General features: G+C 35.5%; 1 pseudogene; it reads right to left on the bottom strand.

The window, feature by feature from the left end:
* Positions 1-19,545: 19,545 nt before the first annotated feature.
* LOC117094180 lies at positions 19,546-41,969 on the bottom strand (annotated as a pseudogene).
* Positions 41,970-72,089: the final 30,120 nt, after the last annotated feature.

Here is a 72,089-nt window from a genome sequence, read left to right as displayed (position 1 = left end):
GGCTTTCATTCCACTTACCACTGAGGTCAGAGCAAGTTTTCTACATCAGAACCAGGGACCCACATTTGACAGATGTTTTTAAATATAGACCTAACTCACTTTAAGTGGGGAACTGTTTTGGATCAACTACTGCTTTATATTGTTTTGCTAACACCAAACAAAAGCTGAACACTGATAATGAGCTTTTTAAAATCAATTTTCTTAACTCAAGGTATTAAAAACTAAATATTTCTAAATTTCTCATGATCACGCTTGCTTGAGGCTGCTACAGGTTTGTTGCTTTGAAGTATGCCTGGCCTGAATTCTAAGTAATGACTCCACAAGACAGATTGCTTAGTCTGGCATATTTTCATCTTTATTTGGAGTTAATTTCTTATATGGATTATGTAAGAGTTAAATAAAATAATGTACATAAAGTGCTTAGCACAATGGCCTGCATATAGTAAATGGTCATTACATGTTTCATAAATGATATTTGAAAGAGATATTTAGGAAATATCTCTTGAAATATATTGATATAAATTTTAATATGTTTGTGCAGAGAAAGCCTACAGCTGGTACTTTCACTCTAAAATGTTCTCTCTGCAAGCTGGAGAAAGTAGTTACCAGTTTTTGCTACAGAAAGCTGGCAATCCTGAGAGTGTATTTGGTCAAATGTGGTGCCCGATTGTCTGTGCCCTCTGTGAGTGAAGGCACACTGAAGAGCATTTTTCACTTCTCCAAAGCTCAGAAAGTCCTGACTGGACCGTCGCAATGGTCTTTAATAAAAGGGGAAGTGGCAGGATTGTGTACATGTAGCCTAATAGAGCATTTTATCTTACAGCACTCAAAGTGTTTCACAATAAATCCTTTCTCGTCATGTAACAACAAACCTATATAGCTCCCTGTAGTTCAACAAAAAGAAGCCAAATAACAAGCTTCATTTTTAAAAGTATAGGTTGTATCTGGTAGGATTTTCAGCCTGTAGGAAACTCATATTTGATTTGCTGAGTCAGACTTGCTTGGAAATATTTTGAGGCTTTCTCACGCAGTTATCTGAATAAATTATCTCTTATTAATGCCATTGACTTTAGCACAAAACAACTTTATATACTGTTAAAACTTTACACAATACACATAATTGGCATATGCTCTTTAAAAGTTTTATTCCTAGAGCTAAGATTTACAAAACTACAACCTTGGTTAGAAGCAAACTTGTTTTGTTTTGTTTTGTTTTAGACCATGGACAGTATAACTATTTGGGGTACATTAATTATAAATATATAATATTAAAAGATAAATTATGAGATAGTAGACAAATAACAAAATACATATCTAACAGGGCAAAGCTAAGATTAAGAGGTAAAAATTGTCATTTTCTTATTGAAAAACAAGAAATGCAAAGGAGTTACACACTAGGACAAAACAGTTTTATCTGCTTCTCTTTCATTTCCTCCTTTTTGTTTCTATCCGTATTTAAAGACATTAAAAATAAAGGTGAGAAGATTCACTTTTAGAATAATTTAGCTAGTAGCACCAATAATATTAACCTAGAGCTGGGAACAGTGACTCGTGCCCATAATCCAATGCTTTGGGGGCCAAGGCAGGAAGATTGCTTGAGTCCAGGAATTTGAGGCTGCAGTGAGCTATGACCATACCACTTCCAGCCTGGGTGAAAGAGTGAGACCCTCTCTCTAAAAAAAAAAAAATTAAGCCGGGCGCGGTGGCTCAAGCCTGTAATCCCAGCACTTTGGGAGGCCGAGACGGGCGGATCACGAGGTCAGGAGATCGAGACCATCCTGGCTAATACGGCGAAACCCCGTCTCTACTAAAAAATACAAAAAACTAGCCGGGCGACGAGGCGGGCGCCTGTAGTCCCAGCTACTCGGGAGGCTGAGGCAGGAGAATGGCGTGAACCCGGGAGGCGGAGCTTGCAGTGAGCTGAGAGCCGGCCACTGCACTCCAGCCTGGGCGGCAGAGCAAGACTCCGTCTCAAAAAAAAAAAAAAAAAAAAATTAAAAAATATATTAATCTAATATATTCCCTTTAATTATGCACTTCACGTAAGATACTATTTTTCAATTGAAAACTGGAGGTCCTATAAAAGATATTTACATGTCGAGAACATCAGGCACACCTATCACAGTCAGAATTTGGTTAGATAGCCAGCAGCCAGTTATACATTCAGCAGCTAGTATTTTGCTTTCGACTTTAATTTTTATTGGTATTATCATGTATCTGATATGATGTCCTTATCTTTTTCTCTGGTTATATTTTCACACAACCTTCTCAAGCCTCTCTAGTTATCAACCTTTTCTTTCTAGCTTTTTTTTTTTTTTTTTTTTTTGAGATGGAGTCTCACTCTGTCGCCCAGGCTGGAGTGCAGTGGCACAATCTTGGGCTCACTGCAACCTCCGCCTCCCGGGTCCAAGCGATTCTCCTGCCTCAATGTCCCAAGCACCTGGGAACGGGATTAGAGGTGCGCGCCACCACGCCGGGGTAATTTTTTTTTTTTTTTTTTTTTTTGTATTTTTAGTAGAGATGGGCTTTCACAGTGTTAGCCAGGATGGTCTCAGTCTTCTGAATTCATGATCTGCCTGCCTCGGCCTCCCAAAGTGCTGGAATTACAGGCATAAACCAACGTGCCGGCCTCTATCATTCTTAAATAATTACTTACACTAATTGTCACAATTTGGCAACTTGGTGTTCACTATTTAATGATGCAAGGTTAATTCAGTTTCACTAACTAGTGTTGTAGCCACTGAGATTTTCCAGAATTTTATATTTGATAATGAACTACTCCCATCCTTGAAAATTATTTTTACCATGCTTCTCATTTTCTTTGTACCTCTGATTCCATTGACTATTTATACTCGATTTTTTGTCTTAAATGAGTATCAGGGTTCTATCTTCCTTTCATTGTTTAAATATATACATATATTTTAATATGTGTGTGTGCGTATATATGATATATATACGCACACATACATACATACATATACACTCCCAGATGCCAAAGCTTGAATACAGAATGATGAAGTTCAGAGTTAGTCTCTGACATACATTTCAGGGGAGGACACATTAGATAAATGCTTTAAAGCTCAAAGACCTGGGACTACCTGGAATGCTGTTGGTTAGCTGTTGATTCCTGGGTTTGCCTATTGATTAAACATTGTGCTGATTGGAGGTAGTCAGCTGTGCACATTAGGTGTGTGTTTTGAGAATATGGCATTGAGATGCTTCTGTTAAGTATGTGATGTCCCTGCCTCGGAATTAGGTTGATTAGTCATGTCTGCACTAGCGTCAGCAGGTTGTAGCAGGATTTTGTCACACTAAATCATTCTTCACAGGTAATTTTATCTATTCCTATGAGTTTAATAACACACCGTTTTGAATCTATCCAAATCTATGAATGACAGATTATCAGTTTCTATAAAGTACAGATCAGAAGTTCTTACTCCCACTAGGACACTTCTATCAGAAATTCCCAGAAGATAAAAGACAACATATCAAAAATTGAGCTAATATTTTATGCTTTTAACTTACTTTCTTTTTTTAAGCTATAATGGCTAAATCTCGTAATTATTTCTTTAAAAATTACCTTTACTGAGTCATAATTTATATAGGATATAAAGGCCTGTTTTATATCTATCAGTTTTGACAAGATATACAATGGTGTAACTGCTACTACACATAAAGTATGAAATTTTTTATCACTCTAAAATATTTCCTTAGCCACCTGCACATACAGCCCCACTCTCCTCAGATCCCAGGCAAACAGTGATCTTCTTTTTCACTATATATTAGTTTCCTTCATTTAAAACTTGATACAAATGGAATCATAAAGTATGTACTATTTTGCACCTATCATCTTTTGAAACCTATGTTGTGGTAGGTATCAGCAGCTCTTTCATTTAATGTTGAGTAGTTTCATTGTACAGATGCACTAAAATGTGTTTATTCATTCACCTATTAAATGGAAAAATAGCCAATTATAAGTAAAGCTGTTGTGAAGGTTCCTGTATGAGCCTTAGTGTGGATACCTATATGTTTTCATTTATTTTTGGATCAGTGCCTAGGAGTGGATTGGTGAATCAATTCTGCTCAAAGCTATGTTTAACTTTATAAAATCTGACAAACTATTTTCCAAAGGGGTCTTACCACTTAACTTGCTGCCAGCAATCTGTGAGAATGTCAATTACTCCACATCTTACCCCATACGTGGTGTTATCAATCTTTTAAATTTTAGCCTTTCTAGTTGGTACATAATAGTATCTTATTGTGGCTTTAATTTGTATTTCACAGATGACTAATAATGGTGAGTTTATTTTAATTGCTATATGCTCACATATCACTGTTGTAGATTGTCTTTTCAATGGTTTTTGCCCAATTTTATTGAATTGTTTGTCATTCTATTATTCAGATATAAAATCACAGTATGTTCAGATGTAATTATCTTTTCATAGATTCTTTTTTTAAACTTACTGAATTTTATCATTTTAAAAATGATGGACTGTGCTTTTGTGTCAAGTCTAAATACTCTGTATGCTTTCTTTAAAATTTATGGTGGCTAAAACTTTGAGTGCAATGTTGAAGAGGTATGGTAGCAAAGGACAAATCTGCCTTGCTTCTGATCTTAGTGGGAAAGCATTTTTTTTATCATTAATTATGTTTACTATAGGTATTTCGAAGTTTCTTCTTTTATTATTAACTTGAGGAAGTTCCCCTCTATTTTTAGTTTACTGAAAGTTTTGTCATTAATCAGTGTTGGATTTGATCACATGATTTTTTTTCATAAATTGTTATTATCATATGTTTTCTTCTTTAGCACGTTTATGATGATTGGTTTTGAACATTAAATCAGAGTTGCATAACCAGAACAAATTTCACTTGGTCTACTCTGTAATTCTCATTATTTATCACTGGACTCTATTTACTAATATTTTGTTAAGGATATTTGCCTCTATGTTAATGAGAGATATTGGTCTTTTTTTTTTTTCTTTCTTACCATGATTTAATCTGATTTTAGTATTAGGGTAATTCTGTCCCTATAAAATGAATTAGGAAGTATTTCCTCTATTTCCAGAACTATTTTTTTTCTTTGGGGAACATTAAGTAGTTATCAAAACTTATAGAACTTTATAAAGAGTGAACTTTAAAATATGCAACTTAAAAAAAAAAAAACATTTAATGTACCTGAGGATCACAGGAAAGAAGGCAGACCATGATAAGAGATTCTAACTGTTTTAAAAATGTATAAATAATCTCAAGGAATTTAGGGAGGGGGAAAGTGTGCTGAATTAAGTAGCTTTATAAATGAATAGAGTCTGTTAAGACTAAAATAAAAAAGAACCACACATAAGTAGTGTGTACTTAGGTTTTCCCACAAGGTTTAATGATAAATCTGACACTGCTATACATGTATACTGGAATTGAATAATTAAATGCATAGTGAATTTCAGACCCCAGTATTTCAATGTCGGTGTGGAAATTCAAATATCATAAAGGTGAGGAGGCTAGAATGACCTATGTGGCAATAGAATCAGAACAGGTGTTAAGAACTCATGTTTAACTTAATATAGATACATATGGCTACATACACCAATAGTTTTATACATATGTATATATGTACACACACACACACACACACACAAGCTACTATATATATCTCTGTTTTTTCTGTCAGCTGAAGAGCCCTAAAAAATGACACCCCAGTGGCAAGAAGAGCCTCCGATAAAATGAATCAGGGCTTTTTGGAGAAATGAATGTTTCTAGAATTGTGGCAGGAAATATATTAGATGAACCTGAAACATCTTATACCACTATGAAATAAGGATGTACTTAAAAACAACCACAATAACAAGATAAACCAAATGTGCAAAAACAACAACAAAAAAATTCCATTTTGGGATAGATATGATGAAGGGGGCATACTAACCAATTAAATGAGTTTTTCCAGTGCCAAATCTGTGACAATTTGAGCAATACCATAAATAGTAGTACTGTCGGGCTGTAACTCAAAGTATAAAATAAATGTTAATGAATGCATATATACATAAATAAATGATCAACAAAATTAATTAATGGGGTAGAGAAGGCAAATCTCTCATGCAGAAGAATTCCAAATAAACTATGAAATTTTATTCATGCTGAAGAAGGCCAGCACAACTCTGCACTTGTTAAGTGTGGGATATACCTAGTGATGTTCTCCTAAACAGTACAGTAGGGAAAGGAGAAAGAAACAAGAGTAACTTTAAACTAGAAAAATCTGAGAAATACTACTTAACTCAGATATTCAAGACTAGCATTAACAATCATGTTAATGTTAAATCTTGTTGAAAATATGTATCCTTGAAATTACATATTAAAAATGGCATTTTAATGCTGTCATTTCCTCTCCTAAACCTATACTTCCAGTTTATTCACTTAAAAAATCAGGCAAATTCCAACCTGACCAATATTCCCTAAAACTGTCAAATACACCATAAACAAGGGAGAGTCTGGGAAATGGACTCAGCCAAGAGGAACATAAAATCACATGACAAATAATATAATGTGCTAATCTACGTGGGATTGTGGAACATCAAAAGGACAAAACTAAGGTAATGTGAATAGACTATATAAACTTTAGTTAATAATAATATATCAATATTGCTTCATCACATGACAAATGTTCCATATTAATATGTTAATAATAGAAGAAACTGATTACAGGGGTATATGTAAGAATTATCAGTATTATCGTCTTAATTTTTCTGTTTAATAATAGAAAATAACATGAGATTTCTTGACTGTTTTTAAGCCAAATCCAACCAACATGAAGCAACATAGTATACAATAGTGAATTGTACTTGTATAGCAGTGAGTATAATCGTGAATAGTGAATAATACATGTTAAATGTTATAAAGACATTTATTGCTTATTACCAACATGGTTGATTCTTAAGGCATCCGTATATGCTTTCTGCATCTACTCTTATTTTCCCCTCAAGCCTACAGTATTACCAGACTAAAACTTTAATAAGTGCCTTGGGTATGTTCAGCATACAGAGTTGTTTCTGCAAGTTAATTAAAAAGAAATTAAAAATAAAGTTTTATTTAACATTTTATTAAAATCAGTCACTATCTGTAATCAAAATATGACTTGCTGAAATAATTAAAAATTGAGGCTTTAAAAAGCTACAAATAAATCTGTCTTTTTAGATGTAATGCAAATCCTTTTTTGAAGGTATAAATATGTCATGATTTTATTATTTCATTTACATATAAACCTATAGACTACATTCCTTCTAAAAATCACCATAGAACCCTGAATATTTTTTTTATCAATGATCAGGCCACTTTGGAATAGTTATTGGCACTTTGCAATTAGTAGACTATTTTCCATAGAGACAAGTAAAAGCTAAATTCTAATTCTCAAAATTCAAGTAATTCATTTAAAAGTACATGTTTTCACTTATAATTGTAGATATTACATAAGACAGAAAAAAGTTTAATTAATTTTTTAATTTATTGTTATTGTATTGCATTAGCTTATAAGGGCTGCCATATAAAATACCACAAACTGGGTAGCTTAAACAACAGATATTTATCTTCTCAAAGCTCTGGAGAAGATTCATGGTCAAGGTATTGGCTGGGTTCGCCTGGGCCTCTCTCCTTGGCTAACACATAGCCAGCTTCTCTCTGTGTCCTCACTTGGCCTTTTGTCTGTGGACACATCCCTCATGGCTCTTTCTCTTCTTATAAGGATACCAGTAACATTAAATTAGGGCCTGCCATTATGCATTCATTTCAACATTATTACATAACTGTAATAATAAAGACCTTATCTTCAAAGATAGTCATGTTGGGGGTTTGGGTTTCAACATACAAATTTGGGTGTGGGGGACACACATAGTAACAGTTCACAAAAATAAAAGTATTATCATATTATAAATTATATTTAATTTGAATAATTAGTTTTAGAAAGGAATTAGTGATTTAAATTTTATTTTTATGTTAAGATTTTAGATTTCCTTTTGTTTCAAGTGTTCAATCACAGACATACTGTTTTATAGGCCAAGCAAAGTGTTTTTTATTCATTAAGCCCTATTACTTCTCTAGTGCCTTTCTAGGCTTTGTTTAACCTGTTTTCCTCTTATTCTAAAATATATAAGGTTTAAGACAAAAACATAGGTATTTTACCAGTTCTATACATTTTGTTTTAGTTAGGGAATACTTTGTTTTTAAAAACATGCTAAGGAGTACTAAAAGAAACCATAGTTTTGGATTCAAAATTGAAATAGATCAGTTAGTCAACTTTGCTTTTATAATCACAGACAATAGAGTTTAACATCATCAACAATAACATGCTTTTTGCCTCTTATTTCTGCACTTTTGGCTACATATACTTTGAGTGTATCTGCATATGTCAACAATCTTGTAATATTATTTTTAAAACAGAGGCTAGAAAATAATACATATTTCTTCTAGTGCAATTGAAATTTGTTTGTAAATAATTGTTATTCATACTTTAGAAATTTTTTTTAACTTTAAAACTCATTATCATAAATCTTAAGCAACTTGTCAAGATTGTGGTAAAATTTTAGAAAACCTTTATTGTTATTTTTCATATATGTATGAACAGCACTCCATGCATTTCAAAAGTTTTGGCATAGTAACTTAAAGGCTTTTGGCACTGGCAACTCTCTTTAATCCTTAAATTAAGTTTGTTCTTGAATTTTCATTACAGGATGAACTACTATGATTTTATATTATGCTCATGGAGGTTAGTAACTTGGATCAAATCACTAAGAAACAAATACTTTCCAATGCTCACATATAATATAATTTTTATGAAAATACATCTCTTGCCTTTAGCAAATGATTGCTTTTGGTATGATATAAAAGTTACTTTATTATAATTTACTTCCAAAAGTCAAAATGATTCTTATTTATGTTATTGTTAATTTTATCACTTCATTTCATATTTTCCATTACATTTTACTTATTTGTTGTCAATTCTTTAATAAATAAATGTAAACGTGAATGAGTAGGCTACCATTCATATAAATACAAGTCAGAATTCTTCAATGTCTTTCATTTTATTGAAATAGGCTAAATGTCTTGCCAAATTGTTCTTAAATTTTTTTGAACTTAGAGTCTTGAATGTTTTGCATTTCATTTAAAGTTTCTCATCCAATCTTTAAAAATGTAGCTTAGAGTCTTTAAAATGTTGCTTCATGCATATTGTAAGATTTGGAGAGCTTTATAACATGCAAACTATATCATTACATTTACTCATTAAAAAATCAACTTCAAGTGTGTTTAAAATACTCCATCTATCACTGAACTGAAAATAACACATAATTATTTCAAAATACCGAAGTAGTCAACAACTTAAGAAGCTGTGCATTTTTTTCAACAAGATTAAAGAAATGAGCTGTGCACAGCACATATTATGCATAAATAAGGTTTTGAAAGCACATCAGCTCTTCTATAAGACCTTTAAAAACAGCTTTGTTGTCATGTGACTGACAGTGAATATTGTTCAAAAGCAGGTTGCAGTAATTGAGAACTTGTTTAACTTAGTGGAATCAAATCACATAATTTTTCTCTAATAAAAATTTTAGAGTTATTTCTTATAATAGGTCACAGTAGTTGTCAACTAATTAGTAGTTTGCATAAAAGGGCATTTTATTGTTTATTTTATTTGTTATGTCAGTTTGTTTTTGTGAGCATTTTGCCGTTATTTTGATTAACTCTTTAGTACATTTGGGATGCATGAATCACTTTTTGAAAAATATTTAACAGTTTTGCAAATGTTCATACCACAATACATCAGATCTAGCATTTACAGGCAGTTCAGTTCCAGACCACCACAATAAAAGAAGCACCACAATAAAGCAAGTCACATATGTTTTAGTTTACTAGTACATATAAAATGTATATACACGTATATGACTTACAGTCATATATACTGTACTATAGCTTATTAAGTATGCAATTGCGTTATGTCTAAAATAAGTATACATCTTAATTTAAAAATCTGTTATTGCTTAAAAAGTGCTAATCATCATCTGAGCCTTCATTGGGTTTTTTTTGTTGGGTAATCTTTTTGTTGGTAGAGGGTTTTGCCTCTATGTTGATGGCTGCTGACTAGGGTGGTGGTTGCAGAAGCCAGAGATGGCTGTGGGAATTGCTTAAAATAAGACGATAATGAAGTTTGCCACACCAATTGATTCTTTCATTAAAGCTTTCTGTGTAGGATGTGATGCTTTTTGGTAGCATTATACCCACAGTAGTATTCCTTCCAAAATGGAGTCAATCTTGTTAAACACTGCTATTGCTTTATTAGCTACGTTGATGAAATGTTCTAAATGTTTTGTCATTATTTCAAGAATATTCACAGCATCTTCACTTGGAGTAGATTTCACCTGAAGAAACCACTTTCTTTGCTCATCCAAAAGAAGCAATTCCTTATTCATTCAGCTTTTCTCCTGAGATTGTAGAAATTCACTTACATCTTCAGGCTCTACTTCTAATTCTAGTTCTCTTGCTATTTCTACCCCATCTGCAGTCCCTTCTTCCACTAAAGTCTTGAACCCTCTCAATGTCATCCATAAAGGCTAGACCTGACATCTTCCAAACTCTGTTGATGTTGCTATTTTGACCTCTTCCTGTGTGTAGCAGGACTTTATGCACTAAGTCTAATTAGGGGTTCAGATCATACTTGTCCTTTTTGGCTATTTTAAAGGCATTGAGGTGCCATTGGAAATTTTGAGCAAAGAAGCAACATGTTCTGACATACACTTTAAAAGTGTAATTGTGGCCTATTAGGATGAAATTAAACTGTTGAGGAATTTAAAACAATTTATTTATATGCCAGAAAAGAAAAAATCTCTTTAAAGAAACATGACAAAATTCAGCGACTAAAACTACAAAAATTCCAATGTCCAGCTTTCGATAAAAAATTATTAGATACACAAAGAAGCAGAAAAACATAAGACATTTTGGAAATATTTTGTAAAATTAAATATACACTTTCCATAAAATCCAGCAGTGTCACCTCTATGTACTTACTTAAAAGAAATTTAAATGTTATGTATGCACAAATTCTGTGTTCAAACATTTATGTTAAATTTCTTTATTATCTCCAAAAACTGGGGGTATAAAAACCTCTGACCTGTTTTTTAAGACCACTTCTGGCACCAAATGTGTATGTGTGTGTGTGTTTTCCATACCAAACAGTTCTCTAATATTAGCTGGGTGTTTTATAATTAAATTTAATTTGGACACTATCTACTTGGAGTTTGTCTCAGATTCCAGAAGTTATGGACTCAGTCCCACTACGATGTCCCCGCTTCAGGTGTTAATCACAGTACTTGTGTCTCCAGTACTTCTGACTAGCTACAAATCTAAAGTTTCCATTAGCCCCTCCTCTGGTTCAATAATTTTCTAGTATGGCTCACTGAACTCAGAAAAAAAAAAAAGAAAACAACTTTACCTATGTCTACTTTTTTTTTTTTTTTTTTTTTTACTAAAAGAACAACTTAAGAACAGCCAAATGGAAGAGATGTATTCAGTAGGGCATAAGGGAAAGGAGTGCACAGAGCTTCCACACTCTCTTCGGACACTTCAGCTCCTAAATATGTTCACCAACTCAGATGCTTTCTAAATCTCTTCATTTAGGGTTTCTTTCTTTCTTTTTTTTTTTTAGTGAAGCTCTCATTACGTAAGAATAATTGATTGAAAAACTGGTCATTAGTGAATAACTCAATATTCAGTCCTCTTCTCTGGCCACAAGTCCAGGGATGGGGCTGAAAGTTTCAATCCTGTAATCCCACGGTCTGTTCTCCTGGCAAACAGCCTCTATTCTGAAGCTATCAAGGTACCACCAAGAGTCATTTTATTAGCATAAACTGAGGTATGATTGAAAAGAACTTATCACAAGTAACAAAAGATGATTCTCTCACTTTTATTTCTAAGAAAACTAGAAAGGTTTTGGGAGCTTTGCCCCAGGAAACCAGCACAAAGATGAAATATATATTTCTTATTATATCAAAATAGCACAATGATGTTTATCTTATGAATAAATAATGACATTCTTACAATGATATTCAGCAATAGATACAATGAAATCCAGATACACACAACAATGTACATTAATCTCAGAGCAATTATTAAGTGGTAGTAAACTCAAATGGCTAGATACACACATATATGATTTTGAGATAGGTAATAACATACCGACAGAAAACAAATAGATAATTGCCAGATCGTGGAGTAAAAGTGATTGACTACAGCATGTAATGAAGGAACATTCTAAAAGGGATACAGCTGTTATACATCTTGATTTGGGTGGTAATTATGCAAATTCACTCTTCTGTCAAAAATGTTAACTACAATAATAAAAAGAGAGTATTACTTGATGTAATGTACACTTCAAAGATTATAAAGAGGCAACATTGTGTAAAATAGGTAAGTCCTTCAACAAAATGAGCAAGATCCTTGAAAAACTACAAATTATCAAGGCTAACCCAAAAAGAGACAACATAAAGAACTTTATATCTACTATAGAAACTGTGCCTATATGAAGAAAATTTAAAACTAAAATAGGGAAACCTAATAAATAAAGAATTGTACTATGCCTATAGATTAAAAATTGAACTGTAAAGAATAAAATTATCCTGTTGATCGATCTATCAATCATCTACATAGTAATTGTAATAAACTTCCAACATTGCTTTTTAAGGAACCTGGTAAAATAATTATAAAAGGAAAAACAAGCAGCAAGAATAAGAACTATGCTCATTAAAAATACAAGAAGGCGAGTGAAGACAGGAGGGCGGAGCAAGATGGCCGAATAGGAACAGCTCCAGTCTCCAACTCCCAGCGCGAGCGACACAGAAGACCGGTGATTTCTGCATTTTCAACTGAGGTACTGGGGTCATCTCTCTAGGGAGTGCCGGACAATCGGTGCTGGTCAGCTGCTGCAGCCTGACCAGCGTGAGCTGAAGCAGGGCGAGGCATCGCCTCACCTGGAAGCGCAAGGGGGAAGGAAATCCCTTTTCCTAGCCAGGGGAACTGAGACACACAACACCTGGAAAATCGGGTAACTCCCACCCCAATACTGCGCTTTAAGGAAACAGGCACACCAGGAGAATATATCCCACACCTGGCAGGGAGGGTCCCACGCCCACGGAGCCTCCCTCACTGCTAACACAGCAGTCTGCCGCGATCTATCCGCAAGGCAGCAGCGAGGCTGGGGGAGGGGCGCCCGCCATTGCTGAGGCTTAAGTAGGTAAACAAAGCCGCTGGGAAGCTCGAACTGGGTGGAGCTCACAGCAGCTCAAGGAAGCCTGCCTGTCTCTGTAGACTCTACCGCTGCGGACAGCGCACAGCTGCAGTCCAATAGGGAAAGCAGCGGGGGCCGGTGCAGACGCCAACGACTCTGTCTGACAGCTTTGGGGAGAGCCGTGGATCTCCTAACGCGGAGGTTGAGATCTGAGAACGGACAGACTGCCTGCTCAGGTGGGTCCCTGACTCCTGAGTAGCCTAGCTGGGAGACATCCCCCACTAGGGGCAGTCTGACACCCCACACCTCACAGGGTGGAGTCACCCCTGAGAGGAAACTTCCAAAGGAAGAATCAGACAGGTATACTCGCTGTTCAGCAATATTCTATCTTCGGCAACCTCTGCTGCTGATACCCAGGCAAACAGGGTCTGGAGTGGACCTCAAGCAATCTCCAACAGACCAACAGACAGTCCTTCTGACTGTCAGATGGAAAACTATCAAACAGGAAGGACACCTATACCAAAACCCCATCAGTACGTCACCATCATCAAAGACCAGAGACAGATAAAACCACAAAGATGGGGAAGAAGCAGGGCAGAAAAGCTGGAAATTCAAAAAATAAGAGCGCATCTCCCCCTGCAAAGCAGCGCAGCCCATCGCCAGCAACGGATCAAAGCTGGTCAGAGAATGACTTTGACGAGATGAGAGAAGAAGGCTTCAGTCCATCAAACCTCTCAGAGCTAAAGGAGGAATTACGTACCCAGCGCAAAGAAACTAAAAATCTTGAAAAAAGAGTGGAAGAATTGATAGCTAGAATAATTAATGCAGAGAAGATCATAAACGAAATGACAGAGATGAAAACCATGACACGAGAAATACGTGACAAATGCACAAGCTTCAGTAACCGACTCGATCAACTGGAAGAAAGAGTATCAGCGATTGAGGATCAAATGAATGAAATGAAGCGAGAAGAGAAAACCAAAAGAAAAAAGAAGAAAAAGAAATGAACAAAGCCTGCAAGAAGTATGGGATTATGTAAAAAGACCAAATCTACGTCTGATTGGGGTGCCTGAAAGTGAGGGGGAAAATGGAACCAAGTTGGAAAACACTCTTCAGGATATCATCCAGGAGAACTTCCCCAACCTAGTAGGGCAGGCCAACATTCAAATTCAGGAAATACAGAGAACGCCACAAAGATACTCCTCGAGAAGAGCAACTCCAAGACACATAATTGCCAGATTCACCAAAGTTGAAATGAAGGAAAAAATCTTAAGGGCAGCCAGAGAGAAAGGTCGGGTTACCCACAAAGGGAAGCCCATCAGACTAACAGCAGATCTCTCGGCAGAAACTCTACAAGCCAGAAGAGAGTGGGGGCCAATATTCAACGTTCTTAAAGAAAAGAATTTTAAACCCAGAATTTCATATCCAGCCAAACTAAGTTTCATAAGTGAAGGAGAAATAAAATCCTTTACAGATAAGCAAATGCTTAGAGATATTGTCACCACCAGGCCTGCCTTACAAGAGACCCTGAAGGAAGCCCTAAACATGGAAAGGAACAACCGGTACCAGCCATTGCAAAAACATGCCAAAATGTAAAGACCATCGAGGCTAGGAAGAAACTGCATCAACTAACGAGCAAAATAACCAGTTAATATCATAATGATAGGATCAAGTTCACACATAACAATATTAACCTTAAATGTAAATGGACTAAATGCTCCAATTAAAAGACACAGACTGGCAAACTGGATAAAGAGTCAAGACTCATCAGTCTGCTGTATTCAGGAGACCCATCTCACATGCAGAGACATACATAGGCTCAAAATAAAGGGATGGAGGAAGATCTACCAAGCAAATGGAGAACAAAAAAAAAGCAGGGGTTGCAATCCTAGTCTCTGATAAAACAGACTTTAAACCATCAAAAATCAAAAGAGACAAAGAAGGCCATTACATAATGGTAAAGGGATCAATTCAACAGGAAGAGCTAAATATCCTAAATATCTATGCACCCAATACAGGAGCACCCAGATTCATAAAGCAAGTCCTTAGAGACCTACAAAGAGACTTAGACTCCCATACAATAATAATGGGAGACTTCAACACTCCACTGTCAACATTAGACAGAACAACGAGACAGAAAGTTAACAAGGATATCCAGGAATTGAACTCAGCTCTGCACCAAGCGGACCTAATAGACATCTATAGAACTCTCCACCCCAAATCAACAGAATATACATTCTTCTCAGCACCACATCACACTTATTCCAAAATTGACCACATAATTGGAAGTAAAGCACTCCTCAGCAAATGTACAAGAACAGAAATTATAAGAAACTGTCTCTCAGACCACAGTGCAATCAAACTAGAACTCAGGACTAAGAAACTCAATCAAAACTGCTCAACTACATGGAAACTGAACAACCTGCTCCTGAATGACTACTGGGTACATAATGAAATGAAAGCAGAAATAAAGATGTTCTTTGAAACCAATGAGAACAAAGATATAACATACCAGAATCTCTGGGACACATTTAAAGCAGTGTGGAGAGGGAAATTTATAGCACTAAATGCCCACAAGAGAAAGCAGGAAAGATCTAGAATTGACACTCTAACATCACAATTAAAAGAACTAGAGAGGCAAGAGCAAACACATTCAAAAGCTAGCAGAAGGCAAGAAATTACTAAGATCAGAGCAGAACTGAAGGAGATAGAGACACAAAAAACCCTCCAAAAAATCAATGAATCCAGGAGTTGGTTTTTTGAAAAGATCAACAAAATTGACAGACCGCTAGCTAGACTAACAAAGAAGAAAAGAGAGAGGAATCAAATAGACGCAATAAAAAATGATAAAGGGGATATCACCACCGACCCCACAGAAATACAAACAACCATCAGAGAATACTATAAATGCCTCTACACAAGTCAACTAGAAAATCTAGAAGAAATGGATAATTTCCTGGACACTTACACTCTTCCAAGACTAAACCAGGAAGAAGTTGAATCCCTGAATAGACCAATAGCAGGCTCTGAAATTGAGGCAACAATTAATAGCCTACCCACCAAAAAAGGTCCAGGACCAGATGGATTCACAGCTGAATTCTACCAGAGGTACAAGGAGGAGCTGGTACCATTCCTTCTGAAACTATTCCAATCAATAGAAAAAGAGGGAATCCTCCCTAACTCATTTTATGAGGCCAACATCATCCTGATACCAAAGCCTGGCAGAGACACAACAAAAAAAGAGAATTTTAGACCAATATCCCTGATGAACATCGATGCAAAAATTCTCAATAAAATACTGGCAAACCGGATCCAGCAGCACATCAAAAAGCTTATCCACCATGATCAAGTGGGCTTCATCCCTGGGATGCAAGGCTGGTTCAACATTCGCAAATCAATAAATGTAATCCAGCATATAAACAGAACCAAAGACAAGAACCACATGATTATCTCAATAGATGCAGAAAAGGCTTTTGACAAAATTCAACAGCCCTTTATGCTAAAAACGCTCAATAAATTTGGTATTGATGGAATGTACCTCAAAATAATAAGAGCTATTTATGACAAACCCACAGCTAATATCATACTGAATGGGCAAAAACTGGAAAAATTCCCTTTGAAAACTGGCACAAGACAGGGATGCCCTCTCTCACCACTCCTATTCAACATAGTGTTGGAAGTTCTGGCTAGGGCAATCAGGCAAGAGAAAGAAATCAAGGGTATCCAGTTAGGAAAAGAAGAAGTCAAATTGTCCCTGTTTGCAGATGACATGATGGTATATTTAGAAAACCCCATTGTGTCAACCCAAAATCTCCTTAAGCTGATAAGCAACTTCAGCAAAGTCTCAGGATACAAAATTAATGTGCAAAAATCACAAGCATTCTTATACACCAGTAACAGACAAGCAGAGAGCCAAATCAGGAATGAACTTCCATTCACAATTGCTTCAAAGAGAATAAAATACCTAGGAATCCAGCTTACAAGGGATGTAAAGGACCTCTTCAAGGAGAACTACAAACCACTGTTCAGTGAAATAAAAGAGGACACAAACAAATGGAAGAACATACCATGCTCATGGATAGGAAGAATCAATATCGTGAAAATGGCCATACTGCCCAAGGTTATTTATATGGAACCAAAAAGACCCCGCGTTGCCAAGACAATCCTAAGTCAAAAGTACAAAGCTGGAGGCGTCACGCTACCTGACTTCAAACTATACTACAAGGCTACAGTAACCAAAACAGCATGGTACTGGTACCACAACAGAGATATAGACCAATGGAACAGAACAGAGTCCTCAGAAATAATACCACACATCTACAGCCATCTGATCTTTGACAAACCTGAGAGAAACAAGAAATGGGGAAAGGATTCCCTATTTAATAAATGGTGCTGGGAAAATTGGCTAGCCATAAGTAGAAAGCTGAAACTGGATCCTTTCCTTACCCCTTATACGAAAATTAATTCAAGATGGATTAGAGACTTAAATGTTAGACCTAATACCATAAAAACCCTAGAAGAAAATCTAGGTAGTACCATTCAGGACATAGGCATGGGCAAGGACTTCATGTCTAAAACACCAAAAGCAACGGCAGCAAAAGCCAAAATTGACAAATGGGATCTAATTAAACTAAAGAGCTTTTGCACAGCAAAAGAAACTACCATCAGAGTGAACAGGCAACCTACAGAATGGGAGAAAATTTTTGCAACCTACTCATCTGACAAAGGGCTAATATCCAGAATCTACAAAGAACTCAAACAAATATACAAGAAAAAAACAAACAACCCCATCAAAAAGTGGGGAAAGGATATGAACAGACATTTCTCAAAAGAAGACATCCATACAGCCAACAGACACATGAAAAAATGCTCATCATCACTCGCCATCAGAGAAATGCAAATCAAAACCACAATGAGATACCATCTCACACCAGTTAGAATGGCAATCATTAAGAAGTCAGGAAACAACAGGTGTTGGAGAGGATGTGGAGAAATAGGAACACTTTTACACTGTTGGTGGAATTGTAAACTAGTTCAACCATTATGGAAATCAGTATGGCGATTCCTCAAGGATCTAGAACTAGATGTACCATATGACCCAGCCATCCCACTACTGGGTATATACCCAAAGGATTATAAATTACTCTACTACAAAGACACATGCACACGTATGTTTATTGTGGCACTATTCACAATAGCAAAGACTTGGAATCAACCCAAATGTCCATCTGTGACAGACTGGATTAAGCAAATGTGGCACATATACACCATGGAATACTATGCAGCCATCAAAAAGGATGAGTTTGCGTCCTTTTTAGGGACATGGATGCAGCTGGAAACCATCATTCTTAGCAAACTATCACAAGAAGAGAAAACCAAACACCGCATGTTCTCACTCATAGGTGGGAACTGAACAATGAGATCACTTGGACTCGGGAAGGGGAACATCACACACTGGGGCCTATCATGGGGAGGGGGGAGGAGGGAGGGATTGCATTGGGGAGTTATACATGATATAAACGTTACGCACATGTACCCTAGAACTTAAAGTATAATAAAAAAAAAAAATACAAGAAGGCACTTTCTCTTTCCCTTAATTCCTATATAAAAGATGTGTAATTGTTCATGAATAGAAAAATGAAACAGAATAGAGAACAAAATGCAGACAACTAGAGATATATCCAAATTTGACATATAAAAAAAGGGAGATAGAACTCTGGATAAATGAGTTTTTACACTGCTATAAAGAAATACCCGAGACTGGCTAATTCATAAAGGAAAAAGATTTAATTGACTTACAGTTCCGCATGGCTGGGGAAGCCTCAGGCAACTTACAATCATGGCAGAAGGGGAAGCAAGGCAGCAGGAGAGAGAAGTGCAAACAGGCGAATGCCAGACACTTATAAAATCATCAGATCTCATGAGAACTCACTTACTGTCATGAGAACAGTATGGAGAAAACCAACCCCATGTCCAACCACTCCCCTCACTAAAGACGTGGGGATTACAGGTCCCTCCTTTGATGCATGAGGATTATAATTCAAGATGAGATTTTTGGTGGAGACACAGAACCAAACCATATTAGGAGTGTTAATACATTTATAAATATTTTTATTTTCATAATATTTTAAAATAGCAATTAGTCACTATTTCACATACTACACAAAAATATTCTCTTGTTGAAATGAAGGCTTGAATATTAACAGCAAAATTTCAGAATAATAAAGAATGTTTTAAACAAGATACAAAACACATAAATTAAAAATAAATAAATTTGACACAAACTAAATTCAAAATGCCAGTTTATCAACAATTCCCAAAAGAAGATGAGCAGACAATCCATAACCTGGACACACAAGTATAGAATAAAAATAAAGTTGATTAATGGTTAATATCCTGAATTTGTAAAGAAGTCCTAAAATTAATTTAAAAATATAGAAGTCCATGAATATAATGATCAAATGCATGTCCAAGAATTTCTGAGAAAGAAGAAAGGTTGGACAATAAATATAAACAACAACAACAAAAAAAGGTGAACCATGTTAGTGATCACTGAAGTAACAAATGAGAAAATATTATTTAGTCTTAACCAATTGGTCAAAATTTTGAATGTCATAATTCCAAGTTTTGATGAGGATATGAAACAACAAGATTTGTTATAGAAGATTGAATCTCATTCCTAGGTATTTACCTTAGAAAAGTCTTACACGAACTCAATGAATAATTTTACCTATTCATAGCAGCATTGACTATAAGAGTAAAAACCATAGAAATTCCCTAACTGAATATAATATCTTATTATAGGATAATCATATAATAAAATACTCTGCATATGTGAAATTTAAAAACTACAACTACATGGAGTGACATAAATGAATTCCACAATATATGTATTGTACCACAAAAGAAAGGCACAGAAAAATGCAAAAATATAATGTAATTTACATACATTTGAAAATTTCTAAAACAAAAATTAAGTGTGAAATTCTTTATAATAAAGCCACAAATGTTTTGAAAGCAAAGTATTACAGTAGTGGAAAGTAACATTTAACTGTAAAATTGAAAAACATTTCAATGTAGTATTTTATTAAGCTAGTTTTTAGATATTTGTTTATTATGAACTTTATAACTTCGTGTCTTAAATCTATAATTTTATATGAATTAAATATTTTAAATAATACATTTTAAAATTAACTTACATATTTGTAAATAAATAATATATAATGTTTTGCTCAATAATAATTATTTAGCTCTATAGACAACAGTCAAGATTGTTTACTTGACTTAATATTTTAGAAAGCAGAGTAGAACTTAGAATGTATAAATATTAACATAGTAATCAAATAAATCATGAGCATTCATTTAATCACATAACAAAAGTATTTTGTTATTTGACAGTGGTTTTCTTTAACGTTAACTTGAGAATGCTGCAGAAGTCACACATCTGTTCTTTGCAAATGAATTTGCTATCAAACCAAGAAAAATTATTTTTAAAAATACGTCAGTTTATAAAACTCAATGAAATCTTATATATAAATATAGATACACACTTTTCTATTATTTTTAGCCTAAAATTTGGATTCTCTCAATTCTTTGCAATTTAATGTTCCAGTTCAAGGTAGTTTTATTCAAAAAGTACTTTGAAATTTAATAAAATTTAGAGTTTGAAGTTAAAGTATTATGGCACATTTATTGAACACAAAATAAGGAACACATAAGTATGCATCACTTTTTAGAAGAAAGTTACTACATAGATCCCACAATCAAAAGGAGGGGACTTGGCCGGGCGCGGTGGCTCAAGCCTGTAATCCCAGCACTTTGGGAGGCCGAGACGGGCGGATCACGAGGTCAGGAGATCGAGACCATCCTGGCTAATACGGTGAAACCCCGTTTCTACTAAAAAATACAAAAAACTAGCCGGGCGATGAGGCGGGCGCCTGTAGTCCCAGCTACTCGGGAGGCTGAGACAGGAGAATGGCGTGAACCCGGGAGGCGGAGCTTGCAGTGAGCTGAGAGCCGGCCACTGCACTCCAGCCTGGGCGGCAGAGCAAGACTCCGTCTCAAAAAAAAAAAAAAAAAAAAAAAAAAAAAAGGAGGGGACTTTACAAAAGCAAAAACACTAGGAAGAATAGATCGTTGAATGGTACAGATGATCTGTTCAATTGGGAAGTTTTTATGTATTTCAGACCATTAAATTTAACAACTTAGAAATAAGCACAAAATCCTTGAAAACTTCCAAATACTTTATATATGTTAAAAAAAATTAAATTTTTGGGACAGTTGCAATGGTTCATGCCTATAATCTCAGGACTTTGCAAGATTGAGGCAGGAGGGTCATTTGAAGCCAGGAGTTTGAGACCAGGTCAACACAGTGAGACCCTATCTCTATAAAACATTTACAAAATTTAGCTGGGTTCTAGCTAGTCAGGAGGATAACTTGATCTAGGAGTCCTAGCTACTCAGAAGGCTGAGGCAGGAGGATTGCTTGAGTTCAGGAGTTTGAGGCTGCAGTGAGCTGTGATTGCACTACTGCACTCCAGACAGGGTGAGAGTGAAACCCTATCTCTAAAAAAAGAAAAGATAAAAAACTGCAATTCAAAATTGTTCCCAGAGGATATTCTAGTCTTAGATGACTTCATTGGTGAATTTTATCAAACATTCAAAGATAAAATAATATAAGACCTGTGCAAATTATTTTCATCTAGTTAGAGGCCAGCATATCTATAATATCACGACTGTACACAACATTACAAGGAAAGAAAAAGAAAAACAATTTTTATTAACAGTGTTTCAAAATTTCTTGAGAATCATGACAAATTAAATCAATAGTATATTGTACAAGTTTTAGTTTTCTCTTAGAAGGATTGATAATTGAGTATGCAGAAATAAACTGGCAGGAGACAACATAACAGGAGACAGGGTATACCAAACATATTAATGTTCAAGTGCACAGGAGTCATGCAATGTATAAAACTCCAAGAACGGCCAGATGGTTGAAGCTTAAATACCCTATTCTTAGGGGAGAGGGAAATGAGGGATGTATGCAATTTTAGCGGAAGAGTAAATTATTTTTAGGGAGGATGAATGAGAAAAGAGCAGAGAATACCCTGGGATTAAGTTCCTCTGGGGTCTAGGTGTGGTGTTAACTCTAGTATTCTATCCTGTAAATTAATCTTCTCTGTTTGATGAAATTATAGGGAGGTGGCCTAGGACAACTGCATTCCTTCTGGATGAATGTCCCTTATTTGCAAAGGGATGGAAGAGTGTGCATTGGGAGCAATGGAGGGTGTTTGGTTCTTCCTTAGTTAAAATCACTCAGCATGCCAAAGCACTACATTTTGTAGCATTCTTTTCTGAGTCCTGACAATATCATTAAATATTATTTATCCCACTAACACAAGGTTGCTTCAATATGCTTAAAAAATCAGTCAATAGAGGAAGAGATAGATCTTCCTTATGGAAGAATTCTGAACAATTCATGAGGCTCCTAGTCCACAAGGAGGGAGAGCATAACCCTCACAACTTCAGTATGAGCTGCACAGAATGTCTTCTTTCTAAAGTGTGAAATGCGTAAAGCGGAGCAAATAGATAACTTTTCAGTTGAGAAATATGACTAAACTACCTTAGCCAGACAATCATGGTCAACATCTCAACATCCACACTGCTGATTATGTTGGTGGTATGTACTCTTGAAATTACAGGATGAAAATGGTACCTAACCTATGTGGTATTCCTTCTCAAAATTCATACTCTGTCCAAAACAGGAGAAAAACATTGGTACATTCCAATCAGGGTGATTTTACAAAATGTCTGTTGAGTATATCTCAAAACTGTCAACATCATTATAAACAAGAGAAGTCTGACGAACTGTTCCAGCAAAAAGGAGGTGAAGGAGACATGACAACTAAATGCAATATGGTATTCTAGACAGGATCCTGCAACATAAAATCGTATTAAAAGTGTGCTTACGATGTCACCAAAATGATGGAGTAGAAGCAATCTGGTATCAGTCTCTCTAACAGAAAACCAAAACAGTATCAAGATTATAACCAGAAATATCCCAGAATTAAAATTTGACACTGAGAAAATCTGAGGGGCCACAAAGAAGTGAGAAAACACCAGCAAAAGGTAAGAGAAATGGACCTCTCTAATCAGAACAACCCTCCCAAGTCTGCCAGGTCCAGTGGAGGAAAGTTCCCCCAGACTTATGATTTCTACACTGGAAAAAGTAAGATCAAGGTGGAAAGTCAGGTTTCCCATCATCTTGGGTTCCTTCACAGGAAAACCATCTCTGACTTACCACATGGGAAAGTCAAGTGTTTGTAGTGTATGTAAGTGAAAACTTCTGAGGGCAGCTAGAGAAGAATAGTGGAAGGAAGGCTAGAATCAGCCAGTGTGTAAAACTTGGTGAGCTGCTTTTCATCTCGAGTAAAGGAAATGCCAAATCAGAGTGGCTGTTGTGCAGCACACTGTAGGAAGTGTGCTTCATGGGTCCTCTGCACACAAAGCCCTGGCCAGCCTTTCCACACAGCTGGAATATTTCCTTTGGGATTTCCTCATCCCATCTTGGACAACAACATTCCAAACTTAATTTAGGGTTGTGTCAAATCCGCACTAAGGATGTCATCTAGCAACAAGAAGAAAAAACAGGGAAGTGTAATCTCCCCAAATGGACAAAACAAAAGCCAGTGAGTGACCCTGATGAAATGGGTCAGAACAATAATTCAAAATAGCCTTTTGAGAAAACTCAGCAAATTGCAAGATAATACAATAAATCAATTTAGAAATTTCTCAGAGAAATTTAGCAAAGAGATTAAAAAATAAAATTAATCAAACACAAATCCTGGAGTTGAGAAATGCAATAGCCAAACTGAAAAGTGCATTGGCGGGATGGCTCTCAACAGCAGAAGAAAAGAATCTGTGAGTTTGAAGACTGATTACTTAAAAATATAAACTTGTGGAAGAAAAAAGAAAAAGAATGAAAATGAACAAAGAATGCTTACAAGATCTAGAGTATAGCCTCGAAAAGCAAATACATGCTTTTGACTTTCAGGAGAGAGTTCAAAAAAATCAAGGAGTAAAAAGGTTATTCAAACAAATAATAACAGAAAGCATTCCAAATACAGAAAAATATCTAAATATCCAGGTACAGAAGGTTAAAGATCATCAAAGAAATTCATTTAAAGTAAGACCTCTCAAAGGCATAAAATAACGATACTCTCAAAGGTTAAGAACAAACAAAAGATCCTAAAAGCAGCAAGAGAAAGGAAGTAAATAAAATATAAAGGAGACTCAATTCATTTGGCAACAGACTTCATAAAAACTACACAAGCCATGAGGGAGTAGAGATAACATATTTAAAGTGCTGAAGAAGAAAAAAAAGTTTGCCACCCTAGAATATTGTGCTCAGCAAAGCTGTCCTTCAAACATGATGTAGAGATACTTTCCAAACAAACACACACTAGACTTTTCTTACAAGTAATACAAAAAAGAGTTATTTACTGTGACACAAAAGGATGCTAGTTTGCAACAAGAAAATATCTGAATGTATGAAATTCACTAGTAAAAGTAAGTACAGACAAATTTAGAATACTTTAATAGTATATTTATGGTATAAAAAGCACTTATATATTTAATATGAATAATAAAAAAACTAACAAAAATCATAATGACAACAATTTGTTATGAGATAGGATATACAAAAAGGTATGAATTGGGACAGCAAAGTGTCAAAATTAGGAGCAGAAAAAGTTAAAGCATAGAGTTTTTTACTTTTCTGTTTGTTGTTTCTTTTCTTTTCATGATCAAAGTTAAATTGTCATAAGTTTAAAATAACTTGCTATAATATTAAGATTCTTTTCTAAGCCTCATAGTAACCAGAAAGCAAAAAGTTAAAATAGATACACTAAAAATAAAAATAAGATTTAAAACATACCAGCAGAGAAAATTACTTAACCACAAAGGAAGACATGTAATGAAATGAAAAATAAGTAGACTAAGTTCTCCAAAAGAAGAAATTATGTCTTAATGGATTAAAAACAAGACCCCAAGTATATGGGTCTTTTCTTGTTTTTCATCCATTGAGAGTTTCCTACAAGAAACACTTCTCCTATAAAGATATACATAGACTAAAAATAGGCTGGAAATAGATATTCCATGCAAACAGAAATCAAAAAAGATCAAAATGAGCAATACATATATCAGATAAAACAGATTTCGGGCCGGGTGCAGTGGCTCATGCCTCAAATCCCAGCACTTTGGGAGGCCGATGCAGGCAGATCATGAGGTCAGGAGATCAAGACCAACCTGGCTAACACAGTGAAACCCCATCTCTACTAAAAATACAACAATAACAACAACAAAAATTAACCGGGCATGGTGGCACATGCTTGTAGTCATAACTACTCGGGAGACTGAGGCAGGAGAACCACTCGAACCTGGGAGGTGGAGGTTGCAGTGAGCCGAGATCGCACCACTGCATTCCAGCCTGCGTGACAGAGCGAGGCTCCATCTCAAAAAAACCCAAAAAACCAAAACAACAACAGCAACAACAAAATAAAACAGACTTCAAGTCAAATCTGTAAAAAGAGAAAAAAAAATTGTTATTGTATAGTGATAAAAGGGTCAATTCAGCAAGAAGATATAACAATTGTTATAAATATGTATACATACATACACACATATATAAAGCAAATATTAAAAGACGTGAAGGGAGAGATAGAATGCAATACAATAATAGTAGAGGACTTAAATGCTCCACTGTCATCAATGGGCAAATCATCAGACAGAAAATCAACAAATAAATGTTGGAGTTTAACTGCATTCTAGACCCAATGGATCTAACTGACAGTTACAAAATTCTTTATTTAATTGCTATTGAATATAGATTCTTCTCATCAGCATATGGAACATTCTCCAAGGTAGAATATATGTTAGTCTACAAAACAAGTTTCAACAAATTTCAAAAAATCAAAATCATATTAAATATCTTTTATTACCACAATGAAATAAAAGTACAATTCAGTAATGAGATCAACTCATTACTGTGTAAACTATGAAAACACATGGAAATTAAAAGGTGCTCCTGAACAATCAATGGATCAATGAAGAAATTAAGAGGGAAATTTGGAAGGTTTTCAAAACACATAAAAATGAACATACCACATACCCCAAAGCAATGCTAACAGGACAGATTATAACAATAAACGCTTACATCAAAAAAGTAGAAAGACTTCAAGTAGACTACCCAACAATGCACCTCAAAAAACTAGAAATCCAAAAAAAAGAAACCCAAATTAGTAGGAGGAAAGAAATAATAAAGATCAGACCAGAAATATAGAAAGTAGAGACTAAAACATAACAAAAGATCAACAAATCAAAAGTTAGTTTTTTTAAAAGATAGATAAAAATTGACAAACCTTTAGGTAGTCTAAGAAAAAAGAGAGAAGGCCCAAATAAATAACATCACAGATGAAAAAGGAGACATTACATGAAGTACTGCAGAAATACAAAGAATCAGTGGAGAATACTATGAGCAATTATATATCAACAAATAGGAAAACCCAGAAGAAAGGAATAAATTCCTGAACACATACAGCCTACCAAGACTGAACCAAGAAGAAAGAGAAAGTCTAAACAGGGTTGATAACAGGAAACGAGATGAAAGTAATAATAAGTCTCTGACCAGTGAAAAGCCTGGGAGCTTTCAGCTTCACTGCTGAAATTTAAGAAGAACTACAATAACAGTTCTACTACAACAACTTCAAAAAAAAAAAAAAGAAGGCCGGGCGCGGTGGCTCAAGCCTGTAATCCCTGCACTTTGGGAGGCCGAGACGGGCGGATCACGAGGTCAGGAGATCGAGACCATCCTGGCTAACACGGTGAAACCCCGTCTCTACTTAAAAAATACAAAAAACTAGCCTGGCGAGGTGGCGGGCGCCTGTAGTCCCAGCTACTCCGGAGGCTGAGGCAGGAGAATGGCGTAAACCCGGGAGGCGGAGCTTGCAGTGAGCCACTGCACTCCAGCCTGGGCGACAGAGCGAGACTCCGTCTCAAAAAAAAAAAAAAAAAAAAAAAAAGAAAGAAAGGAAAGAAAACTTCTAAACTTATTAATAAGACCAGCATTATCATTATACAAAAACCAGACAACAATATAATTAAAAAAGAAAAAGAAAACTCCAGGCCAATAGTTTTGGCGAAAATAAATGCAGAAATCTTCAAAAAGGAAAATACTAGCAAACCAAATTCAACAGCACATCAAGAAGATAATACATGACAGTCAAGTATGATTTATCCCAGGGAGGCAAGGATGATTCGATATAAGCAAATAAATAAACATGATACATCGCATTAACAAAATGAAACACAAAAACCATATGACCATATCAGTACATGCTCAAAAAGCATTCTATAAAATTCAACACCTCTTCAGGATAAAAACTCTCAACAAACTAGGTGTAGAAGGAACATACCTCATAGCAAGTCCATATAGGGCAAACCCTCAGCCAGTACCATACTAAATAGAGAAAAACATAGTCTTTCCTTTACAACCTAGAAGAAGACAAGGATGCCCATTTTCACTACTGTTATTTAACGTTGTATCAAAAGCCCAAGCAAGATAAACTGGGCAAGAGAAAAAAAAAATTACAGGCATTTAAATTGGAAAGAAATAAGTCAAATTGATGTTGTTTACAGATGACATCTTCTTTTGTTTGACATTTATTTTAAGTTCAGGGTACACGTTCAGATTTGTTATATAGGTAAACTTGTGTCATGGAGGTTTGTTGTAAAGATTATTTTGCCACCCAGGTATTAAACCCATTAGTTATTAATGGGTTATTAAACCCATTAGTTATTTTTCCTAATCCTCTTCCTCCACCCACCCTTCACCCTATGATAAGCCCCAGTATGTGGATATTATATTATATTATTATATTATATTATATTACATTTAGAAAAACTTAAAGCCTCGACCAAAAAGGTGTCAGAACAGAAAAACTAAGTCACTAAACTTGCAAGATACAAAATCAACATACAAATATTACTGCTACTTCTAAAGATTATCAGCGAATAATCTGAAAGGGGAATAAAGGAACAATATCATTTATGTTAATTACAAAAAAATTTAAAAGACATTGGAATAAATGTAACCAAAGAAGTAAAAGCCCTTGACAATAAAAACTGTAAACGCTGATAAAAGAAAGTGAAGAGGACATGAAACATGGAAAGATATCTCATGTTCATGGATTGGGATAATTAATTTTGTTAAAATGTCCATTCTTAACCTAATGCAATCTACAGGTTCGACAAAATCTCTATCAAAATACCAATGACATTCTTCACAGAAATAGAAAAAAGCAATCCTAAAATGTGTATGGAGCCACAAAAGACCCTGAATAGCCAAAGCAATCCAGAGCAAAAAGAACACAACAGGGGCATCATGCAAACTGATTTCAAAGTACAGTTGACCCTTTTAACACACGAGTTTGAACTGTTCAGGTCCACTTACATCTGAATTTTCTTTTTTAAAATTTATTTATTTTTTATTTTCATTATTATAGTTTTAAGTTCTAAAGTACATGTGCATAACGTGCAGGTTTGTTACATATGTATACATATGTCATGTTGGCTTGCTGCACCCATTAACTCATCATTTTCATTAGGTATTTCTCCTAATGCTATCCCTCCCCACTCCTCCCACCCCAAGACATGCCCTAGTGTGTGATGTTCCCCTTGGACACCCTGTGTCCAAGTGTTCTCATTGTTCAATTCCCACCTGTTTATATCTGAATTTTCTTCTGCTGCTGCCACCTATAAGACAGCAAGACCAACTGCTCCTATGTTTCTTCCTTCTCTGCTTACTCAATGTGAATACAACAAGAATACTTTTATGATGATCCGCTTAAACTTAAGGAATAGTAACTATATTTTCTCTTCCATGTGACTCTTAATAACATTTTCTTTTCTTTAGATTAATTGTAAAAATGCAACATATAATGCATAACATATATGCTAATACATTATTTATGTTATTAATAAGGCTTCTGGTCAATAGTAGGCTATTACTAGTTAAGTTTTTGGGAAGTCAAAAATATAATAATTTTCAAATGTGTGGGAGTTGGCACTTCTAACCCCCTGTGTTGTTCAAGATTCAACTGTAACTACAAAGATATAGTAGACAAAACGGTATGGCACTGACATGAAAATAGATACATAAATCAAAGAAACAGAGTAGAGAACTTAGAAATAGATCTGTGCATTTACAGGTGTAGTAGCCAAAACGGTATGGCACTGACATGAAAATAGATACGTAGACCAAAGAAACAGAATAGAGAACTTAGAAATAGATCTGCATGTTTACAGCCAACTCATTTTTGACAAAGACAACAATAACATATATTTGAGAAGGTACAGTCTCCTTAATGGTATTGGAAAAACTAGATATCCTTATGGAGAAAAATTAAACTAGACTCTTATCTTTCTCTATGCACAAAAATCAAATGAATAGATTAAAGACTTAAATGTAAGACCCAAAATTATGAAACTACTAGAAGAAATCAGTAGAATAATAAACTACTAGAAGAAAACACTTCAGGACATCGATTGGTCTGAGCAAAGATTTTTGTAGTAAGACCTCAAAAGCACAGGCAACAAAAGTGAAAGTAGACAAAGGAGACTATACTAAGCTAATCAAACTTCCGCAAAACAAAGAAAACAATCAAGAGAATGAAGAAACATCCTACAGAAGAGGAGAAAATATTTGCAAATTATCTGACAGGAAATCAATAACCAGAATACATAAGGACCTCAAACAACTCAATAGTGACCCCCCAAAACCAATCTGATTCAAAAATGAGCAAATGATCTGAACAGACATCTCCCAAAAGAAGGCACACAATTGGTGAACAGGTATTTCTATTTATGTAATCAATTGGAGAATCAGAAGTAGATTTGCACACATGATAAAAAAATTTAGATAAAAGTATCAAAACAGCTTGATGAGATGAGGAAACATTTTCTAACAAATGTTGCTGGAAATAGTGGGTAAATCTATGAATCAAAAATGAATTTTAATCCCTTACACCATTGTAATTTGAGATGGAAAATATACCAAGTGGTAATAGGTATAACCGTATAACTTCTAGCATAAACACAGGAAACTATCATTGTAATCCTGGGAAAAGCAAATATTTCTTAGGACCAAATAAGTAATGTGATAGACAAAATAATGTCCCATGAAGACATATATGCCCTAATTTCTTGAAACTATGAGCATGTTACTTTATATGGAAAGAAGACTTTGCAGATGTGATTAAGAATACCGAGACTGGAAGATTATACCAGATTATCAGGCTGGAACCAATATAATCAAAAGGTTCTTTTATGAGGGATAGAAGAGGGGCAGACTCAGAACAGATGTGACAAAGGAAGAAAGGTTAGGGTAATTCAAGGAACAGACATGAGTTACAGAATGCAGACAACCTTTTCACATTGAAAAAGGAAATGTAATGGATTTTCTTACAGTCTCCAGAAGGAAAGCAGTCCAGCAAACACATTTTCATTATGCTGACTTCCAGTAATGTAAAATAATAAATTACTGTTACTTTAAGCTACAAAATTTATGGTAATTGGTTATAGCAGTAATAGGAAACTAATGAAAGCCTATTAAACAATAAAAATGGATATATTTGATGTAGAAAAATCACTTATGCTCCTCCAAAGACTTATGCTCCTCCTCCAATAAAAAAGCAAATAGGTAAATCTCAGACAGGGAATATATAATTCCCCCCCTCGACACACACACACACACACACACACACACACAGAGAGAGAGAGAAAGAGGGAGATATGGAGGGTCAATAGTACTTACAGCAATACACAGGCATGAAATGCTAACACATAACGCAACATTAATTCATCCCAAAGTTATTGTATGAGTGAAAGGAATCAGACACAAGTAGTACATAGTTGAGATTTTCACTAATAAATTTTAGAAACAGAGGCAGAAGTAATGAGTGTGTGTCTGTATGTGGGGGTGTATGTATAAAATCAGACAACTCTCAATTCAGAACATAAAATAACTCCTATAATCCAATAATAAAAAACAATAAAAATAAATACTATATAGAAGAGGATGTAATAATGGGCAATGTATATGATAATGTTTTCAGCATTATTCATAAACAGAAAAATACAACTTTAAAACTATAATGTCATACAAAGTTGATCTGTCACCACAAACTCACAAGGATGGCTAAAGTAAAAAACTGATACTACCAAATGTTGATGAAAGTGTGGAGCTACTGGAACTATAATTCATTGCTGGTGCAAGCATAAAAGATACAACCAAAGGAGACCCAGGATGAGTAGCTCCTAGTTGCCCTCAGGTCATCTTGTTGTCTGCCCGAGTCTAACTGTGTCCAGGGCTTTTATGGGCTTCAGAGTGGAGAAAGTGCATGCTGATTGGTTCCATGGGTGGCCACCGGCAGCTGAAAAAGCACCATAAGTTCTCATTCCGGTCTGCAGAATAGCAGCCCGGCCCCCATGCTTCAGGCCTTCTCTGGCTTGAAGGTGGGGCTTCACCAGGGAACCAACCTTTCCCCTCCAGAAGCCTCTCTGCCTCCTACCACCATCAACCTGCCATGCAAGGCACCCACGGCGTCCAGGCTGTTTGTGCGGAGGGCTGCCTGCAGGCCCAGGTGGAGCTTCCTTCATGCCTCTTGGCCTCCCTCCCCGGCTCACAGGTGCCCACAGTCCAGAGGGGCCCAAGGCTGCAGGAGCCTGGCATGTCAGCACTGCCCCAAGTGTGCACACACCCAGTCAGGGCGCAACTGTGCCTGGGCTCAGCATCAACTTTGCTCCAAAATCGAAGTGGGCACCAGGAGCCAGGAGAGGCCAGGTAGCACAAGCAGGCAGTTCTGAGTCTGGGGGAAAGGGGACTTCCCAGCTTCCCGAGAGTACAGTGATGCCTGGGTCTGCAGTCATGGCTGGGAGGATACAGCTGCACCTGGAAGAGAGAAGCTCCCACCCCTCCAACTCAGGAGGCGGCAGAGATACCACCTATTTTTGGCTCCTGCCTGCTCCATGGAGCACAGAGCCTGGGTGGTGCCTCCCTGACTGCAGCCGGCATCATGGCAGCAGCTGCTCCAGATGGGCTGCTTCTGCCATCAGTTTCATGGAATCCAGTTAGGAAACAGACATTTTCCAGGCACCTCTTGAAATCATAGGCATGGATGTGGTACTGGTGCCGCTTGCTTATTTTCTTGATGGCCTCCTCAATGTACTCCATACCTTTCTCCTCCCACTTGGCCTTGGTGCTGAAGTTAGTGTGGCAGCCTGCACCATTCCAGTTCCCAGGAATGGGCTTCGTATGAAAGGTTGCTGCTATCACTCCAACGTCTTCACATACATGATGCAAGATGAAACAGGAGATGATCTCCCATGCTGATTCCTTCACGGGATCCAATTTGGAATTCCCACTGGACAGGCATGACCTCAACATTTGTCCCTGCGATCTTAACTCCAGCATATAAGCAGGCTTGGTAATGAGACTCCAAGACATTCCTCTTATTGGCTTTGTCTGCTCCCACAGCACAGTGATATGGACTGTGTGGTCCAAAAAAGCAATTGGAAGGCCAACCGAAGGCTGTCCATCTGTCCCCATGAGGGTATATTTCTGCTCTATGCCAAACTAGAGGTACTGATTGCTCACCATGTCCATTATCCATTTACAGATGTACCTTAAATTGGTCTCTGCTGGCTTTCGATTGTACTTGAAAACTTCACAGAACACCAGCTTGTTAGGGTCCTTGTGGAAGGGGTCCCAAAACATGGCAGCAGGCACAAGACACATGTCACTGTTTGGAGCTTTCAGAGCTATCAAAATTCCACTCAGGCAACTCTTCCACACACTTGGGCTCACTGTCCAGGGTATGGGTCTTGCAGTGCAGTCATTCTCCAGTCACAATGATCCAGATACACATGGCCTGAACTTTTCCCACCCTGAGCACACCTGCTTGATGTTTTGTTTCAGCAGGAACTTGCTGAGGGGGTCATGGTGGAAAGGTATTCTGTGAGCTGAGCAGATGGGTAAAGGTGGGGAGAGAAAAGAGGGGGCCACTGTGATGCTCAGACCTCCACTCATCTCCCATTCTTGACTCTGCCCCCATAGATTGAAAGTCATCTCTAGATTACAATGTAAATGTTATGAAAACACTTGTTATATTGCTTTGTTTAGGGAATAATGACAAGAAATATAATCTGTACAAGTTCAATACAGACACATTTTTTTTCCCAAATATTTTTTACTCTTGGTTGGTTAAATCCAAGGACGCCAAACTCATGGTCCGAAAGAGTGGATGGTATTTACAGCAATCCACAGCATTACAAAGTAATGAAATGCTAACACATGTGGCAATCTCGATTAAACTCAAAAGCATTATGTAAGTGAAAGGAATCAGATATAAATGGTACTGGTTCGTAGTTTAGGTAATCATTCATAAATTTTAAGAAAAGAGGCAGAAGTAACATGGCATGATAGAAATCAGAGCACTGTTTGCCTCTGGAGTGTAGAAAATTGACCCTACAGGAACATAAGGAAATTTTCTAAGGTTGACGAAAATGTTCTCTGAGGAGTGTGCTTAAGGGGTGTGTTCCTTAATCAAAACACACCTAAGTGAACTTATAATTCATGCATTTACCTTAATTATTTAAAAACAGAAAATAGTATTTACTTCTTAGCAAATTGTTTCTGGATTTTGTTAGGTTAAAAGAGAGAAGTAATGCATTTCATTATGAAGCTTGTATTACTCTTTTAAAATATCTACTAATTTTAATTTTAAAAACTAAGAAATGTATTAAGTGTAATAGTAAATTAAGCAAAAAGAATAATTTTTCAATGGTAATATGGTGAGCTTTTAAATAAGCTTTTAACAGAAGTGACTGATATTAAAATTATAATGTCTTACTATTTCGATTTCTTGAGTACTGGCCATTGCCCTGGCTTGCCCTACTTTCTCTACTTAGAGGAATATTAAAATGTGTTACAGATGGAATGCAAAAAGAAATACATAAGCAGTATATATATTTTTGACATTCAAATCAGATTATGCATGAAACAATAGCTTTGAATGTCTGGATATTGTCTTAAGAATGGATTTCCCAAATTCTTTATTCTCCTTTACTGTATCAATAAATGTACTTTAGAAGACTCCAGTAATTCAGGTTTCCTGTGGTAGGAGAGGGATCAGGATTCACCTGTTTCTGCAAAGCAAAAGGAATAAAGGAGTGGAAGCAAAGTCAGTTGATTTCCTAGCTTGAAGGTATTGGGGGGAAAGGAAGAGAGACAAGTATTCTATGTGAGTCCTGATTTCTCACTTTTTGGAAAAGAGAATGATGCGTTAGATAAATAAAATAACTTTTGGGGGCGAAAAGAGGAGTCATTGGCCCTGCTGTCCATTTAGGACCTGAAAAGAGATCCCTCCCTTTACAACCAAGAGAAGTCTGTGGTTTGGTAACAGCAATTTTATAGCACAGCATGATCAGGTAAAGAAGGCTGTGAAGTTTAACTCACTGAACTGCCTATGATTCTTTTGTAGCATAGGGATCGCAGCTCTTGATAAAGAGAATCAGAAAGCGTCAACAGCAAAGTACCACGATAAGACTAACTTAGCAGGTGAAAGGAAAACTATCCAAATAATTAAGGATTTTGATCCCAATGAGAGAACGTTTGAGAACATAGCCATCATTAAATTATTGTATTAAAGAACTGCATGACCCAACATTGTTTTACTCTTTGTTAACTAGTGGATAAGGGTGCAGAAAGAAGACGAAATAAGTTATAAAAAAACTTTTGATCCTAATAGCAGTCTTCCAAACATTGGTATTTTAGTGGAGGTAAATTTTGCACACCTAATACCCTCATTTAGCCTTATTTTCCACTGTCTGATATTTAAAATATATAACCTTTTTTTTTTACTTTTTAGTATGTTTATATTTCTTTTGCTCTTTATTCCTTTCTTCTCTGGTAATCTTTGTTTATTTGCTCCTCTCCAGAGTCTCCTAACATATTATCAAGAATAAAAGAGGCTAAGTTAATGTTTTCAATATTGGCAAAGAAAGAACTTGAAAGTAATAACTCACATGTGATTTTATTTTCTCTTTTATATACTACTTGTGGATTAAAATTGGAATAACATTTCAGGGCATTAAGTCACAGTTTAACTATAATATTAAAATATTTTTAAACTCCTCTGCTTGTCTCTTAATAGTAGAGGGACAGAGTGAGCAAAATGCAGAGGCCCAAACAGCTAGAGAGACACTTTTGAAAGTATTTTATCTATCTTATTGCCACACGCTGGGCTCCCAAGACATCACCCAAGCAATCTGTTGATGAATAGGTTATCGTTCTGTAGTACTGTGTAAGGAGCATCCCAGAGAAGAAAGGGCAATGTTGGGATATTTACTGACATTTTGAAGACTGATTTAAGGTGGTTCAAATATAGGGGGATTGATCAGAATTAGGTGATAATAATTTTAGTAATTTAGGACTGATGGCAGAATAAGGTGAAAATTTTGAGGTGAGAGAATTAAAGCATCTGTTAAGGTAAACTGTCACTTTAATGGTTTATGTGAAAGAGTAGTTAAGGCTCATGTAGTTACTAGAATTAACAATAAAGTTTTATTTGCAACTTTTTATCTTCTTGGTTAAGAGTCTCCTGAAAGAGTAAATTTTTTTTTTAATAAAAACAATGTACTAGCCTCTTAATATAGCTAATGAGCTATATAGATAATTTTGACTCTCACTATGAGAATTAGCAAAATCTGGCATATCTGTAAACAATATGATTCATGTTAAACCTTGAATAAGATGTAATCGAATATTTAAAGTATAGTCATATAGATGATATTATTGTTTAAAACTTTCAAATAAGGAAGTTGGCTAAAGGTATGGAAATTAGAAAGTGGAGAATATCAGTTAACAAAGTAGAATATCCTTTAGTGTTATTTAAAATATCATGATATTTCTCATGAGGTAAGAGTTCTCCCCAACAACTGTTAAAATCATCCAATCAGAATCTTTATGATTGCATATCATCTTAGACTAACTCATGTTGTAGTAACAAAGAGTCACTACACATTTCTGTTGCTTACAACAGAAAATATGTGTTCCCCTCCCTGTACCTCACCTAGCAGTCCCTTGAGTAGCATGCTGATTGAACAATATACCCATCATGGATGAACTGCCATTCTGTTCCATATTATTTTTATTCTTTGACCTGGCGAATGGAGAAACCTCCTTCTGGGGCATTGCTTTTCCAACACACACACACAAAAAAAGCCAGAAAAGAAACTCTGAAAGCTCTTGTTTTGAAGTGGCACACAGTATTCCCAATCAGAATTCACTGGCCAAAGGGATTCACTGGCAAAGTTTGAGATCAATGTGTGTGAGAAAGGATAAAGCTGAAGATGAGAGGATGCATATTCTCCCCACAGGAAAGACAGTAAACATTTTTTAAATATTGCAAATTTCCACAATGACCAACTATTAGATGTTACTATTTGGATAGAATTAGAAGATGTCTAATGTATCATTATTGCTTTAAAGAAGCTTGATTTCTTCATATATGAAATGGTAATAAATTACCATATTATTTTATATTTCTGATGATTGAATAAAATAAATCTTGTAAATGTAGTTGTTGACACTAGATTATGATTTCCTAGCATGATAGAGCTAAATAATTGAAAGTTTATTATACTCTTAGATAAACATGACATTGAAGTAGCATTTTGTTTTGAAATTTATAGTTATAATTTTACTACACATTTATTATGGTTTTAATACAGTGTCTATCAAAACATTCAGAACATAGGATGATAAAATATTTAACAATAATGAAAGACATATGAGTTTATTAAAATGATGTAAACATCTATTAGAAAGTCTCATAAAATCTCAAAAGTTTTGAGTTTGTGAACTATTCCTCACAATTTTAGTTTGAAGTGGGTCAGTATTATTATTCACGTTAAATATGAACAAAGAAAAATGTAAGCAATTTAAACAGCTGAAAACCGTATGTCATGCCAAAGATCAAGTCCTTGGAGTCTCAAAGCAGTTTTATGCTGTGAATTTAATTTTTAGTTTTCATATTTGGATTTAATTGAATTGGCTTAAGAATAACCACATTCATCATTAGATGAAAGATGCAGTATCCAAAAGCAATCGGTAGATTTTTGAAATGTAACACTATTTGACTACTGGCTGGATATTTTTGCCTTAGATTTTTTGTTGTTTCCTGTTTCCATGTCCTGTGGCACTTTAAATTTGGAGAGAAATGTAGATACATTTATTTAGAATTTTTAAAAGAAACCTATACTGGGTAAATACATATGTTTGTAATATATTTCTAGGGAGGGTATTTAGCTACATTAATGGTCATAATCCAACTTAAATTACAAAGTTATAAATTATAAACTTAATAAAAAATAAGAAAATACTTAATTATATATGTCTAAAATGTAAAGAAAATGGACGTTTCTATGTGAACAAACCTGGATGCTAGTCACTCTAATTGATACTAGAAAAATGAAACATTTCAATATTATTGGAAATTTTGTTGTCATTTCAAAACGAGTCAAGAAGCATGCTTTACTTACCTAAGTAGTTGTTTCAATTTTCTACTTTTTTATGTTGACTACATAAAATACCCCAGAACAACTTGAAACAGTTTTTACTAATTAAAAAGCAGATGTTCTATAAGTGTATCCATTGAAATCCAGTAACCGAAGTAAGTCTTCTTTAACTGAGTAATGATGAATTCTACTTTCCCAACACTCCCTAAGGTAAAACCCTAAATTTACTATTTTATAGCCCTTGGAAAAAAATATTGAAAAGGAATAATGTTAAATAAAAGTAGCTTAATTCACAAACTTATTTTTCCATCATACAGTCCTTGTGAATTTATTTTTAAGTCCAATTATCAAATGTATACATGACTAGAAATATACAAACACTAACAAAAAAGCCACAAAACACCTCTCTACTTAGTCATAGAAAGTTAGCGCTGGTATTTTTTCTTTTTTAACCAGGTGAATATAAATTCAACTTATGTTGACCAATTTATCAGCTTGGATTTTAAAAAAGCAAAATCTTTTTAATCAAAGAACATGAATAACAAGAATGCCCAAATTGCAATTAGTTTGCTCACCTCCTCCTAACCACAGCGCCTAATGTCCATTTCTCTATAGGTTTTATTTGTGTATGTGTGTGTGTGGTGGGGGGGGGGTGTAATCCCCAGAAATCAGTCATTTTAGTCTTTTTTTTTTTTTTTTGAGACGGAGTCTCGCTCTGTCGCCCAGGCTGGAGTGCAGTGGCCGGATCTCAGCTCACTGCAAGCTCCGCCTCCCGGGTTCACGCCGTTCTCCTGCCTCAGCCTCCTGGGTAGCTGGGACTACAGGCAACCGCCACCTCGATTTTAGTCATTTTTAATAACCAGTGCAGCATGTTTTTTTTTTTTTTTTTTTTGTCTTTCTGGCTATCACATGTTAATATCCCCTGTTCATGAGTCTCCTTCCAGAAACTTGTAACCACTACAAACTTTCAAAAGTCACTATCATGAGAAAGCAAAGTCCATTCAAAAATTACAATCCAGATGTTCATACAGTCTTCTGGGTATGAACTAGAGTTTAAAGAACTAGAGTATATAAAGAGTCAGGCAAACTAGTCACTTCCCTTACTATGGACACATATTATCACCCAAGAACCTTCTTATTACTAGCTTCTCACAAGATGTCACTGGGCTTCCACACGTTGATTCTTCAGAAGTAAAAAAATTGGAAGAAGAACCAATGCTGAAGTGTCTACTCTATTAACCTCTTGCTCTTCAGTTTTGGTCCATCTATCTCAAGTGTACACTAATTTACTGAAATAAGACTTGCCCTGTCTTCATACCGTGTGCCTCATACTTGAGTGTGTTCATGTGCCTGAATACATGCATGCATGTGCTTTTGTGTGGTATTGGTGATAATTTTGGTTTTGTTTGTTTTCTTCATCACTAAAGCAGTAATTTATACAACTGCACAGTGTTCTGAAACATTTCCATTTCTATTTGCTTTGTTTTTGTATATCTAGAAAACCTAATGATTGTTTTTCAAGGCATCAGTTTCCCCAAATTAAAAAAAAAAAAATTCAACCACTAATAAAGTAGAGAACTGTTAGATACATTAAACTTTTTTCTGTCTGTATCACTCTGCCAACTCCAATGTCAAAGGTCTCTGACCAAGGTTTGGCCAAAGATCAACGGATGTGTGCTCATTTCATCTTCAGTAATCTCTGGAAGAAGTGAATAATTGCTCCTAAGACTATAGCACTTAAAGGATGGCTATGAAATATCCATATTTATTTTTAACATCTAAGTCAAGCAACCACAGTCTTTTTTTTTTTTTTGTATTTCACAAGATATGGATAAATACAGACTTTTTCTTTGGTTTAATAACATTTCTTTAGATGCTATTTTCTACTATCCCACTTAACGTACTTTTCAAAAATAAATATTATTTGGAGCAGTTTTATGTTCACAGCCAATGTGACAGAAGAGTTTCTATCTACTGTCTGTCCCCATTACTACACAGCCTCCTCCACTATCAACATCCCATACAAGAGTGGTACATTTGTTCTAATCATTGAGCCTACATGCACGTCATTATCACTCAAGTCCATAGTTTACATTAGGGTTGTGTCTTGCTATTGTACTTTCTTTGTGTTTTGACAAATGTATAATAGCATGTATCCACTATTACAGTGGCATGCAGAATTGTTTCACATTCTAAAAAATCTTCTGTGCTCTCATCCCTCCCTGCCCTCTAATGCTGACAACCACTGATCTCTTTACTCTCTCCACAGTTTTTCTCCAGAATATCGTATAGTTGAAATTAAACAATATGTAGCCCTTTTAGATTGGCTTCTTTTCACCTAGAATTAATAATATGCATTTAAGTTTCCTCTATGCCTTTTCTGTTCCTGAAAGTTCATTTCATTTTAGCACAGAAAAAAAAATGTTTCTTTTCCTGGATATGCCAGTTTATTTATTATTTCACCTACTAAAGGACATCTTGTCTTGATTCATTCCAAGTTTTGACAATTGTGAATAAAGTTGCTATGAATATCTCTGTGCAGGTTTTCTGTCTATACACATTTTCAACTCATTTGGGTGAATATCAAGATATAATATTGCTGGATCAAATGATACAAGTATGTTTAGTTTTCAGAAAATTCCAAATTCTAAAGTGGAAAATTTCACTTCTAAAGAGGCTGTATTATTTTGTATTCCCACAAGCAATGACTGAGAATTCCTGTTGCTTCTCATCTTTGTCAGAATTTGATGGTATCAATATTTTAGATTTTTGCCTTTCTAATACATGTATAATGATATTTCATTTTTATTTCAACATGAAATTCCTTAAGGACATGATGTGCAGCATCTTTTAATATGCTAATTTGCCATCCATATATCTTCTTTAGTGAGGTGACTCTTCAGATCTTTTGCTCAGTATCTTTTTCATAAGTAGTCACACAACAAAGCTCAGCCAGCATTTATTATCAGGAGAAAAGTTGTTATCCCAGAGGTTTATACTAGCATGAATGTTATCACGTTTTGACAAATATATTTATTGTGAATGAAAAAATATCTTTTTAAAAGAAAATTTACAGCTGTCTTGTTCTTGGCATATTAAAATAGGGCAATAAACTCTTTGGAGTGAATATGATAATTTATGAGGAGGCAAAGATCAAGCATGTTAAGTAATAAAAAATGAGTAGTTCTTATCTTTTCTGGATTATGTTCACAAAGGCAAATGTGAAGCAGAGTCAGTTTCACACTGAATTTCTTTAATAAATAAAATTTTTGATGCAGCATTAGAAAAAAATAAAAATTAAGTTTGGGGAAAAAATATAGATTCATGAAGAAAATAAACTCATAAATACTCAGTCAGTACTGCGGTTTTCCTATGGTGTGTAGAGATCACTGTTCAGTTTAATGCCAAAGCATACCCTTTTAAAATAATGCCTTAGCTTTATTAATGTCATTTCAATAAATGCCTAAAAAAGGCAATAATTATCTGGGTTCTGTACTGTAAGATAATGAACAGAAATGAGATAGTGCTGTTTGAATTGGGACAAAAAGAGAAAATGGGCCGGGCGCGGTGGCTCAAGCCTGTAATCCCAGCACTTTGGGAGGCCGAGACGGGCGGATCACGAGGTCAGGAGATCGAGACCATCCTGGCTAACACGGTGAAACCCCGTCTCTACTAAAAAATACAAAAAACTAGCCGGGCGAGGTGCTGGGTGCCTGTAGTCCCAGCTACTCCGGAGGCTGAGGCAGGAGAATGGTGTAAATCCGGGAGGCGGAGCTTGCAGTGAGCTGAGATCCAGCCACTGCACTTCAGCCTGGGTGACAGAGTGAGACTCCGTCTCAAAAAAAAAAAAAAAAAGAGAGAGAAAATGGTGAACAGAACAGCCAAAAGTAGGGAAGGTTATAATATGGAATCATATGGCACAATTTAGTTGATAGAACTTACTCAAAAGCTAAAGTACGCGTTTTATTTGAAGTGTAAGTGTAAGCTACCATTTTTTCCCCAAATGCTTAGCTCTATCAAATTTCCAGCTGAATTACAAAACCAGATATTTACCTTCAATATTTGATACACTTACCTTCATCTTATCTATAATTTTTTAAAATTTGATATTTTAATGTACTCATATATGTCAAATATATATATAGCATTTTATAATAAAATAGCTATGAACCTTAGAATATAATGCCATAATATTCCATTTCAACTTTCTTCTTTGTAAGACTATAACGAGAGATAGATAAAGCGCTATGTTGTGTTATTTTAAAAATATTTTGGCTCTAGCTATTTTACCTTATTTTCTTTTTTTAACTATGACTGTGAAGGAAATAAAAATATTTTTCCTCAAAATATATTTCACTGACATATTTTGAGATGACTATTCAAGAATAGCAAACAGATATAGCCCTGTAAAGCTGTTTTTTGTGGGAGAGATTTACAAATGTAGAAAATCTACATTGATGCAGCCAGGCCTTCCCTTGTTCAGATTTGGAAAAGATTCATTGAGATTCTGATACCTCTAAAAGTCTAGTGAAAATATTTATTGTTGTTCTCTCTAAAAGTACTACCTGTGAGGCTTCACATTCATAACAAAACCACTTTTACAAGCCCCCTCCTCTTCTCTCTCGCCCGTAACAATTCTTGCCATTATAACCTGATTTTGGTCATACTCTGAGCTCCTATTATTTCTGTAACTTCAAGACAGCATACAAGCTTTCACACACCATGGGGGGAGCAGTAAATCGCTCTGTGATTCCTCCCCTTTACACATTAATAATTGTTATGCTTTTTCTCCAATAGATATTACTTTTTCTGCCATAAATATGGGTCCTGTGAGTTAATTTTTCAACAAAACTTAAGAGAGCAAAATAAAATGTTTCTCTTGGAATCTACAATGGGTCAAGAAAAATTTTTGTCAAAAGTAAAATCTCTTGTTTAGGCATACTTCAGAGACATTCCTGTTTTACTTCCAGACCACAGGAATAAAGCAAATATTGAAATACAGTGAGTCACACTAATTTTTTTGGTTTCTCAGTGTATGTAAAAGTTATGTTTATACTATACTTTATTCTGTGTGTGATAACATTGTGTCTAAATAATGTACATACCTTAGAGAAAAAGTACTTTATTGCTAAAACATGCTAACAATCATCTGAGTCTTCACCGGGTTGTAAACTTTGCTGGTAGAGAGTCTTGCCTCAATTTTGATGGCTGCAGACAAATCAGGGTGGTGGCTGTTGAAGACTGAGGTAGACTTGGCAATTTCTTAAAATAAAACAATAAAGTTTGCTACATCATTGATTCCTCCTTTCACAAATGAATTCTCTGTAGTGTTGGATGCTGTTTGATAGCATTTTGCTTATAGTGGACCTTTTTTAAAAAATTAAAATTTGAATCAATTCTCTCAAAACCTGCTATCGCTTTTTTAACTGTTTATAAAATTTTCTAAATATTTTGTTGTAATTTCAATAATATTTACAGCATCTACATTTGAATTTGATTCCATCTCAACAAATCACTTTCTTTGCTCATCCATAAGAACCCAATGTTATCTCTTCAAATGTTATAATGAGATTGCAGAAAGTTAGTCGCATCTTCAGGATCCACTTCTAATTCTGGTTTTCTTGCTATTTCCACCATATCTGCAGTTACTTCCTCTACTGAAAGGAGGCTTGAACCACTCAAAGTCATCCATGAATATTGGAATCAAAGTCTTCCATACTCCTCTTGATGTTGATATTTTAACCTCCTACCATAAATTATAATTTTAATGGTATTTAGACTAGTGAATTGAGATTCTGATACCTCTAAAAGTCTAATGAAAATATTTATCATTTTTCTCTCTTAAAGTACTACCTGTAAGGCTTCACATTCATAAGAAAACCACTTTTACAAGCCAAGCCTTTACTAGAAGATTTTTACCTTACTATGCCCAGATCCATCAGAAGAATTACTATCTATGGCAGCTATAGCCTTAAAAAATGTATTGCTTAGGTAATAAGACTTGAAAGTCCAAATTACTCCTTGATCTGTGGGTTGCAGAATAAAAATGGATGCTGCATTAGCAAGTATGGAAGCAACATTAATCTCTTTGTACCTCTCCATCAGAACTCTTGGGTGACTAGCTGCATTGCCAATGACTAGCAATATTTTTAAATATCTTTTTTTTTTTTTGAGCAATAGGTCTCAATTGTAGACTTAAAATATTCAGTAATTTATTCAATAAACAGGTCCTATTTGCTAAGGTTTATTTATATTGCAATTACTTTTGGAGTCTTTGTCATGAAATCTTCTGCCGATGTGCAGAATGGCATTTCTAGATTTTTTTCTAGGGGATTTAGAATTTTAAATTTTACATTTAAGACATTAATCCTTATTGAGTTGATTTTTGTATATGGTGAAAGGAAGGGGTCCTGTTTCGATCTTCTATATATGGTTAGCCAGTTATCTCAGCACCGTTTACTGAGTAGAGAGTATATTACCCATTGCTTGTTATTGTTCACTCTGTCACAGATGAGATCGTTGTAGGAGTGTAGTATTATTTCTGGATTCCCTAACCTGCTCCATTGGTCTACCGTGTCTGTTTATGTATCAGTAACATTCTATTTTGGTTACTGTAGCCTTGTAGTGTAGTTTGAAGTCAGATAGTGTAATGCCTCTGACTTTGTTCTTTTTGCTTAGGATTACTTGGCCAATTCAGATTCTTTTTTGAATCCATATGGATTTTAGAAATTTTCTAATTCTGTGAAAAATTTCATTGGTAGCTTGATACAAATAGCATGGAATTTATAAATTGATTTGCACAGTATGGCCATTTTAACGTTATCTATTCTTCCTATCCATGAGCATGGAATATTTTTCCATTTGTTGTGTCATCTCTGATTTTTTTTTCAGTAGTGTTTTGCAATTCTTATTGTAAAGATCTTTCACCTCCCTGGTTAGCTGTATTCCTGTATTCGTGTGTGTGTGTGTGTGCGTGTGTGTGTGTGTGTCTATTATGAATAGGATTATGCTCTTGATTTGGCTCTCAGTTTGGATATTGTTGATGTACACAAATGCTACTGATTTGAATACATTGATTTTGTATCCTGAAACTTTGCTGAAGTTCTTTATCAGTTCTAGGAGTTTTGGGGTTAAGATTATGGGGTTTTCTAGGTATAAAATTATATACTCTGTGAGGAGAGGTAGTTTGACTTCCTCTCTTCCTGGTGGATGCCTTTTATTTCTTTCTCTTTCCTGTTTGACCTGGCAAAGACTTCCAGCACTATGTTGAATAGAAGCAGTGAGAAACAGCATTCTCGTCTTTTTCAGTTCTCAAGGGGAATGCTTCTATATTTGCCCATTCAGTGATGTTGACTGTGGGTTTGTCATAAATGGCTCTTATTTTTATGTATGTTTCTTCAATGTCTAGTTGATTGGGGGTTTCAAACATGGGTGAATGTAGAATTTTATCAAAAAAATTTTTGTGCCTATTGAGATGACTATGTGGTTTTTGTTTTTAGTTATGTATTTATGATGAATCACATTTATTGATTTGCACATGTTGAACCATGCTTACATCCCAGGAATTAGGCCTACTTGGGTTGTGGTGAATTAGCTTTTTGATGTGCTGATGGATTGAGTTAGCTTGTATTTTATTGAGAATTTTTGAATGTATGTTCATGAGGAAAACTGGCCTGAGGTTTTCTTTTTGTTGTGTATCTTCCAAATTTTAGTATCAGAATAACGCTGACTGCATAGATTGAGTTAGGGAGGAGTCCTTCTGCCTCAATGTTTTGGAATAGTTTCAGTAGTAATGGTATTATCTTTTCTTTATGTGTCTGATAGAATTTGGCTAGATTGAGTTAGGGAGGAGTCCTTCTGCCTCAATGTTTTGGAATAGTTTCAGTAGTAATGGTATTATCTTTTCTTTATGTGTCTGATAGAATTTGGCTGGTCCAGAGCTTTTTCTGGCTAGTAGGTTTTTTACTACTGATTCAATTTTGGAACTCATTATTGGTATGTTCAGGGTTGAATTTTTTCTTGATTCAATCTCTGTTGTATGTTCCATGATTTTTCCATTTCTTCTAGTTTTTCCAATTTGTGTGCATTCAGGTGTTCATAACAGTCTCTGAGGGTTTTGTATATCTGTAGGGTGGGTGATAATGTCTCCTTTGTCATTTCTGATTGTGCTCATTTGGATATTCTTTCCTTTTTTCTCTATTAGTGTAGCTAGTGGTCTTATTTTTTTATTTGACAAATTCCTGGATTTGTTGATCATTTGCAGGTCCTATCGTGCCTCAATTTCATTCAGTTCAGCTCTGATTTGGGTTCTTTTCTCTTGCTAGCTTTGGGGTTGGTTTGCTCTTCTTTTTCTAGTTCCTCTGGGTGGGATGTTAAATCATTAATTTGAGATTTTTCTAGCTTTTTGTTGTGGTATGTGGTGTCTTAGTTTTCGTTAATTTCAAATTATTTCTTGATTTCTGCCTTAATTTTGAATGTCTTCATTTTTGCCTTAATTTCATTGTTCACCCAGAAGTCATTCTGGAGCTGGTTGTTTGATTTACATGTAATTGTATGGTTTTGAGATATCGTCTTGGTATTGATTTACTTTTTTATTGTGCTGTGATTTGAGAGCATGCCTAGTATGATTTTTTTTTTTTTTTTTGAACTTGCTGAGGACTGTTTTTATGGCAAAATTTGTGGTTGACTTTAAAGATGTGCCATGTGCAGATGAGAATAATATATATTCTGTTGTTTTGGGGCAGAGAGGTCTGTAGATGTCTATTAGACCCATTCGGTCTAGTGTCGAGTTCAGGTTCCAGACATCTTTGTTAGTTTCCTGACTCGATGATCTGTCTAATACTGACAGTGATGTGTGTAAGTCTCTCACTATTATCGTGTGAAAATCTAAATCTCTTTGTAGGTGTTTAGAAACTTCCTTTATGAATCTGGGTGCTTCTTTGTTGGTTGCATATATATTTAGAATACTTAGGCTTTCTTTTTGAGTTTAACCCTTTACCCTTATGTAATGCCCTTCTTTGTCTTTTTTGATTATAGTTGGTTTAAAGTCTGTTTTGTCTGACATTAGAATAGCAACCCCTGATTTTTTTTCCTTATTCTGTTTGCTTGGCATATTTTCTCCATCTCTTTACTTTGAGACTATGCGTGTCACTGCATGTGAGGTAAGTCTTTTGAAGATTGCATACAGTGGATCTTGAGTATTTATTCAATTTGCCATTTTGTGCCATTTAAGTGGGAGCATTTAACCTGTTTACATTTAAGGTTAATATTGATACGTATTGATTTGATTCTGTCAGCATGTTGTTAGCTGTTATGAAGACTTGATTTTGTAATTGTCTTACAGTGTCAATGTTCTATGTAATTAAATTTATTTTTGTGGTTACCAGTAATGGTCTTTTGTTACCATGCTCAACACTCCCTTAAGGACTTCTTGTAAGGCAGATTTGGTGGTAATAAATTCCCTTAGCATTTGTTTTTTTGAAATTTATTTATCCTTTCCTTTTGAAGCTTAGTTTTGCTAAACATGAAATTCTTGTTTGGAATTTATTTTAAGAATGCTGAAAATAGGTCCCCAGTCTCTTCTTGTTTGTAGGGTTCTGCTGAAAGGTCCACTGTCAGCCTAATGGGATTTCCTTTGTAGGTGACCTGCCCCTTCTCTTTTGCCGACTTTAATAATTTTTCTTTCATGTTGACATTGGAGAATCTGATGACTATATATCTTGGGGATGGTCATCTTGTATGGTATCATAGAGGGTTTCTCTGTATTTCCAATATTTGAATGAAGATCTCTAGTGAGGTTGGGAAAATTTTTTTGAATAATATCCTCAATTACGTTTTCCAAGCTGCTTACTTTCTTTCCCTCTCTTTCAGGGATGTCAATAAATTGTAGATTTAGTCTCTTTACATAATCCCATGTTTCTCAGAGGTCTTCATTTGTAATTCTTTTTTCTTTATATTTATTGGACTGAGTTAATTTGAATAACTGGTCTTTGAGCTCTGAGTTTCTTTCCTCAGCTTAGTCTATTCCACTGTTAATACTTCTGATTGTATTTTAAAATTCATGTGGTGAGTTTCTCATCTACTTTAGTTCAGTTGGTTCTGTCTTAGAATGGCTATTTTTTCTCTCAGCTCTTGTATTGTTTTATTGAATTCCTTAGATTCCCTGGATTGCATTTCAACTGTCTCCTGAATCTTAATGATCTTCATTCCTATCCAGATTCTAATTTACAAGTCTGTCATTTCAGCCATTTCACACTGTTTATGTACCATTGCTGGGACACTAGTGCAGCTGTTTGGAGGTAAGATGACAGCCTGGCTTTTTGAGTTGCCAGAGTTCTTACACTGATTCTTTCTCACTTATATGGGTTGCTGTTCCTTTAATCTGTGAAGTTTCTGTCACTTTGATCATTTTTAAGAAATATATTTTATATTATTTGATGACTTTAAGGGTTTGAGTGTGGTATAACGTGGGTTCAGCTGACTCACTTCATTTCTGAAAGATTTCAGGGGTCAAAGTGTGACCAGAATTGGTGGGTTCTTGGTCTCACTGACTTCAACAATGAAGCCGCAGCCCCTCCCCGTGAGTATTACAGTTCTTAAAGATGGTGTGTCCGGAGTTTGTTCCTCCTTTCCGGTGGGTTCCTGGTCTTACTGCCTTCAGGAGTGAGGCTGCAGACCTTCGCAGTGAGTGTTACAGCTCATAAAGGCAGCGTGGACCCAAAAAGTGAGCAGCAGCAAGACTTACTGCAAAGCCCAAAAGAACAAAGCTTAGGCAGTGTGGAAGAAGACCCGAGCGCGTTACGGCTGACTGGCTGCCGCAGGCTGTTTTTCTTTCTTTATCTGACCCCACCCACATCCTGCTGATGTGGTCCATTTTACAGAGAGCTGATTGGTCTATTTTACAGAGAGCTGATTGGTCCATTTTGGACAGAGTGCTGATTGGTGCATTTACAATCCTTGCGCTAGACACAGAGTGCTGATTGGTGCGTTTACAATCCTTGAGCTAGACACAGAGTGCTAGACAGAAAAGTTCTCCAAGTCCCCACTAGGTTAGCTAGATACAGAGTTAGCTAGATATAGAGTACCAATTGGTGTATTTACAAACCTTGAGCTAGACACAGAGTACTGATTGGTGTATTTACAAACCCTGAGCTAGACACAGAGTGCTGATTGGTGTATTTATGATCCTCTAGCTAGACAGAAAAGTTCTCCAAGTCTCCACCAGATTAGCTAGATACAGAGTGCTGATTGGTGCACATACAATCCTCCAGCTAGATATAAAAGTTCTCCAAGTCCCCATCTGGCTCAGGAGCCCAGCTGGCTTCACCTAGTGGATCCTGAATGGGGTGGCAGGTGGAGCTGCCTGCCAGTCCTGAGCCTTGCCTGCACTCCTCAGCCCTCCCGCGGTGGATGGGACCCCGTGCCACGGAGCAGGGGGCTGTGCCCACTGTAGTGGGGGAGCTCAGACATGGTGGGCAGCAGGTCCTGAGCCCTGCCCTGTGGGGAGGCAGCTAAACCTAGCGTGAATTTGAGTGCAGTGCCAGTGGGTGGGCACTGCTGGGGGACGCAGGCAACCTCCACAGCTGCTGGCTCAGGTGCTAAGCCCCTCACTGCCCTAGGCAGGCAGCGCCGGCTGTCCACTCAGTGTGTAGCCCTCCAAGCCTGAGCCCAGGCCAACGCCTGCCGGAACTCGCACTGGCCTGCGAGCACCACCTGCAGCCCGATTCCAGCCTGTGCCTCTCCCTCCACACCTCCCCACAAGCAGAGGGAGGCGGTTCCAGCCTTAGCTAGCCCAGAGAGGGGCTCCCACAGTGCTGCCGCGGGCTCCTCAAGTGCTGCCAGAGGGGTCGCCGAGGTCAAGGAGGTGCTGAGAGTGAAGGCTGCTAGCACTTTGTCACCTCTCAAAAGGCTCAGTTCAGAACTTCTGGCCTGCCTGCTCTAATCCTGGGGGGTTGGTACCTGGCTCACTGCTTTTTTTTTATGGCCCTTCTAGTTTAAGCAGCTGCTCTGCTGGAGGGGCCTAGGTGTTCCAAATCTACTGGCTGCAGCATTCTTACAGGAGTTCCTGGCCAATGCACTGATGTGGTGGCAGTGGGATCTGCACTTACACAAGGTGCAAGCAGCAGCAGCAGCACCGCAGAGTGCATGTGGGGCAGTGGGCCAGGGTGTCAGTGGAGGCAGAATGGGGAGTCCATGCATGCATGCTGGCAAAAGCAGCAGCACTGTGAGGTGTATACATATGTCAGTGTGGGTGGGGTATTGGTATTCCTGCAGGGGCAGGTTGCTGATGGGGCTGGGGGGTCAGCAGGATACACGTGTGCTGATAAAACAATGGAGGGCTGCAGGCAAGTGCACATCAGCAAAGCAGTGGGGGGAGGCTGCATTTAGGGATGCTGTGGGTGGATGTGCGCACTTGATGGGGGAATCACCTGCTGGAACTCTCTGACGGTATGACATGGTCTGCCAGCAAAGGATCTTTGGCAGCAGCTGCCAGAAGCATCCTGTTTGGGCATCCAAGACTACACTGAAAGTAGGCCTAGTCAGGCAAAGACCACAGGAGAGTCTGGCAAACAAGGGGGCATTTATATAAGATTGACTGTGTACCATGGGCAAGATAGCCCTGCTCTGTTCAGATGCAACAGTAAACAAAGTCTAATGCCATCTAGAGGAGCATGATGAGCCCTGGGGGATGGGTGTTCCTGGCCATGTTCCCATGACAGCCATTTCTGTGCCAAATCCTCTGGGCTCTAAACAGGCTACAGACCTTTCCCTGTGACCTCTCCAAAAATCACTCCCTGTCAGTTTAAATATCTGTGGGTGTTGTAGGGCCTCCTCCAGCCAAGATTTCAGAGGCCAGTGGCAAGGATTGGCCACTCCTGGACTATTTATCTCACTCCTTCCCAGCTTCCCCTGTCTTCAGCCCAGAGTCTGCATCCTGCCTCTGTCCACTCTCAATGCCTTTCTTTCAAAGATCTATTCAGAGTGTGCCAGTCTTCTTGATGATCTGGTCTCTTGGTAGGTGATGGACTTCCTGGCTGCATCTAGTCAGCTATCTCAGCTCCCAATATCAGGCTGTTTCATCTTCAATGAAAATTTGTTATTTTGTTTAGCCTCTTTAATTAGTGATTTTAGTTAAATCTTCTGGATAACTTGCTACGGCTTCTACATCAGTACTTGCAGCTTCACATTGCACTTCTTTATTATGGATATAGCTTTTTTCCTTAAATGTCATGAACCAAGCTCTGCTAGCTTCGTACTTTTCTTCTGTGGTTTCTTCTCAGTCTTCACAGAATTAAAGAGCGTTAAGATCTTACTTTGGATTAGGTTTTGACTTAAGGGAATGTTGTGATTTTAACTTTCTCCATGTCAGCAATAAGACTGCTTCACTTTCTTATCATTTGTGTGTTCACTGGAGTGGCACTTTTAATTTCCTTTAATAACTTCTCCTTTGCATACACAACTTGACAAAGTGGTACAAGAGGCTTACCCTTCAATCTACTTTGGCTTTTAATATGTCTTTCTACTAAGTTTTGCCATATGTATCTTTTGATTTGAAGTGAGAGACATGTGACTCTTCACTTGAATAATTAGTGGCCATTTTATGGTTATTAATTGGCCTAATTTTAATATTGTTGTGTCTCAGGGAATAAGAAAGCCTGAGGAAAGGGAGAGAGACAGGAATATGACTGGTCCACGGAACTGTCAATACACACACACAACATTTATTAATATAGTTTGCTTTCAAATACATGGGCATAATTCATAGTACCCCAAAACAACTGCAATAGTAACATCAAAGATCACTAACCACGGATCACCATAACAGATAATGTTGCACCTCCTTACTCCTTAGTTCAGCGAGGTTTGAGTTCTTGTCCCTCAACCAAGAAGAATAAGGCACAAGGACACTGGAGAGTGAGAAATGCAGAGTAGGGTTTATTAAGCAACAGAAAAACTCTCAGCAGTGAGAGGGGAGCCATAGAGGGTTGCCAGATATGGGGCTGAGTTCTGAGTCTTTTATGTGGCAAAGTCAAGGAAGTCTTCTGTGGGATCCACCCTAAGGAGGGGGATAACATTCCCCACTGTGGGTGTTACATCTGCACATGCCTGGGGTTGGCTATAGCTACTTCTTGGTAGCTTGAAGTAGCTTCTTACCCTTGAGTGCCTAAGTGAAACCCATGTCAGTGTGGGGGTAGTGGCTAAAACCACAATGCTAGTATCATGTTAATGATATTATAATGATCTGGGTTAAGTCAGGGACATTTAAGTTGATTTATTGCACCTGTGCCTAGGTTGGGACAGTCCCTTCTGAGCAAACATTCTGGCATTAGAGGAATTTCTTAAACACATTTATTACAACTAACTGCAGGACAGTGAGGGTGTGGTCCCACGGGTGTTTTTCCTCTCCCAAGACACTCTCTATCTGCCTAGCCATCCTCTAACTACCTCCTCTCTCAATAATAGTAATAATAATATAATTTGAAATGTTATGAGTATTACTAAAATATGACACAGAGACATGAAGTGAGCATATGCTGTTGGAAAATGATACTGATAGACTTATTGGCTTCAGAGTTTCCACAAATGCACTTTATAAAAAGCACTTAGCTGTAAAGCACAATTATGTGAGCACAACAAAATGAGTTATGCCTCTACATAAAAGCTTTTTCTCTTATTTTTAATATTAAGTTTTTTTGTTACATAATCATTTACACATATATAAGTGTTTCATATTAGAGAAGAATGCTGATTCTCATGTAATGTCTTTGTGGGTAAATTTATCCAAATTTTCTTCTTTAAAGAATTAAGAAAAAGTACCATACAAAATAACCTCTCAGAAATAATTAACATACAATTACATACATGAGCCAATACAAATGAATTGACTAGGTGAATTTCTCAATTAAAAAAACAAAGAAGCTTAATATTATAATTAAGAAGAAGAGCTATAATGTGTTTATAATAATATTGTACATAATGGAAAGAGAACTGGTACAGTGTTACATTTTATCTACATTGTTATGGAAAATATAGGAAATAACATTAACATGTTCCTCTATATTTCACAAGCAATATTATCAGGATATAATAGACTTTTGCAATAATGTACATTTTCCTTTATAAACCTTGAATATATTTGATTACTCCTTATCTCATTCAATCAGTCATCAAGTTTAATTGATTCTACTAGTAATACATTTTTCCCTACTTCTTTTGCCCAAGTTGCAGTCCTTACTATATGTTATCACAGGTATAACTGCTGAAAGTGGGGTGGTAATGTACCTAATTATTATTGTATTGGAATCTATCTGTCCCTTTAGTTCTAATAGTATTTATATATTTGTGTACTTGGATGTTGGGTGCATGTGTATTTACAATTGTTTAATCATTTGCTGAATTGACTCTTGGCTCTGTAAATTTTTAACATATGACTTAATCACCTGGATTATAGATACCTAACAACTTAAAACATATTAATAGACTAGTACTTGATTATGGCTCCCTTAAGAGACAGAGGAGATGAACACAGCTAATAGGAAAGTTACTTTGGAGGGAGTCTATAACTTTAGGTAATAAAATTGATTAAAATGTCATTAATGTTTAATATTAATGGTTCTTAAAAGATTATGGCAATATATAAAACTGGCTCTTCAAGATTTCTTTGGTTTTGCCTGTGAAGTATCTTAGGTAAACTTTATTAACTCAACATGTAAGGAACAGACGTGGATTATCTGATATATTTTATTAAAAATAAAATACTGCATACTGCATGTAGACACTTGGAAAATTATCATTGTATTGAATTATGTCTATTTTTTAACTGCACCAGTACTGTTTTTGAAGTGTAGTACATGAATAAAAGGATGCTATTTAAAATGCATGGTTGTGCTCTCTCATAGTACAGTTTTTGTTGTTTTTTGTTTTGTTTTGTTTGTTTTTGTAAATAGATGAGGAAGAAAATATGATTGGATGTGTTTCTAATTAGTCACATGAAAAACATTAGAAAAAAACTCAATCTTAAATGTAGAGAAATTTAATGTGTTAACTGCCACACTGCTCCTTAGAAAAACATAAGAATTGGTGGACGCAATGGCTCATGCCTGCAGTCCCAGTACTTGGGGAGGCTGAGGTGGACAGATCGCCTGAGGTCAGGAGTTCAAGACAAGTCTGGCCAACATGGTGAAATCCCGTCTCTACTAAAAATACAAAAATTAATGAAGCGTGGTGGTGTGTGCGTGTAGTCTCAGCTACTCGGGAGGCTGAGACAGAAGAATCACTTGAACCGGCAGGCGGAAGATTCAGTGAGCTGAGACCTCACCATTCCAGCCTGGGAGACATAATGAAACTCTGTCTCAAAAAAAAAAAAAAAAGAAAAAGAAAGAAAAGAAAAAATAAAATCAAGAAATAAAGAAAAACATAAGAATTAGATTTTTAAAAAATATATTCTCAAAGGGTTTCTAAATACTATCATTCAAACCCATGCATGACTTTACCACATGCGTTTAAGATATGACTTAGATATTTTAAAGTTTTGGTGAAGAATCAGAGCATATTGCTTATTTCGCAAAACTCCAAATTCTAGGGTAAAGTGGTTGACCAGATAAGATGAAAATTCATTCTGTTTTTTACCCTAGGAGGAAGTATCTAGCCACTGAGAGACAAGAATCCTCAGAGGGCTAAAATGAGAAAGTTTTCTACATTTTTATACACGTTTAAAATTGTAAAATAAGCATGAATGAATGACAAATAAAATTTTTTATTTAATCAGTATTAATTTAAATCTATAATTTAAATTTAATTTCATAAAATCTACTTTAATTTAATTAAGTCAAGTTTAATAAAATTGTCATTGTTTTTATTTAATTACTATTAATCCTTAGTGATTTTTTTTTAAACCATATATTTGAAAATTTGGGGAGTTATACCTAGTTTGGTAGGAATAAAAAGCCTCCTATTACCCACCTATCTAGATGCCCGTGTACAGGCTATACCTTGAGTTACCATATCCGCTGGTCACATTTTTCTGCCATATTACACTGCTTTTGTAAAGAGCTTATCATTATTATATTGAAAAAATTTTAAAAGCAAAAGTCCAACACATAATATTACAAAAAAATTAGTGTGGCTACCACCCTGAAGTAACAAATGTTAACCTGAAGTAATTTTTGCATAAGAATATATTATAAAGCAAAATAGAATTACAGATAAATTGAGATTTATTTGGTTTTTTTTTCCACAGTACAATTTCCTTTTCATAGGAAACCTCCATAATTGACATGTATTTTTCTATTTTAATTTTTATAGTCTCTCTCTCTCTCACACACACATACACACACACAGAGAGAGATATTTGTAGTTGTTTATGCATATATACATAGCTTATGGAGACATATAAATGTATGTGACATGCATTGACAAATATATGTTTGCTAGGTACATTTATACATATGTTCTATGAATACACATATGTGTATCTGTAACCATAAATAATTGTCAGACTTTATTTTTTAAAATTATATAAATTATATCAAACTGTGCACATCATTTCTCAACTTACCTTTTGTTTTGGAAATCTATGTAGGTTTATACATAAAGATCTAGCTAATTGTTTTTAATTATCATAATATTTTGCCACATTATTTTTCAATAATTTATTTTTTAATTCCTTATTAATGGAGATTTACATTAGTCACAATTTTTAAATTCTTATAAACAATAATTCAGGTTTTTGCATATGTTTCCTGAAAAACAGCATATATTTCTGTTTCACAGTCTTCAGTTTCTTCAGTACATTTTATAAATTATTCCATAAATTATAAATCCAGCTCACCCATTACGATAATTTTGAGCTTCTTTCCTTGTTAGACCCTTGGAATGCTGTCAAGCAGAAAGAGGTAGGAGATGTGTAAACTTTCTCTAAGTCTTACTAGCCCGAGATAAAGGAATTAAGGGAATAGTACAATTTTTGTTTTTCCAATTTAATGACCAAGTTATATCATTTTCTCTGATGGTAAGTGTGAGAAACACATTGACCTATCTGAACCCAAAGAATGGACTTGGAGACATGAAGAACAGTGGAAGTGAGACTTTTAATGGTGGTCTTGTAAGACTGGGTGTCTGGTAGGCATGCATACCTGGGGCAGTTACAACAGGTAATTTATCTCCTACATACAAGTCCCCCCCCCCCCAGTTCCTTATTGGTTGAGTGTATGGGGTTACAATCTTCCCGGACATCACCTAAGTTTTATTATCCCCCTTATAAGGTTATACCCTGGTCCCCTTCCCCTACTTAAGTTTTGATTTCTCAATAACGAAACTTTCTTCCCTTCAGTGGGCTAACCCCTCTTCTACATTCTGTTTGCTTATCATAACTTTCTAGGCACATGAGCCATGCGTTTTGTTGCATCCTCAGGCTGGCTGTCAGTACATAGAATATCATGCCTTGAAAATGGACCATTTAAAATGTTTTCTCGCAGTCAGCAGCTAACAACCACATGTATGCACAGCACCTAAAATGGTTATTTTAGTATCACACTCTTATGTATGCATGGAGAGCTCAAGATTGTCAATGAACTTTTAATGAAGGCTTCAAACTAATATTAAAAAGACACAAAAAGAAAGAAGAAAGGTAGGAAAACAGGAAGGAAGGGAGGAAAAAAGGAAGAAAGAAAGCGGGAACAGGAGAGGCAGATGGGAGGGAAAGAGAGATGTGGGCAAAACAGAGAGGGAGAGAGAGAGAAGATAAAAAAGTACATTTGGAGAAAATAGACAAAGCAGAGAAGAGTAAACTTTTGAAAATATTTGATTGATATCTTTAAAAATCTAAAAATGAAGATAAGCTTTATGAAGGAAATATAAAGCCTTCAAAGGAAAAAGACCCTGTGGAAATTAATTCTATAATGAAATAAATAAATTTTTAATATAAATATTGAACTATTAGGTGAAGAAATTTCTCAGGAATTCGGGGGGAAAAGACATAGCGACAAAAACTCAAGGGAAACTAGAGCATTGGAAGGTTAATAGGGGAGGTGCCATATAATAATAAATTTCAAGAAAGAGAGAGAGAGAATGTAGCACAGGAATTATTAAAGAGACTTCTAGGCATATTCTCCAGTACCAGAGACCTCAAGTACCAAAACAGTGGCTAAAAAACTGTCCTACAGCAAAAGACCTACACACATCCTGAAATATCAGAACATGGAAATACGACACGATCCTAAAGTTTCTGCAAAGTAAATATCCAGTTAAATGAAGAATTAGGAGATAGAATGCCATTCTATTTCTAATAGCATCATTAAAAATTAGAAATAGTGGAGAATACTTTCGAAATACTAAATACGCAGTAAAACTTATATGAAAAATAAAATTATTTACTGATGCAAACTCCCAATTGAAAATGTGATTTCAATAAAGACATTTTCAGACATGCATGTTCTGAGGGAGAAAATAAACAAACTAATCACCTTTTCTTCACCCTTTCCAGGGATGTTAGAATGTTCTATGGCCAAATAAGGAAACAAAGCTCATTTGAGTGCTCTATAAACACACACACAGATCAGAAGTTGCCTATGACTTCTCCTCAGTGTTTGAGAAAACTCTAAGCCCTTTTTTGTATTACACATTTTAAAGTACTTAGAATCCTCAAACTAATTCCAATTTATAAACCTTTATCCATGTGTCATCTTCTGAGAACTGACCAACATGTAGGTAAATTAATAGAGGTTTTATTGATGTATAACATAATTTAATTATTCAATAAATTTCTGCTAATCTTCTTTAGGTTTTTGGAAAGTCCTGAATTGTATCAATTCTTCCATGAACTTAGTCATGCCTCTGAGAACTCAAGCCCTTCTTTTGAGTGAATTGAGGGACAGTTCTTCCCACTAATATCTGTGGTTGGGGTATGTGTTGGAGGTGTAAGGAGACAAAAAATAGATAAGTTAAACCTCAAAGGGATCTTTCAGAGAAACACTCATTTTATTGGTTTAGTTAATATATATTTTAAAGAAGTCAAATTTGATTCATTGTTTTTCTTGAAGATCTCAGCAAAACAATATGAGAAAGCAGCAGGTCATTGAATGTTTTATTATTTTCCCTTTATTTTCTAAGGCTATTTTATTAGTTAAGGTTATTCAGAAAAACAGAATTTAGGAGAGAGAAAGAAAGGTATTTAAGGAATTGGTTAAGTCCAACATCCATAGAGCAATGTTGTGCTGACTCCATAGTCAAGACACAGCTCAACATAAAATTTCTTAAAATATCATATATACTTTCAATTTGTTCCAATCATGGGGCATTTACTATTGCATCTCTCATGGGTTTTTCTATTTCTAATCTTTAAATTCTTTGAAGAGTAAAAATTTTGATTCAGAAACATAATTATTTTGTTTGTGTTGTTTTTGCCTTCTCACCTCTTTTGGTGTAAAATCTGTTGGCACCTATTTGCTGCTCCTTTGTAGCAATATATCCATTTTTGTGCCTTTCTGGACTGAATTCAGAAAAATTTTCAGGCAGACGATGTTAAAATACAAAATTAAAAATACATCAAACAAAAGACCATGTCAGTGCATCCACTAAACATGATGCATTTATATTATGATAATATTTCCATTAATGGTACTTAAGGACATTCGATGAAAGTTCTTTTGAATAATATCAATATAAGGTGAACAATATTGCTCTCTCAATGGTGGATTAATGTCTCACAAACCTTAACTGGGCAACTGTGGGACTAAGACAAAAGATTGATATATGAAACAATAATTTTGAACCACTTAAAAATCCTCAATCAAAATAATTTAATTGCATGGAAGCATTGCGTCCAGAGAGAAAGAAAAATGAGTTACATAGTTTATATATTTTTAAATCATAATAAACTCATCAAAAGATGGCCTGCATTTTATCATCATTTCATTCTGATTATAGGTCAACAATTCTAAACAATGTCAGTCATACAACACTTCTCTAAAATATATTTCATGTTTCTAAATTCTAAACAATCTTTGTGGCTGCTGTTATTTTTTGTGAATACATACACAAGTGCCAAATTGGTACATTTCATGATGTAATTTCACATATATTTTATTCTACCTGAAACTTAATTCTAAGAACTCTCAATCATATAGCTTACCACAACACATACAAACTCAGTAATATATATATGTGTTTTGATATTAACTCAAAGTGGTTGATAATTTGTAAGCATATAGTGGCCAAGACCCTGTGCCTCTTCAAATTTCTGAAATTAAGCAGTAATTTCAGAATAAATAATGAAAGGTCTGATTATAAATATGAAGCAACAGAGCATGAGTTTCAAAAATGCTGTCATAGTATGTGGTCAATTGAAGTTTTTGTGTTTAAAAATTGAGAGTGTGAAATAGAGCATCAACTGTAAAGTTAGTTTTTTGGTATGTGTAAATTTTAGTCTGTACATGAATATTAAATCATGATTTTAAAAGTGAACTCTATTATTCTTTAATAATGGCTTTTAAAATAATGATTAAAATGTTTGTTACCTATTACTATAGGAGTTTTCTGAAAATAATTTTGTTGTCTAGAGATAGAGGAGAGTTAATAACATCTGTGTTTAATATTCTATATATGCCACTGAAAGGGACACACACAACACAACACACACATGCACAGACACACACATACACAGAAACACACCTTATCTACTTAGTACATTTTAAGTTTCTTGACCTGAAAACCTGTGGACCACACATAGACCACAGTAACTTCTGCAAAAGAAAAATCAGTATGTAGGATACATTGGCATATAAGCAACTGACTCCCTTTGGCAGCTGCCTAAATTCATCACGTTCCTTCATAATCCACTGAACCATTATGACCTAAAATTAGAAGACAATTATTGAAACCATACATTAATTTTAAAAATTCATTTATCTAGGATGACTATAGCTAACAGTAAAGTAGTGATTATTACGAATAGTTAAAAGAATGTCCCCAGAAAGAAATGATAAATGTATGAGGTGATGGATTACTAACCATCCTTATTGGATAACTTTATTTATATATATATATGCCGAGACCAGCTAGGTCGGGGAGACCCTAACCCAGTGGTGCTAGAGGAATTAAAGACACACACACAGAAATATAGAGGTGTGAAGTGGGAAATCAGGGGTCTCACAGTCTTCAGAGCTGAGAGCCGGGAACAGAGATTTAGCCAGGTATTCATTAACAGCAAACCAGTCATTAGCATTGTTTCTATGGATATTAAATTAACTAAAACTATCCCTTATGGTAAATGAAGGGATGGGCCAAATTAAAGGAATAGATTGGGCTAGTTAACTGCAGCAGGAGCATGTCCTTAAGGCACAGGTCGCTCATGCTATTGTTTGTGGCTTAAGAATGGCTTTAAGCGGTTTTCTGCCCTGGGTGGGCCAGGTGTTCCTTGTCCCCATTCCAGTAAACCCACAACCTTCCAGCGTGGGCGTTAGCGCCATTATGAAGATGTTACAGTGCTGCAGAGATTTTGTTTATGGCCAGTTTTGGGGCCAGTTTGTTAAACTAAGAAAAAGGAAAGGTTTACTAGAGATTTTGCTTCTCTCACTGTTCATGTATACCATATGAGTACATAGCCAGAAGGTGGCCTTCTGCAAGCCAGGAAGAGAGCCCTTATCAAAATCAACCATACTGGCACCTTGATCTTGGATTTTCCAGGCTCCAAAACTGTGAAAAATATAGTACAATTGTTTAACTTACTCAGTCTATGGTATTTTGTTATGGTAGCCTGAGTTGGCTAAGACATATATTTTACCACAATAACAATTATTTTTAAAAATCATGAAAATAATACGCACATGATTTGAAATGTAAACTAGCAGCAAAAATATAATTAAAAAAGAATGTATTGATCTAATTGGTAGAGAAATAAATTACACATATGCTACAATATGTATATATAATATGTGATGTATTCATGTATATGCACATACATATGCCTGTTCATATATATGTATATATGTGTGTTAACTTATGTTTATCTGGAAATTTTAATTTACATTTCACAAGAGCTCAATAAATGTCTTCTAATTTTAGGTCACAATGGTTTGGTGCATTATAAAGGAACATGTGTGCATATATATATATCTATATACACACACACACATTGAGATCAGAAAATGTATTTATTATTTTCTGCTGTGTTAGATAAATTTACAAAGATAAGATAGAAGTTGACTTTCTTCATTAGGTTTTGTGGAATTAAAAACTAGAAAATTTTTGACATGAAATCACCCATTCCATGTTATATTATTTATTTTTTAATGATTGTATGTCTTATCTCTTCAGTTAAAAAATATTCAAAGCCTAGGGACTTTGTTTTAAGCTTTGTATTCTCCACAGTATTTAAACAGTCTTAAATAATATTTACTAAGGATTAAAATAATGCATTGCACAACAGTTGCTAGTTTTTATTATCATTATCAAGAGAGATGCAGAATAATTATTCAGGTAAAGCTACTTCAATGTCAACTATAATGCAGGCCTTTGATTCAAAAGTCCTAGGTGTTTTCTTGCTATTAATCATATGCTCTCTACACCTTATATAATCTCACCAGGTACAGGGAATATTTGCTATTCAGGCTGTGCTGTGGCATACATATACTACCATTTCCATACATTTTCTAGATTATTTAATTATTGTGATTTTTCAGAAGAAATAAATACAAGTGTAGGCTCAATTCTCTTGAGGGTGATTATCCTTAGACAATAGTTACTGGAAATTCATTGTGTTGAGAAGATAAGAGATAATTTACATTCAAATATGTTTGTTGTCAGCCTATATTAGTTTTCTTGATCTTTTTATTAAAATACTGAAGATTTTACGTGATTTACCTAACTACACTTCTAATGACAGCTTAGCCACTTCTGCCATTGTATACATTTGGCATTCAATAAGCAGATTGTTTTGTTCCTAAAATATTTTTAAAAATATATTTATTTTGGCCGGGCGCAGTGGCTCACGCCTGTAATCCCAGCACTTTGGGAGGCCGAGGTGGGAGGATCATGAGGTCAGGAGATCGAGACCATCCTGGCTAACACAGTGAAACCGTGTCTCTACTAAAAATACAAAAAATTAGCAGGGCATGGTGGTGGGCGCCTGTAGTCCCAGGAACTCGGGAGGCTGAGGCAGGAGAAAGGCGTGAACCCGGGAGGCGGAGCTTGCAGTGAGCCGAGATTGCACCACTGCACTCCAGCCTGGGCGACAGAGTGAGACTCTGTCTAAAAATATATATATATACGTGTGTGTGTGTGTGTGTGTGTATCTATCTATCTATATATATATTTTTAATTTGTATATATTTTGACAGGTTTTTAAAAAGTTATTTTATAACTAAACCTTAGTGGAGTTCACGTAGTTTTTGGTTTGGGTAAAAATTCTTTTCACTAGGTCATACAAACAGGTTATCTTCAATTTCATTATTAATGCTTTTTCTGTCAACACTGTTTCTGAGAGCGCACACACACACATATATATCACACTCCATCACCTGCTGCAAAATGAACTACTTTTTAAATATTTTAGTTCTATTTTAACTGTCTATACTTTTCAATTAATGGTTGTTTTTCAATTTTTGGTTTTATCAAGTTTTCATAAGCTCTAACCAAAGAGGGATTTAAGGTTCCCCTCAGCTGACTAAACTTTAAACAGCTTTCTTTCACTTTAGACTTCAATCTCCATTTTCTTAGAGTATTTATTTTAACTTGAAATTGTGAATTCCTTCTCTGCAGCTTTCAGATATAAATCTTCTCCAAGTCTCTTTCTAGTTTTACAACCCAGGAACGTTTTTCTTAGAAACTTAGGAGCCATGCTTTTGAAATATAATCATCAAGAAAGATAGTGTTACTTTATTTCAGTCTCTGTCAGATGGGAGGAGCATCACTTTTAACAAGCAATGATTAGCAAACAGATATATGGCCTGATCACACTGACCAGCCTGCCCTCTAAGATCTTTCATTCGTTTTTCATTAGTTCACCCCACTGTTAAAATCAGCCCACCCATTGTTCTAGCAGAGTTGTGCTCAGTATCTCTCTCCTAACACAATGTTCTTGAGTAAAGTCTTTATTGCCTGTTTAGCTCATTCTGTGAAAGTTTACTTTGACACTCACATAATCCTTATTTTGATAATTGAATAATGACCTCCTACAGAAGACCAGAATCCTCTCCTCCAAATATAGATCTATCTGTCATCATTTGAGTTAATCTTTATTGGCTACTTTTGCAGACTTAACATACTATTGCAACATGTTTATGTTTCTGTCAGCATAACTTAATTTTCACTTGATCTCATAACTTTTAAAAGCATTATTAGTATTAGGAATTTACTTAGAATAATACAATTATTAAGATAAAAATAATCTAGGCATAATCCAATCCTGTGGATAGGAAAGACTTTACGGGAACAAATAAAAATATGAGTAAATCACAGTTTTAAAATTCACAGAGGCATTTTCCCAATGTCACATTAAAAGTATAGGTGACATCCGGTTCAGCATTTCAGAGACTCAGGTTCGATTATGGTGAATATAATGATTTACAACACCAAGAGGAATACTGAGATTTTCAAAAAGACTAAGATTGGTGACTGGCTCAGGGAGTTGAGCTGCCACTGTTGAGATCCTGTAGAGCCTCCACACCTTTTCACCTGCTCTGCTACTAGCACCTCTTCTTTCTAATCACAGAGCTTCATGTATGTGAGAATTATTCTGTCATCATATAAGCACTGTAATAGACCTCTCTTCAAGAATGAAATGCTCTAAATAGCTTGTGGATCTGGCTTACAGCATGTTATTGGACACATATGGTTTTATAGGAAAAAGTTACAAGTCACCATAAAAGGAGTAAAGAGTAGATTCAGGGAAATAGCAGCAACTGATAACAAGTTTAGACTACATGTTCTAAGACAGAAAAGAGAATGAGATTTTCTCAAGCAAAGAAGAGGTTAGGAAATATATTCTTATGGAATTGTTAGAAATTGACATTCTTATTGTCCAGGAAGGATGGAGATCTCGCTTTTCCTTATAAAAGTGTTACAGGAATCCACCATTTTTATTCTTTCTACACAGCATAATGATTATTTCCTAGCTCTATTGATAATTAATTATCTATGTATTTTCCACAAAAATACATTTATTATTAAAATATAAATCTCTCTATATTATCCTTTTAATAGCTTGTGCCAAAAAATTACCTGTTTGAGACATTCAACAAGTTTTTTGCATATAATTACTTTTTCTGAACTTTTAATATGCATTTTTTCCCTCTCAAATTAAGCAATTAAAAACTAATGGCTCATATCAATTTTAATTTAATGGTTCAAAATTACACACACACTTGCACATGTATACAACACTCACATTCACTTAAATATAAATGTACATGTGTGTATACTTTCTTTATTTGTATATTGTGTCCTTTTAAAATATTTTCCTAGATTTTGTTTTTTATTTTTCTGCTTTCTATACAATATCTTCTCTTTTCGAATTCTAGCAGATCATTTGTTTACATTAAAATTTATGAATTTGTCATGTTCTAAACATCCTACAGTCATGTTGCATTATTCTTTTACCCTCACTGGCATGTGCCAACACTCAGCAATTTATTTCATTTGAAAATCTTTATAAATAAAATACAACACTACATCCACTCAAATATAAATGTGCAGGAGTGTATGCTAAGCTTTGTTTGTTTAGTTTAGTGGGTACATGTTTCATGGTGAGAACAAAACAATCAGGATATGATTCTTAGGACACAGAACCTTTGGAATACAGCACTGTGATTAAGAGTGTGCCCTCTGGAGCCTGATTACCTAGGTCTTCATCCCGGCTACTGCCCTTACTAGCAAACTTGTATAAGTTTTCTTTCTGTATTTTAATTTGCTCATGTGAAATAGGGGTAATTCAATATTAATACTTTGGTACATATAAAATACTTGGAATACTTACTAGTATGCAGTAAACAATAAATGTTAGTTCCCATTATTAATATTAAGTATGGGTTAGAAAAATAATCTAGGAAGGAATTTAAAGCACATGATCAGATTGCTGGCAATAAACACTTTAGTTTTCCAGTTTACTCGAACAACTCATGAACACAATTCGCTTTTGGGAGTATTTCATTCAGGGAAAGAGATATCTTTGAAAAAATCATTGACCCCTTGTTTTTCAGGGCCTTGAGTTTAGAGATAGAGAAACATTTATTCTGGGCCTATGTCCCATGGCAGAGTCTTTGTTATAAAAATTATACGGGAAAAACACAGGTAGCAAAACCACATATTCCTTTTCATAGAGATACTACATGGCTTAGAGAGGCATCAATAATGGTCCGTAGGCAGATTTAAAAGCGAAAGAACCTGCCATGTCGAAAAACAGAGTAAGTGATTTGGAACATTAAAAAAGTATTATGCTGTTGTTGCTCTTGAAATCAGAAGTATAGGGCCAGGTGCCATGGCTTACACCTGTAATTGCAGCACTTTGGGAGGCCGAGGTGGGCAGATCACTTGAGGCCAGGAGTTCAAGACCAGTCTGGCCAATATGGTGAAACCCCGTCTCTACAAAAATTAGGCAGGTGTGGTGGGACACACCTGTAATCCCAGCTTCTCAGGATGCTGAGGCAGGAGAATTGCTTGAAACTAGGAGACAGAGGTTGCAGTGAGCCGAGATTGTGCCACTGTACTCCAGCCTGGGTGACAGAGTGAGACTCCGTCTCAAAAAAAAAAAAAAAAAAAAAAATTAGAAGTATACAGAATTCAGTTTGGTGTGTACCATTGTCTTTATAAGTAGAATACATGCTGATCTAGAAAAGTGAAATCCTAGTTTCTTTAACAGTCATTTCAACAAATGGGATCGTGAAACACCTTACAAATAAACATCAAGCTATTCAGACATTTCTACTTAATAAATGAATAAAATATATAGTATTGAATTTCTATATTTCAAAGTATATTGAAATCTTTCACATCCAGTGAATTTGTTTTATAATGCAATGTATACATATGATGACTACTACTCCTGGATAAACCAAAAGACAAACTGAAAATCCAAACTGAAGATTCTTCTCCTAAAACTAGCAATGAATTGAAAATATTACCCAAATATAAAACTAGAGTATCTTCTACCAGAGTAACTTACAACAGAATGGAAATCTGCATAGACATTCCAGGTTTTTCATTTATTGAGAGAGCTGTAGTACATCATCTCCTGCATGTTGTTTATCCTAAGAAACAGAACATCTACACATGTTAAAGATGATTTTAAATTTTTATAAAAGATATAATATACTTTACAGCAGGAAAACAAGTCTAAGAAAAATATGTTAATTAGATTTTTTTTTGGTCTGGAGTATTTCAAACGAATTCATTTGTATTTTCCTTTCCCTGTCAAACTGATTTCCACTTACTTAAAATTGACTTTTCAATTTCCAGCTCCCAGAAGAGTCTAGTGTTCTGGTTGACAGAACTACCTAAAGCTCAACTGAAAGTCTAAATCTTTTCTAGTATCAAAATATGTTTATAAGAAGATGTTTAGATGTCAATAGGGAGGGGAGGAGGGACAAAGTTTTATTAGACCTGTCATTCAGAGAATTATTTTGGTGAAAATTGTCATCACTTAACACCAACCGCAATTTATTCATGGTCAAGGGAAAACAGCATACCTATAACAACACAGGCTTCCTCAAATATAATTTTTATATATAGCTAAAGAGTCAACATCAGGCTAAATGTGATGATATCTTAATTTATATTAATAGGCAAAGCTTATAACACAAATATTTCAAAAATAGGAGGTTATGCATTCTCTCTTAATGTAGTGTTCTTTCTATCCTTTATCAAATTTGTAATTCTTATCTTCTCAGTGCAGAATTCAGTGTTCCCAACACAGGACATACATCATAGCAGAAATTTAATAAATACATTTTAATTAAATGTATAAATGAGCAAATGTATCCAAAAATCATACAAGTTTTATGTGTAGAAATATTACTCACAGCATTATTTAATACAGTGAAAAACTAATAATCTAAAAGCTAATAAAACAAATAGCTTATTATTATAATTCCTATGAATGCATAACTATCATTAAAACGGAACATTCCATGTAACATTTAGCAAGAAGACTGAGGAATATAATAAGACTGTACATACCTCTATTATTACCCATAATCATACACTGCAGGATATAGTATATGTATAAGTGCCTATATTCCTACCTTACTCCATTTACCCTGAGCTCCTTAAGGGCAGATACGGTACCCACTGCATCTTGTATCTCTACTGGCTGTTGTATAGTATAAAGTAAGCATTCAATAAATGTTTCTTGACTAAATTAATAAAACAAAAACAATTCCTATAAAAAGCAAAGTTACCAAGTCTTAATGACGAAAGCATCTGCCTTACGTTTCTACTGTTCGGAATAAAAATAGGGACAAGCACTTTGGAAAAAAAAAAAAAGGAAAAAAGGTTATGAGAAAATAATGCATGCAAATATATCATGGTCAAGCAAGTCTTATTTTTATGTATATATGCTATAAAGACTAGGTCACATGTACAAAAAAGTGCATAACACACATGTATAAGAAAGTGCATAATACCGCTGTCTTTGATTGTCAGGAGGTGGGGGGCTAGGAGATGGATAGCATTAAGAGAAATACTAATGTAGATGACGGGTTAATGGGTGCAGCAAGCCACCATGGCCATGTATACCTATGTAACAAAACTGCACATTCTGCACATGTACCCCAGAACTTAAAGTATAATAAAATAAATAAAATAAAGTACACTATATATATATATATATATATATATATATAAAAGGAAAGATCTAACATTAATGTCTCTGTGACACTAGAAGGCAAGGAGAAGGAAAGTGGGCTGAAAAAAGCCCACTTTAAGTCATTATTTGAAGAAACAATAGCTGAAAATTTTCCAAAAAAAAAAAATAATAATAATAACATCCATGATTTATTGAGAACTTATAAAATACCAAGAGTCCCTTTTCTGGGTTATGTGAATTCATAGAATCCTCAGTGAAATCTTAAGAGAGGCTTAATATGTATATATTTATATATGTAATTTTTGTATTTAAGCAAACTGAGACTTTTTCCTTTTTTTTTTTTTTTTTTTTTGAGATTGGGACAGAGTCTTGCTCTGTTGCCAGGCTGGAATACAGTGACGTGATCTTGGCTCACTACAATCTCTGTCTCCCTAGTTCAAGTGATTCACCTGTCTCAGACTCCCAAGTAGCTGGGATTACAAGTGCGCACTACCACACCCAGCTAATTTTTGTATTTTTAGAAGATACGGGGTTTCACCATGTTGGCCAGGCTGGTCTCTATCTCCTAACCTCGTGATCTGCCCACCTCGGCCTCCCAAAGTGCTGGGATTACAGGTGTGAGCCACCGCACCGGGCCTGAGACATTTTAAGTAAAAGAAGATTCATTCATTTACCCATAATTATTTAGCTACTGTATAACAGAGTCCTATTATTTGGATTCAGAATTCATTATGCTAATCTAACTCAAAGAAATAAACACAATTGGTCTCTTGTTCTACATATATTAACACAATAATGCATGAACATCAATTGTGATAGATACACATAGTAAAGGAATATAAGGTGAGAAAATCAGTAAGCTAGAGTTATATGCGCTGACTTAATGAACTTCACAAATAAAATTTTGCGATTAACATTGTACTTATACATTCTACTCTGGCTTCTGACACCCAGCCAAATTTTATTTGCAAATTATTTATAGTGATTTCTATTTTTGCATTTGTTATATTATGTATAAAAGAGAAAAAGAAGAACAAATAAAAAGATTCCAATCATTTATGTTACCCAATGAGTTACCATTAGTGGTTTAAAGACATGTTTTGATTTACCAAATAAACAACCACAGACTTGTTCATCATCACATACAAGATTAAGAAATTATTTTACCTTTTTCAAGTGCCATACCTAAACCAGATGATGAGTGCCAGTAGTTTAATTTAATGTAATAAGTAGTCAATTATTAATTAAATCTAGCTTTTCTAGCAAATTAACTACTTTGCAAGAACATCTGTAGCAGTATTGATATAAGGTCCCAGTTCATTTGATTATCAGTATCAGCACTACCACGGGTTTTGTTACAATCAAATTAAGCTAACCAATTACATCCAATATTTCATCACATAACAGTTAATTAAAATAATATTATTGTAAAAAAAAGCTTAAATTCAGTACTATTTCTCAAATCCTTCCCAGTAAAACCACCCTTTATGTACAGTAAACATTAATATAAATCAACAGTAAAGATTCCGTTAATTCTGAACTTCAAGTTTCTTGTGGACACTGACAAATATCCTCCCCCAAACCACAAAACAGTAGTGAAACAGTATCCCAATGTGACTTCTAAGTCATAACCATCATTCACCAACTAGTGAATTGCATTTTCCACTTACAAATTTACGCAGACTGGAGAGGCCATAAGTCTCCCACAGATTTATCCCTTACATTTCTGCTGCCAAGATCTCAGCCCATTTACTTTGATCTGCTTCTGAGTTATCTAGAAGAGCTTGCTTATTAACTCTTCTTGGATAAAATGTTCATGCTACCTCCCATCTTTTTTTCCTAGCATGTTACTTAAATATCTATTTAATTTCTTGCATCTAATTTTTCATAAGAGATGTTATCCATCCAAGCAACTTGCCATCCTTTCCATTTCTCCTGAAGTAACATTGTTTCTAAGTTGCCATTTCATACTAGTAAGTCTTCTTTATCTACATGTATTTCTCTATTAAAGGCGAGTTTTCCTGGCTTAGGAGTCCTTGATCCATGCCAGCATCATTTAAGATTCTTTTAGAGCATCTCAGCCAGTATTTGCATATTCAATAGACATGTTACCGTCATTAAATATTTATAACATGATCGAGTACAGATATATCATTTTGACCTAACAATGTTGGGTCCACCAAGATAATGTCATACAGGTAGTAGCTAACTCTAAATGTATTTTACATTTAGTGTGACAGAGGACTCTCATAGATGTTCCTGGTTTTTTGTTTGTTTGTTTGTTTTGGGGTTTTTTTGTTGTTGTTTTTTTTGAGGCAGCGTCTCATTCTGTCACACAGACTGGAGTGCGCGTGATCTCGGCTCACTGCAAGCTCCGCCTCCCGGGTTCACGCCATTCTCTTGCCTCAGCCTTTAGAGTAGCTGGGACTACAGGCACCCGCTGCCATGCCCTCCTAATTTTTTGTATTTTTAGTAGAGACGGGGTTTCACCGAGTTAACCAGGATGGTCTCGATCTCCTGACCTCGTGTTCCGCCCGCCTTGGCCTCCCAAAGTGCTGGGATTATAGGCGTGAGCCACCATGCCCGGCCGATGTTCCTGGTTTTAACAGTGGATATCTGATTGCACAAAGTTACCCCAAGCTTACGTTAGGGTTTTTTTGGCCAAATATTCTTTACCTTAATTATTCACCTTCATTCATTAAAAAGCACGATTTATAGATAACAGGGCACATAATACCACAATTCAGGCATATAGCAAATATTTTATATCTCATATACCTGAACTCCTTTCTTAATAAATCATCACACAATGATTTGTGGTTTTGTTGTCGAATGAAGCCAAAAAAGAGGTCCTATTTAATATAACGTAAAACAAGAATAAGAGAAAGCAGCATTACAATTATTGCAAGTATACATTTTTCAGTATATTATTAGAATTGTGAAAGTGTAACACATAGAAAAATTCAGACAATATTTATTAAATCAGTGAGGACCTGCAAGTATTATTGTGTTGAAGTCTCTTTAGATTTAATAATATTTGCTTTATATAGCTGGGTACTCCAATGTGAGGTGCATGTATCTTCAGAATCGTTACATTCTCTTGCATAGTTGATTCCTTCATCATTATATAATGACTTTCTTTATCTCTTTCTACTCTCTTTGACCTAATGTCTGTTTTGTTTGATATAAGTATAGCTAACTCTGGCTCGTTTTTGGTTTCCATCTGCATGAAATATATTTTTTCATTTCTTTACTTTCAGTCTGTGTGTCTTTAGACATGAGACGAATTTCCTGTAGGCAACTTGTAGATGGGTCATTTTTTTCATTCATTCAACCAATCCACATCTTTTAAGTAGAAAGTTTATTCCATTTACAATCAAAGATATTATTAATATTTTAGGGCTTATTTCTGTCATTTTATTCATTGATTTCTGGTTATTTGGTATATCTATACTTTGCTCATTTCTTTCCCCTTTGTTGTTTATCATTGTGGTTTGGTGATTTTTTTTGTAGTGGTAACATTTGAGTCCTTTCACTTTCATATTGTGTGTTTGCTCCACCAGTGTATCTAATACTTTTTTGTGTTTTCTTGTGGTAAATATTGTCAATTTACTTCCATGTGTAAAATTCCCTTAAGAATTTCTTGTAGGTTTGGCCAAGTGGTGATGAATGCTCTTAGCTTTTGGCTGTCTGAGAAAGTCCTCATTTCTCATTCATTTAAAAAGCATAATTTTTCTGGGTATAGTATCTTTGCATTGTACTTTTTTTTTCTTTCTGCACTTTGCATATGTCATAGTATTTTCTCATAGCCTGTAAAATTTCTGCTAAGGAATGTGCGATTAGTATTATGAGGGTCCTTTTTCTTTTTTCCTTTTTTTTTTTTTTAAATGGAGACCGAATCTCACTCTGTCGCTGGGCTGGAGTGCAATGGCACAATCTATGGGGCTTCTTTTAAAGGGGGTATATGCTTTTCCCTTGCTGTTTTTAGAATTCTCATTTCTTTGACTTTTTACAGTTTGACTGTAATGTGACATGGAGAAAACCTTTTTGAATTGTGTTTATTTGGGGATCTCTGAGCTTACTATATCTGGATGTCTAAATCTCTTAGAGATACGGAAAGTTTTCAGCTATTGTTTCATTCGATAAGTGTCTTAGTTAGTTTCTGTTGCTATAAAGGAATGCCTGAGGGTGGATAACTAATAAAAAATGGTTCATTTGGCTCACAGTACTTTAAGCTGTACAAGAAGCCTGGAACTGGCACCTGCATATGGTGAGGGCCTCAGAATGCTTCCCTTCATGGTGGACAGAGATGGGGAGCTGGTGTGTGCAGAGATCACATGGCAAAAGAGGAAGAAAGATAGAGGAGAGAAAAGTTCCAGCCTCTTTTTAACAATCAGAACTCAC

The sequence above is a fragment of the Trachypithecus francoisi genome, unplaced genomic scaffold (assembly GCF_009764315.1).
Source record: "Trachypithecus francoisi isolate TF-2019V2 unplaced genomic scaffold, Tfra_2.0 Lachesis_group13, whole genome shotgun sequence".
Taxonomy (NCBI): Eukaryota; Metazoa; Chordata; class Mammalia; order Primates; family Cercopithecidae; genus Trachypithecus; species Trachypithecus francoisi.
Note: the sequence above shows the minus strand (reverse complement) of the source record. Positions and strands in the feature narration are given on the sequence as shown.